Consider the following 52,175-nt stretch of genomic DNA (forward strand, 5'->3'; position numbering starts at 1 on the left):
AAGTGATTCTAAGAGTGCGTTTTGATGTTGAACTGAGTTGAGTTGAGATGATAAAATATTGTTAGAATATTATTTATTATTATTATTATTTTGAGATTTGAAAAGGTTGAATTGTTTATTACATTTTGTGTCGGGATTTGAAAAAGTTATAATGATAAGATGAGTTGAAATGGTTTTCCAATCCAAACAAGGCCTCAATAAAACAGTTATGCTAGGTAAAAGCGAGGCGTGCAAGCGGCAAGTAACTAGCTATTTATTAGGTCTTACGTGGAATAAAAAAAAACAGAAAGCAAAAAAGAAAAAGTAAAAAAAAAAAAAGAAAACCCCTCTTTTTCTCTCTCTTTTTTTTTCCCATGGGCGGCCGGACTTTGCAACATTCGAAGATTGTTCCATAGCACTCTCCATAAGTGATTCTAAGAATGCGTTTGGATGTTGAACTTAGTTGAGTTGAGTTGAGTTGAGATGATAAAATATTGTTAGAATGTTATTTATTATTATTATTATTATTATTTTGAGATTTGAAAATGTTGAATTGTTTATTACATTTTGTGTCGGGATTTGAAAAAGTTGTAATGATAAGATGAGTTGAAATGGTTTCCCGATCCAAACAGGGCCTCAATAAAACAGTTATGCTAGGTAAAAGCGAGGCGTGCAAGCGACAAGTAACCAGCTATTTATTAGGTCTTACGTGGGATAAAAAATAAATAAAACAGAAAGCAAAAAAGAAAATGTGAAAAAAAAAAACCCCTCTTTTTCTCTCTTTTTTCTTCTCATGGGCGGCCGGACTTTGCAACATTCGAAGATTGTTCCATAGCACTCTCCATAAGTGATTCTAAGAGTGCGTTTGGATATTGAACTGAGTTGAGTTGAGTTGAAATTATAAAATATTGTTAAAATATTTTTTTATTATTATTATTATTTTGGAATTTGAAAAAGTTGAATTGTTTATTACATTTTGTGTCGGTATTTAAAAAGTTGTAATGACGAGTTGAGATGAGTTTACTTTCCAAACGAAGCCTAAAGGAAGCAGACTGGAATCGATACCTGCTCACAAAAGGACCCTCCAAGACAGTGGTGGGGGAAGGCAATTTTGTATCGAAGAGAAACCTTGGAGGAAGTTCCAAGCACTTGGTGGTGAGGTTGGTGAGAGTGGTGCAAGGCCTGGGCTTGCCTAGTTCTTTTTCCCATTGAAATGGAACTGATGCTGAGGAGTGGGGTGGTGGGGTTTGCATCCCAGAAGGATCTGTTGACTGCATCATGGGTGGGACTGAAAGGGGTGGTAGCTTTAGAATGGAGCTTGCCTTTGGCTCTACCTCTCCCACGGTCCCCCCCCCCCCCTTCTCTCTGTGGGTGCTTTTCGGTGTTCACCCATCTCAGACACTTGCACTCATAGAGCTAGTCCAAAAGCCTAAACCCAGAATCAAGAAAAGTTGGAGAAACTTCATAGGCTTAAATCGAGAGCTCTTTCAACCTTGAGTCTGCCTTCACTCCTTTAAATCCAATGCTAAATACCAAAATATTAGAAAGAAAAATAAAATCCAGTCTTTTAGTTACTCTGTGTACAAATGCAAACAAAGAAACACCGAAAAAAAAGAAAGAAAAATAGTAATTAAAGTTTGTTTAGAATGGTGGTTGTCTGCTTATACGGAGAGGGAGAGAGAAATGAAATGGAGAGAGAGAGGGAGAGGTTGGTTGAAGGAGAAAAGAGAGGGATTGGTCGGTCGATCGGAGGCGAGGAGAGGAGAGGGAGGGATTACAACTGAAAATTACGAAAGAGAAATAGAACGAAATTAATCAAGAAGGAAAAATGAAAACACACTGACGTGGCTACGCCGATTGCAAGTCGTTTACACCATGCGCTTGCAAGTAACATTTTTCTTAATAAAATTTGTAACCATAGGCTGATGAACTCTAGCTTGTGGAGAAATGAACATGCAGTTCGAAAAGAATAGTAAACAATGATTTGTAAGCTTAATACCATTCTAATGATGTAGTGGTTTCCTTTGAGAGATTTTGGGGTTGTTTGGAAATAATTTTCATCTCCTCCCATTTCATCTTATTTCATTCTATCTCATTTCCTTCCCAAATATCATTCAAATATGACAAATACTTTCAAACTAATCATTACAACTTTCTCAAACTTCCAAACAAAATACAAAAAATAATTCAACTTTTTCAAATCTCAAAATAAACATTATATTAAAAATTATATTCTAACAATATTTTAATTTTATAATATTTTTTATTCAATTTTTTCTCTCTTTTCCCAAAATTCAATAAATACATAAGTCAAAATATCTCACTACTATTTACAAACTATTTTACTTATATTCATAAAATTCTCATATATATGATCATTCCCTAAGCATGCTCGTTGGATATATATTTAGAATATCTCATAATATTTATGAATAGTACTAAAATAATTTGAGTTAAGATGTATTGCGTTTTGTGAAATGAGAGAGAGAAAAGTTATAATAAAATATTATAAAGTTAAAATATCATTTGAACATAATTTTGTTTTGAAATTTGAAATACTTGTATTATATTTTATGTTTTGTTTGGGAGTTTGAGAATGTTGTAATGATCATATAATAATTAGACAATGATTAGATAAAAAAGTTGAATATTTGAAATTAAAAAAATATTTTATATTTTTGTAACACCTAGGCTTAGCACCAAGTCTAAGCCAAACATGAGTTCTATAAATTTTATTTTTTAGGTTAATATGTATAGGAAACCCACTTGAGATTTAGCGAGTAATTCTGAATAAGCTACAGGTCCAAAATTTATTTTGACAGAATATGGATTTGTATTGGGTTTGATAATTAGGTTAAGATCATAATGTTGCATTTGGTTCCTTGACCGAACTTAGCTCAACTGAGTTCAATTCAGATTTAGACATCTTTTAATATCTAAACATCTAACTCTCAAATCACTAAACTAATCTCAACTCAAAACCTCTTTACACGTGGGATCCATAACTTTTTTCAACTCAACACCTGTTTACATGTGGGACTCACAACTTTTTTCAACTTTTCATAAATACATCTAAGATCATCTTAACATCTAAACACATCTAAACTCATCTTACGTGGGCTCCACATAACTCACTCCACAATCTTAACTCACTATTATTCATAGAGAACTCAACTTAGCTAAATTCAGTTCAACATTCAAATGCAGCTTAATGGATCAAGTGTGATCTATTTATTTGGAAATTGGCCCAAGAAATTTACGGGATGAGTTGGACTGTTTTAGTAGTTGAGTCGAGACCCATTATTATTTATTAAATGCTCGACCCATAAAAATACGGACAAACCAAATAGATTATTTTGGATTGCTATAACCGGCCCAACCCATTTGTTAGGTTCATACCCTACTCAAGACTTGGGCCCAAATATTTGAAATAAACCCTGCCCAATCACTCCAAGGCGCACACTCATTTGCTCTAAATCGGGAGACCCAACGCTCAGTTTTTTTTTTTTTTATAAACTCCCCACCATGCACATCTCCTTCCGCTAGGGTTCATAGCAGCACTATATATATGTACACCTTGTACATGTTCATGCACACTTTTCCTTCCTCTCAAACACAAGATCACATAGCAAATTTTCTTTCTCTACCCTAGGGTATCGCATATATATTCATGGCATATATGTGCAGTTGTAGAAGGAGTTCCTCCATTAAGCTCCTAGACTAATGTCACAGTAGCACATTCATTTTCCTTAGCCCCACGTTCACCACCCCGATCTCAAGAAAAATCGAAGTGGAAGCACCACATGAGACGCCGAGCACAAGCAGCCATTGCTCCTACACGATGGAAAGTTGTCAGGCCCACTACCTCAAGCCGCTTCCTTACACCATTGTAGACCCATGCCACCATAGCCAACCCTAAACCACATGTAGGAGTAGCTTAGCAAGCCTCCATTATCCCCTGTTTCCCTACACCGAAATAGGGTATTTGGTTTCCCCATCGTGAGACACAAAACCAGCCACCACGACACAATGAAGTCCAGTGACGCCGACCAGCCCCCCTTCTATCACCCTTGTGCCACTCTGGTAAGCCCACGTCGATCTTTTCCCACTATGTATTCTCTCTCTCTCTCTCTCTCTCTCTCCCTCCCTCTTATCACGTTCTCTCTCTCTCTCTCTCATCACTCTGGACTTAATGTTTGTGAATGATTGATCACCGTTTACATGATTTGGGATTCAATTTGAGACTGAGAAGTGATAATTGTTTTGGCCTATGTTCTAGATACCATAAAGAATCCGTAGGATAGAGATGTCTATGGACTTGTGTAATCTTTATAAGGGTTTCTTTATTGTTAATGAATTTTGACAGGTTTAGAATTTTCAAAGAGATGTAGAAAATTTGCTTGTTGGTATATTTTGTTAATGTTTGAGAAAGATTAATGAATAAATTAGAGAGATTTGATTATCAAAAATAGGAAATAATTATAATTAATTCAATTAGGAAATTCGCATAGGATTAGTTAAGGTGAATCGGAAACCCTAGAATCTTGTTTTCTTGATCTCAATTTGCTTATTTTAAATTTTCTAGTTCAACAATTCATTCTTATTCAAATTATCAAGCAAATCATAATTTAATAAATTCTGGTACGTATTAGTAATTTTTTAATCCTCGTGGAACGATACTCTTACTCATTCACTTTATTACTTATTACGATTCGTGCACTTGCGATTTCAACCAACAATTACGTTCGCCGCTCATTTGTATTTTTATGCTAATCCTACTTGCCTGCCCATGCCTATCATATAGAGGCAAATAGATCAAACCTGAGAGTCACGAAATCCACCCTTACAAACTAAGTTGCAAGAAATTTCTTTAAGCTCAGTCTTGAATCTGACAAGTGTGTATTGAACATATGTGAAACACAATGCTTTTTTGATAGTTTTTTTTTTTAAACATTTAAACTATTGAAATATAATGTGTAATTTCTTACATGCTCTATGAGTACTTATCAATTTATTGGCTGAGTTGGAGGAAGTTTTTTTCAACCCAATTTGGAAGAAAACTATTTTATTTTTTAATTAAACATTCTTTTTCTTAAAAACATTTTTGTTTAAAAATAAAAAAGCTTGAATATTTTTATTCTGTAAAACAGTTCACAAATGGGATACTGTTTTTATAATGATATTGTACTTTAAAATCCATTTCACAACCATTATTGTAAACAAGGTCATTCCATAGAAAATTAGTAAGATCTTTCTATTTAAATTTCAAGTTTTACATAACTGAACACCCATTTAAAGGAGATTTTTTTTTTTTTTAAATGTCATACATGCATCATTGGAAAAGATTACCTCAAAGATGGCTGCAACATATACAAAGGGTATCACAAAAAAATGACGATACACAGTCCCCCGTCATTGTGAAGGTTTTTTTTTTTTTTTTTCCATTTTCCCATCACATTTCCCCGGGAGCATTTCTAACCCAAGAAATAATTTTTGTCCCGAAAATGAGTCCCGAATTTGTATCTCAAATGATTTTTTATTTTATTTAATGATTAAGAAAATATTTTTTAATGATGTTGTGAATTTTTTATTTTTTTAAAAAATATTTATGATGATTAAAAAAATACATAAAAAAAATAATAAAATAATCTATTCGAGTTGTTTATTCGAAATGCATTTTCGGTTAACGTAGCATTGCTATTCTAAACCAGCCTCATCGCCAGTTCTCGTCCCCAATGTCATAGCCGCCAATTATAGTCACCGACGTCGTTGCCCTCAGTTTCCATTCCTGATATCGCCCCAATTCCTATCCCTCACTGCCAGGTATCTCTCTCTGTGTCACTCTCTTTGTGTCTCTCTCTGTCTCTTTGTAACAGTATGAAAGAGACTCGGCGATGATGAAAAGAATTATAAAGATCATAAATAAATAACAAAATTATTATTAAAATAAAGATTAAAATCAAATTTAAGATTTTAAAGAGGGTTTTGTTATAATAAATAATAACGGATGAAAATAATTATTTTTTAAAAATTAAGATTTGACTCAGCTTTTAAAAGTTTAAAACCATAACAGTCCGGCGGAGGGTTTATGATTGTTTTTAAATAATATAGCAACTACGTGGGACAGTGCTGAAGGAAAGTGATGATAAAAAGCCGATGACCACCCCCGGTCCACTGCCGAAAGCGACTTGGTAGAAGAGAGCACGTGATCACGGTAATAATTCTGTTCCTCAAAGTGTGGCTTTGAAATCGCAGATTTATCTGTGCGTATCAAAACTAGTGCGTATCACATCCGACTTCTTCGACTTCTCTCGTCTCTCCCGAACCCGCCCGCCTCCCTCAGTGCCTCGAACACGTCTCTCTCGAGGGGGTGGGAGCTTCGGCTCCTTCCCCCTCTCCCCACCTCTCCCTCCTCCGTCCGCTCTGTGCACACAGCCTCTCCGTTTTTGTATTTTTTTGTTTTGTAGGCTAAATAAGGGGGAACACCGGATCTGGTCTTTCCGGCGACAATAGATCAGCACGCGCCTCCCCATGGTGTTGCCCAGCCGCCGATCTTCAAGTCTACCGAAGGCGATACCATCCGGAGTGGCGAGTTGCTCGCACGCGCGGCCAAAAAACTCGTAGGCGTTCGGCGAGTGGCCTTCTCGCGACGCCGAGAGGCCCTCTACCGTCGCGACGCGCGGCGCCGCTGGGGTCTGTGAGCCCGGAACTTCCAAGATCGGTCGACGGTTTTCTCCCAAGGTGGCGCGTGTTCTGCACGCAACTCCGCAGCCTTCAGGAGCTTTTTTTCTGCTGTTGGTTTTAGTTGTGTTCCAATGTATTTTCTTGTGTTCTGTTTTATAAAAAAAAAAATCAAAAATTTAGTCCCCGCAGACCGTGGTCCGAACTGGTGGTATGTCCCCATCTCCGCTTTGGCGGTGTATGGGATTGGTGTACCCTACCTCGCGTAGTCGGGGTATGGGGTTTGTTTATTCTGTCGGGGACAGAGATGTGTACGACGAATCTCTTAGACTTCGGTCTTTAGAGTTCTGTCGTCTGGGCTAGACTATGTCAGCCACAAAAGTGTGCTGAGGTGCTATTAACGTTTGTAACTGACTTTTTAAGTCAAAATTATATGTCCTTTTTTATAAATGAAATGTGATCCTTTATTAAAAAAAAAGAGTCCGGCGGAAGTTCAACCCAGCCCAAATTCTGTTTTAAGAAACGGCGCCGTTTAGTCAACAGCACGACAAGCCCAAATGTAAGAAAAACGGCCTCGTGTGTAGAGGAGAAGGTAGGGTTGGTTTCTAAAACACGGTAACAGTGTAACCGCCCCCCGCCCATCGCCCCGATCGCGACCTCACTCCCAACTCTCAGACCCATCTCTCCTCTGTCTCTCTCTTCTCCCGCCGTGCGGCCTTCCTCGGACCCCCCCCCTGACCTCACTCAACCTACTACTCAGACCCGTCTCCTCCCTTCTCAGTCCAGCGCGTCCGCAGCTCCTAGAACTGCCTCCTCGCGGCTCCTTCTCCCCTCCTGGTCCATTCTCGCCGTCGATTCCTTAGGCATCCCTGTCGGTTCCTACTTCAGTCAACCCACGGTAATCTCCCCAGTCCCCTGAGATTGATTTCTTGTGAATGAGTTTTTTATTATGGGCTTGCTAATGATGAGGAAAACTTGCAAATGAGTTCTTTGAAATATTGCTTTGAAACTTCCTGGCGAGATTTTCTGTTTCCTGCCATTGCATGTGAACTGTAATGTAGGCATAGATGATCTTTGTTCTTTTTGCTTTTCATAGGTTCTCTTGAGATTATGTTTATGAACTCTAATGGGGTGCCTGACATGTCCCCGAATGAGAACACTCCAGTTCTCTCTAAGCTGTAAATGATGCAGAAATGAGATTATGGTTAGAAGGAAGGGCAGTTCAAAAGTTGTTAACTGGCATGGGTTGGTGCAAAGTGTTTTTAGTGTTTTAATGTGATATGTGCTAAAGGTTTTTGTTTTTGTTTTATTTTTGGTGTTTTAGAAGGGATATAGATAGAGACTTTATATGGCTTATATGCAATATGGAAGAAATGCTCTTCGGAAGATTATTACAGACACTAGCCTACAAAGCTCTGATCGTATGCTGAATCCCTTGCTATATGCTTCTCAAGGGCTTCGATATAGGAAGTTAGAAGTCATTCTAACAACGGTGAGTAGAGGGATTTAAGGATTTTCTTGCATCTGCTTTTCAATTTTTTTGTCGGTTGGATTTTTATTGACTGTTGAGTGGCATTGACAAACTCAGAGCATAGGGAAGCTTGGGAAAGCAGGTGAGACAGTGAAAGTTGCTCCAGGATATTTCCGCAACCACCTTATGCCTAAGTTGCTGGCGGTCCCAAATATTGAGAAATATGCTTTTCTTGTCAGGGAACAGCGCAAGGTTCTTTTCTGTTGCACAGATCTTATCAGTAGTTTTATGAACACTCACAGAAACGTGCACCTATGCAAATATGATCTTACACATGCAAATTTTGAATCTGTCTTTAGGATGGGATGTTATTGCACTTGTGCAACCAACTCGTAGTTGCATACTGCTAGTATAACTTCATATCATGTTAGTGCCAGTACATATGCTCTTGTAACCTTAAGGTGACATTACTTCTAATGCACAAGAAATTAAGTGTTCTTTCAGTGTCTACTCTTTATCTTTCTTAATTTTAGTGAAGTATGAACCCCAAGGAGTTGGCCCAAGTGGTGATTGGTCTTGGGGTATCACTCCCTTCAAGGTCCAAGGTTCAACACCTCATGGGTGCAAACAATTCTTTGGGGCCACGCCCCTAATGAAAAGACATCAATTTAACCAGTTCCGTGTAGGAAAACTTCCGAGAGTGTGGTGCACGGGACCGAGGTTTACTTTGCAGGTCCAAAGGGCCTTGCCTTAGCAAGGTTCCCCGACATAAAAAAAATATATATATATATAATTAGTGAAGTATGAGCCAATTGTTTATTTTTTTTTTCTCATCTTATCTGTGTAGTTGTAGATATGAATTCTGACTTCAGATCAAAGTCTCTTCCAAAAATGAGACAACCATGCCTTTCTTATGTTATGCGATCTATTGATATTCATAAAATTAAAAAAAAAAAAAAAAATTGTGATGTATTGCTGATCATCTGCTTCTCATTTATTTGCTTCAGATCTACCAACCTGAGGAGGAAGAAAAGGAAGTTAAAGTGGTTAAAGAGTCTAAGGAAGATAAGATGAAAGAATATGAGAAGGCAGCAAGACGTCTAGATAAATCTAAACTGGTTTGTGCCTAAACTCATTGCTCTTAAAATCAGGATAGGGGATGAGATTCCATTTAATTGTATGTTATATACTCCTTTGTTCTATCCTAATTAAATCTTGATCCGTATATGTTGTTTCTTTGGTTTTCTAATTTGGGTATCATCTTTGAAGACCCTAAGGTCTTGTTTGGGAAGTGAGATGATCTCATCTCTTCTCAAAGCTTCTCATAATTTTCTTCCCAAACATCACTTAAACACAAAAACACTTATCAATTTCAAATATTCAACTTTTTCATCTAATCATTACCTAATCATTACAACTTTTTCAAAATTCCAAACAAAACACAAAACAATACAACTTTTTAAAATTTAAAAAAAAAAATTGTTAAAAAATTATATTCTAACAATATTTTAAAGTATATTTTAACTTTAAAATATTTTCATTTAACTTTTTCTCTCTCATTTCCCAAAACCCAATAAAATATCTTAACTCAAATTATTTCACTATTATTCACAGAATTCTCATCTCATCTCACTTCCCAAACAAGCCCTAAAAGTACCTAGTAAAAATATTATATGTACATCATGTTATATGTACCTAATAAAAATATAATATGCACATCATGTTGTGTTATGCTCATAAAGTTATGTAAGGTTTTGAATGGATATTCCCGGTGCCAATAAAAAAATGGTTTTGATGGATATACTATGATAGGAATACTATGCTGGCTTGAGTGAATATACGAGGGTGGTGAATGAGATCCTATATCCTTAGGACGAAAAGGTCTTGAAATTTATAATGGTTCAAATTGTCACATTGGAGTATAAGTCTAGATGTGGCTTGGACTTTCCTTTGGCCATCAAATATTTTAAGGTGGAATAATAATACATTGGTTTGAGTGATTATAGGAGAGTGGTGAATGAGATCCCAACTATACTAAGGGGGAGAAGTTCTTGCCATTTAGAATGGTTTCAAGGAGTTCCCATCATAACATTGATTAGTTCTATTGGGGTATAAACCCAAATGTGGCCTAGGCTTTCCCTGAGTCATTAGAATAGGGAAAAACTCAACCTTTCCATTTTACATGCTAATATAGTAAAAGATATAAATTCTTCTACTCCTCTAGTTTAAGTTAAATTTCATGATTGTGTACCTTGTGCACGAACAATTTATTTAGATAATTTGGATCTATAAATAATATCATGTTGGAGAGAATGGCTGCATGTCCATCAAAGTTGGTAGGCTGTTGTCCAATCTCAGGTTATTCAATCATTAAATTAATTTGTGAATGTCTTTGATACAATAATTCAATATTGATTGCATTTACATTTAGATTTCAGTATCTAACTTGTATGGGTTTTTGCAGGTATTGCGGAGTTTGATCAATGTGGATAAATTTCGTTCACGTGCCACAAAAGATGAGCCTATAGAATTGCGTTCCCCTGTAACAAAGGATGATATCATAGCTGAGGTTTGGCTTTTATCCTACATGTTTGATAATTGAATAGAAATTAGGGCAACGTATGGATATTTACCAACTAATCGGGTGGCCAAATGTATTTCTTTTCCCTATTCTATCCTATCTAAATTCACATTTTATGTTACCTCCTTAAGTAACATATCCTTTCGCATCTCTCCCACCCACATATTTTAACTCTCCTATCTCCTTTCACTTCCTTAACTTGACCTATAACACTCTTTCTCATCACTGTGTTAATCAATGTCTACATGGTTTTCTTTTCCCTATTCTATCCTATCTAAAGTCACATTTTATGTTACCTCCTTAAGTAACATATCCTTTCGTACCTCTCCGACCCACATATTTTAACTCTCCTATCTCCTTTCACTTCCTTAACTTGACCTATAACACTCTTTCTCATCACTGTGTTAATCAATGTCTACAGCACTCTAGATCGAGTTTAGAAGGGTGGTGATCGAGATTATACACTGCCTACGAGGTAGAACTTCTTGCATGTTATAATAGTATTAAGGAGCTCCAATTGTATCCTTAGCTCATAAATAACTTGGTATTTCTTAGATTGTTACAAATGGTATCAAAGCTAGTCTCTGATTTGAAGTGAGACTTGAGCTGTGCCATCTCTTGAATGACCTAACGGTCACATCAGTGATTTGAGTGGAGGAGGTTGTAATAGCCCGAATTGAGTTTGAGAATGGTAGTGAATAATATCTCATTCTTTTGCAGTTTATAATGAGTCAAATGAGCTCTAACTACAACCTGACTAGTCTTTTTTAGTATAAGGCCCCCATGTGGCATGAGCTTCCTTTGGTTCGTCATAGTTTCCCTTTTACATGCACAAACCAACTTTAGCGACTCTCCTCCATCTTTTTCAAAATTGGGAGTCACTCATACCTTTTGAAGGGATGACTTCACTCCCTATTTTATTATTCCTTCTTCTTTCACTCATCCATTTCAGGGTTCTTATTTTGATGAAGCTGAATTCATTAACATATTGCTTCTTAACAAACTTAACTTTCTATACCAAAGAGCATGGCTGGCCTTAAGCTTAATAAGTTATTTCTGGGGGAGCAAAGGTGGTAATAATCATTGGTTTCCTCTTAAATCTGAGTAGCATTTTCATTTGAGGGCCCTGTAATTGGTTTAATGCACCCTGACATTTTTTGAATCACTTATATAAAAAAACTTTTCAAAAAATAGTTTTTGAATCTTAGGACATATGGCTAACATTTTTTTTTTAATAGCTATAAGCTGGTAATCTCTAGAGTGGAAAAGGATCCTTTGAAACTTGAAAGCCTCAAGTGGGAGAGAGATAGACACATGAAGTTGGCCCCTACAACATTTATTGCTGTCCATGTGGATTTTTAAGACAACATTAAATGTTTAATAAATGTTGTAGGGCTCACTTCATGTCTACCTCTATCCTAGTCGAGGCCCTTAAGTTATCAGAGGAAGGTAATACTTCTTGTAACTTACCTATAAAAAGACCTACAAAAAAAGATAATGTAATTTGATCACACTCAGCTTTTGACCTACAAAGTACACTAATGTTGTTCCTTTTTCCCGTGGATAAGATATGATTATTGACCGATTAAAGGTGTTTGTGGAGGTTTCAAGTACTTGGATTTAAAATGTTTCTTCTAATGACCCTTTTCAGTGTGACTAGTTTTTAAGTTTTGTAATGGAATGGAGGAAGTTACCCTATAAATATCTGGGATGGAAATTGGGGACAGATGTTTTACTCTCTAGGTCTAATAATCTCTTATTTGTCCCCCTGATGCCAGATTCTTTGCCATTTCAGGTGGAAAGGCAGCTTTCTGTGCAAATTGGGCCTGAAAACCTGCATCTACCTTCTCCTTTGACTACTTTTGGTGAGTTTGAGGTGCCACTACGCTTGCCGAAGTCTATCCCATTGCCGGAGGGGAAGGTTCAGTGGACTCTAGATGTTAAAATCCGGGGGAAGGGTAAATAAACAGTGGTTCTCTGTTTAGCTTGATAAGCAAGCAACCTTATCCCATAATGTTATCGGATCAAATTTTGGCAAGTATGTGATTAATTATTGTGGTGGTCAAGCTTTGTATTTGAAGTTAAAAGACAGTGCAAAAGTTGATATGTGATCATAACAGGGGCCCTTTTATTTTTCTCAGTTGCGAGTTCTGCTGCCAAATAATATAACAATGTTCTCTGATTTTTTTTTTTTTTTGCCCCTTTTGAATCTTTAGAGAGTAATGAGCATTGATTTTGAACGGGAAAGGCTTATTTTGAAATGCAGCTCTCTTTTGCCTCAGATGGATGATTTGGAGTGAGAATAAGGGCTCGTTTGGATAAAGGCTCGTTTGGATAGTGAGATGAGATTAGATGATGAGTTAAATAAAATAATATTAGAATATTATTTTTTTAGTATTATTATTATTTTAAGATTTGAAAAAGTTGAATTGTTTATTATATTTTATGTAAAAATTTTGTACATTTATTGGTGTTTAGCAGACTGGAGCTCAAATTTTCTGCCTTGCATCACTGATCGATCTATTGCATTTAGGAATGTTATCCCTTTGTGATCTAAGAATTTTTTTACATATATACCACGCCTTTTCACTCGAAATCATATTACTTATCAATTTTCAAATTTATTTTTTAAAACAATACTAAATAATCTAAGAATGACGGAAAATGTCACATTTATAAAGTTTTGAAAATTATTAGTTAAATGAATAAGGTGGATCATAACATATTTGAATTACTCACATAAACACCGAATTTAATTGATATGGCATTCTATAATAAAGATAAACAACGAAATTCCTAGTATATGTATATAGTAAGACTTTCGAGAGATCTCATTACATTGAAATAATAGACATAATTTTCATACAACCATCTCGGGATCAGTCTACGTGCAAGTGTCATATAATAACAAATATTTTCAATAGATATCCATAAATTATTAGAATAATATTACATATAGTCGTAGAGTGTATAAACGTCGCATAATCTTTTTGAAAAAAAGTAGGATCTATTATTAAAAAAATAGTTTTTTTTTTTTTTCATGTAATTCTCATATTTACTCACGTTTTTCAAAGAGACTGCACAACATTTACGCACTTTACGATTACAAATATCATTTCTCATATTTAAAATCTATATTAAAAAAAAAATAACTCGAGTAACATCATTTTGGTAGATCAAAATGATGTCGTTTTATGCTTAATGCCTAAAACGGTGACGTCGTTTTTTGCCATATGCTTAATGATTAGTCTATCGACGTCGTTTTATGTTTTAGTTACAACATAGTAACATACCGCCCTTGATCTGTCTTTTTATCTCGTTGCTCTCTCCCTCGCGCCGAAACGGTGAAACATTAGCTTCGAGTTTCCGCCGCCGTCTCTCTGTCGCGGCCGGCCTTTCGGTAATTGTCTCTCTCTCCCGTTTCTCTCTGTTTGGAATTTGTTTAAGTAAATATTTTTATGTGTCTCTCACGCAGTCCGAATCGGCCGCTACGTTGTCCAGAGCAAGCTTGGCTGGGGTCACTTCTCAACCGTCTGGCTTGCTTGGGACACCCATTTCTCTGTACTTTCCTCTATCTTTCTCTGTACTTTGTGGTTGGTCCTGAATTTGGGTTTATTTTGCTCACTCACCTGTCTTCCCCCATTTAGCTTCCATTTTCAGCATCCCTGCCAAAGTCTCTGTTTCCCTATCTCTCCAATATTCTGATACTCTCTTCCCTTGTAATCTTGTAAACGAGGTTGGGGTAGATTCATGCTGTTAGTGACTCGCCGAGTCAACTGGCACACTCAGTTTTCCTTTTAAAGCATCACGCCACCTGTCTCTGCCCTGCAAACTCCTCCAATGGCAACTTCCCTTATTTCCCTCTCCCCATCTACCAACAACTACAGGTACTCTCTCTCTGTCCATATTTTCTATGTTTGTGTCCTGAAATTTACCGTGGAAGGTTCTCTGTGGGTTTTGTTGGTTAGCCTTTTAGTTTTCTTAGGTAGTTCTATTTTACTGGGACTCTTCAGTATTTGGTTTTGCTCCTGCTAGATACATGACATTATTTAATATTTATTTAATTGATTTTTGTTTCTTCTAGCTGCACCACTGTACTTCTGATATTCTGAACTGGTTGAGTATATGATTAAATGCTTTCTCCAACAGCAGAAGAATTCCCATTTTACTAGTTTCTGCCTGGTTTGGATAGCAAAGTCCTCCCAACTAATCCTATCTCATCTCATCTCATCTCAATGTTCAAACACCACAAACACAAACACAAACATTTTTCAATTTCAAATCTTCAACTTTTTTATCTAAGCATTACATAATCATTACAACTTTCCCAAACTTCTAAACAAAATACAAAAAATAATTCAACTTTTTTAAATCTCAAAATAAAAATAATATTAAAAGATTACATTATAATAATATTTTAACTTTATAATATTTTTATTAAACTTTTGAGCATTGCTACACAACCTCCACCACACTCCACACTCCACACTTTTTTAAATTTTTTAAATTCTTTTTTGAGTTTATTCTTTTTAAATTATTTCAAATTATTTATTCATTATTTATATAATAAATATTTAATAAAAGAAAAAAAAATTAAAAATAATGTGGAGTGTGGAGTGTTAGGAGGTTGTGAAGATTTTTTGTTTCACTATTATTCACAGATCATCTTATCTTATCTCACTACCAAACCAGACCTAAAACATTTAATTATTAATTGAGAAAACTGATGTTTTGGCTAAAACCAGTTTCCATTTGAATGTGTACATATGTGCCCGGTCTTGGACTTTGCCTCATGCTTTTGGAGTTCTGTTCTTTATATTTCTAACTTGAACATTTTAGGATGAGCCAAGTGTGTCTACACATGCAGTCAGAACATTTACGGAAAGCTATAACATGCTTCTCAGTTTGTCTCCAGAAGCAGAAATGCAATATCAAGCATTACATGATACCCATCAAAGCTGTTTCCCGTCACCGTGTCTATAGAACTTTTGCATCTGTTGGGTCATTAGAAGCAGATGTGGCAAGCCACGGAAATGATGCTTCTCCTGGTGTTTCAACTCCAAACAACTCTCGGAGGTGGGATAATTTAAATGCTATGGTTTTTACTTATCAAACCAAATTGCAATGGTTTTCCTTCAACGACAATGGTGATTTAATGCAATTTCTAGGAATCTAAAATTTTGATGTTTAAAATCTTCTTAAAATAGCGTTAAGAATTTAATCTCACAATTTATGGATATAAGATTCTGTAGAAAGCATTCAAAACATGTATAGTTTCAAAATAAGAATCATCATTATCACATACTTATGATTTGCAGGTCTAGAATGTCTTTTGACCAGACAAATTACCCCTTGGATGACATGACTAATTTTGAGAAACAGCTGCAAGAATTATTTGATGAAGTCAAAAGAATGATTATGATGGGGAACAGAAATGATGCCATGGACCTACTTAAAGCAAACTATGAAGCTGTGATAGAACGGATGAATAAAGGTATCAAGGGCATTGAAGAAGCTGCACTTCTTGACATCATTACCCTTGGTTATATGGCTGTTGGAGATTTGAAGTTTGTTGCTTCCCTACTGGCTATGGTAATTGCTTCTTCCATAGGTGTTGTGATAATACTCTGATATCATTCATTCTGAGACTTTCTGGTTTCCTAGTAATAAAATCTCTTTTTGTTATGGTAAAAGAAAAAGAATGGTAGGATTGCTTTTTATTCAAGTTTCAAGCTATCTATAAATTATAGTCAGTTTCAAGATTAAAGACCTTGGATTTCAGGATTCTTGTCAGTTATATGAGGATGTAGGATAGACGAGTTTTATTAAATTGGTTTCTCTTCCCTTCTTTTCTTTCTCCCCTTTTTATTGTTTCTCTATTTGCTGCTGACTTCCTCGTATATATATTTGGTGTAAATTGATCATATAATGATTAATGACCAACAAAGAAAAAGCGTGTCCTTGACAAGCATATGGACTCACACAAGCTCATCTTCACACAAACTTGTATTATTTGAACATTCTAATTGTGTTTTCAAATCCAGATAAACTGTTGCCTCTTTATTCTGTGAGTGGCCATAAACACTGTGTTATTGTCAGTGTGACACTAAACCATTTTTGGGGCATTTTTTTGAAACTGTATCTATGAGAGGTCATGTGTTATGCGCAGAGGATTTTTTTCAAGGTTTTTGCATCTTCTTAATTTTCATTCATTAAACCTTTATTTCCTTTTTCCTGTACATTTTTGTTGATGGCAGTTGGCTGAGGTTGTTGACAGTCTAAAGGACAACGAACCACTTCTGGATGTTGTGCTCATGCATATGGGAAGTTTGTTTTCGGCTTTGGGGAAGTTTGATAAATCATTGCTTGTGTACCGGAGGTCTATTGATATTCTAGAGAACAGATATGGTAATTGGCACCTAAACTTTTATGTAATTGTTATTGTTTGTTTTTGCTCATGTTGTGTAACAACTTGAATCACAAAGTATTTGCCTGGTTCTAGGTATTTATTTTAATTGTTAAACAGTTGTAGTTAGTGTTGCCAGACTTCTAGATCAATATGCAAGATGCTCAATTGAATGGCTCTACTTTCTAGCTTACTATATTGTAAAATTGTGTATCTTTATCTTTTATTTCTGGTCCTACAAACCACAAGGCTAAAGTCCACTGTTGAAGCTAGGCATCTGTAAACCTTTTATACTCTCCCCAAAAGGAGAAGACCACTGTGGACTGAAGCCATCAAATCTTAAGAAACAGTGCTTATTATTCCTTCCTATTCTTACCTTCCATGCCAAGAAAAGTCAAATACATTTTTTTTTTCCGAATTTTGTCATAGCTTTCTATGTTGAGCCAACTATTTGTTCCTTAAGATTCTGTTACTGCTGTTGCATGTTTGATATTTAATTACTTATAAAAAAATGTTTGATATTTAATTGTTGTCCCAAACTTCATGAAAAGAGCAAGAGTGCAAGACAGGAACTCAGTGCTTGCCTTGAAACTTTTTCTTCAGGGAAAAATAGCATTTTTCTTGTCACTCCATTGTTAGGGATGGCAAAAGCACTTGGATCCATTGGCAGATCAACAAAAGCAGTTGAAATCTATCATCATGCAATTACTATTCTGGAATTGAGCAAAGGGGCTGAAAGTGAGGATTTGGTTGTAGCTTTATTTGGTCTTGGAAATCTTTTGCTCAAAGAAGGAAGATCGACAGATGCAGAACCTCATTTCATCAGGTTACTTTCTTCTCTGTCTCTCTCTGTCTATCTGTATCTCTGTCTCTCTGTCTCTGTCTCTCTGTCTCTCTGTCTCTCTCTATATATATATATATGCGCGCGCGCACACACGCACACACACACAGATATATATGGTGTATGATGAGTACGCCCTCTGCATCTGGAATAAAGCTAATAAAACCTTAGTGTATTGGTTGAAGTTAAGTCCATTCATCAGCCAAATCGGAGCTTGAAAACATTATGTGGTCTATGTTCAGTAGAACCCTACCTTTACTGTGTTGCGGCAACAATTTCGGAATTATTGATCTTCTCATGCTTTTAGCTTATTTTCACTTGTCCGTAAGGATATTTAGTACTGTCGAATTAGGTTTTGTTAGTGGCCTATATAATAGCATGCATAAGACTTGTTATTCATTCTTGAATAATTAGTCATCAATTGACTTTGAAGTTGTTCAAAGAGGTTTCTCTATTTTATGGTGGATTCCATGTTGCTTTGAGTTTAATGTTGCTTGACCCATTATCCCTACCTTCCACTACATCAATTGGTATCAGAGTGAGGATTTGCCTGGCAAGATTTGCAACAACAAATTTGAAGTAAAATTCCCATCAATGTTGCTTGTGGCAAATCTTGTGAAACAAAGGCGGCAGATGGTGGAACAATGCCAAGAGATGGCAGAACAAGGGCTAAGATTAGCAATATGCTAGCCAAACTGGGGCTCAACGTCCACAAAAATGAAATTGACAATAGGACATGCTCTGAATATTTCTTTCAAAGCTGACTTACTGAGAGCCACACTCATGATCAATCCATCAATAGAAGACGCTCCAAAGATGTTGCTCTTGGCCAGCCAGTTGGCTCACACCAAAGTTCAACGAGTCACATGCTATGGAGATAACAATTCGGAGTTATTTCTGTCCACAATCTGCACATGAGGTAAATCTAATGGAAAGAAGGAGGAGAGCAATTTGATTTAAGGGGAACAACAACTTTATTGTCACCTAGCAAGTAGGTTTATCAAGCACCACAATATTTTTTTATAATTTTTTTAATCAATCGAAGGTACCTGATTAAATTGTGGTTTACGATACTTACAAGAATTTGATGTTGAAGAGACTTGTGAAGGGCAACGAACCAAAATTTCTAAAGTAGAGAGGCAATCACTCAAACCATTGCTAACCCCTATGTGGTAGTGAATGAAGAACCTTCCCTGAAGCAAATCTGGGAGGTGGTTAAAGAGGTTATATGACAAGAACCGTTTAAATGATGAGGAAGTTGGTGATTTTACTTTGGATGAATTGCCAAACAAGTCACCATTAGTTAGACATGTTCAGTGTTATGCAAATCTAGTGCTGGTACTGAGTTTGCAACAATATTGCTTTTACCTAAGGGAGAAACGATGGGGAAATTATATAGAATAAAGAGGTTGTAGTTTTCTCTCTCGAGTCTGGCTTGTGACCCTACAGATCCACACTGAAAATGCCACTAACTAGTCTCTAGAAACTCACCAAAGTTACTTGCATTGCAAGGGAAAGGCAATGAATGTTCCTCGTGACTTCCTTATGCTCAACAGGAGAGTGGTCTTTTATCAAATATACGGTTAGATAATGTTGAAGTGAAGGACATTGATTCCTTGGTGTGTTGTACTATTGTTGCTACTTCTAGAGTTCTGGCTTTTGGAGACTGGCATAACAAGATTTTCAGCCAGATTAAATCTAATCCTTAGCCATCTCAGTTTGATGGAGTTGCATTACGTTACGGCATGTAATGCATGTTCTAGCAGATGAGATGGTGGTGAAGGTGGCTGAAGATGCTCTTTATGTGAAGAAGCAAAAAGTTTGCACTGACATGGATTCTAAGGATGTTGATGTAATTTTACACATCTACACATGAAGGGAACCAAAGTGCGGTACAAGATCATGAAAAGCATTATCTTGAGATTATCCCAAGTAATCGGTTGTTAGGAAAAGAAGGAAGCATCTCTCCATGGAATTTCACTTATTTATATGAAGCTTTAAAATGTAATGGAGATTCAGTATTGATGAATCGTGATTTGATGAATGGTTGAAGTACCATCCTCTAGATCAGATGACTTGTTCCAATCATAACTGGAGGATGAGGTATATTCAAGTGGAGGGTACAGATGTGGGACAAGTACTTCCTTTATATTTGGAAAAATGGTTAGGAAGTAAAACCTGAGAGCACTGGTTGAAATTCCATATGTATTGATTTTCATGTGTTTCAGCTTATTTTTGCTTGTTTTAAGGGTATTTTGGTAATATTTGTTACTGGGGTTAGCTTTGTGATGTAGCCTATAGGGAAAAAAAAGTCTCAAGACTTCCAAGTTATTTAGAGAAATTTTATATATATTTTTTTTCTGGTGACTTATGGGTTTTACTTAAAAATAATTATTTTTTGGGTCTAACATTGTTTGTAACATTGTTTGACCCAGTATCCCTACAGCTTCCATTGTGCCTATATATATTTTGCTTTGCTGTCTTACACATATTGACTGGATTGAGCTAAGCTTAGATTGACTATTCACTCTCATATTCTATTTTTCTTTTGTAGAATCTTAACCTTGTATAAGAAGTTATATGGAGAAAATGATGGAAGAGTTGGAATGGCTATGTGTTCCCTAGCCCATGTGAAGTGTGCAAAGGGTACCTTTAATCTCTCTCCTGTTAATATTTTTTTTTTTTTTTGTATTTCCTTTATTTTTTAGATTAATGCCTTTTTCACTTTCATGCATTACATTTCACAGACGCTCACCTTAAAAATGTGCTGCATCCCATAACAGAAAAAACTGTTTGGCCATATTTTCTTATTATTATAATGGTTTTTTGATTGGCATTGGGTGTCCGAAACAAAGTCTTGACCAATCCCAGGAGTGCACAGGCTCTCGACAAGGAGTTTCCCACAAGTGCATCTCATGTAATTCAAAGGAAAATTACCCTAGTCCGATGGCCCCTAGAATTGTTTGCACCCAAGGTTTGAACCTTAGATCTAGAAGGGGCATATCACCAAGACCATGATTCTTACTGCTTTAGCCAATCCCTAGGGTTAATTATTAAAAAGTAAGATGGCTACTGATAAAAATCAAGTTTATTCATGGATGATGCAAGTCCTACGTTGCTCAGAATTTTTTGGTTTGCTGAGGAAATGCCCTCTGCTAATGTGTGAAATTCAAGGGCCCTTAGGCCGTTGGGTCAGCTGATCAACCTTGTTCATCAATTAATCTGTTTCCCAAACAGCTTGATTCTTGTGCAAATTTTACACAGGAAATGCTGATGAAGCCATTGGATTATATAAGAATGCTCTCCAGGTCATCAAGGATTCAAACTATATGGCTTTAGATGACAGCATAATGGAGAAGATGAGGATAGATTTGGCAGAGCTACTTCATGTTGTAGGAAGGTAACGTCAAATTCTCACTGGGATCGCATATGAATACGGATATAGAAGCATCTCAAGTAATTTAATGCAATACAAATTAAAAAAAAAAAAAGTAATTTTATGCAATATACTGCTTTCCATTTTGTCATAGTTCTACATTACTAGTGGAAGTGACTTGACAGTGACTAGATTTGCCTATATCGACATTCAATAACATTGATTGGTAGGTGTACAAAAAATGGTGGTTGCATGGTTATATCATTGAATCTCCTGTGATTTTCTCAGAATTTTGAGTTTGGGACCTTGGGTTGACTTCAAATCCAGAAACGGGGCATGCATTAGGCTTATAATACTCTTGAGCAGTAGGTGCTGAATAAAAAAAACACTCCTGAGCTTACCAAACAAAATGTTCTGCTTCTCTTTGTTGTGACAAGTTTGGATGAGATGTCTGATCTTGGCACTTGATAATTGAGATTCTGACAAAAAGCTACAAGCCGGATGGTTTTGAAACTCATTTTTGCACCAGCCACTAACATTGCGACATGTAGGTATTTTTAATACAATTTTCCTGCACCCGGCACACCAAATCACTTCCTATTTGCTCTCTCCCTCTCTGAGCTCATGATAGAGAAGAAGAAGCAAGTGGAAAATTCTTGAAGGGATCCCATATTTCGTGCGAGAATGGTTTGAAGACATTGCTTCTTCTGCCATAAAATGAACTTGGAATCAACGACATCTTCACTTGTTTTCTTTGACACTTACGTATGGAAGCAGAGCAATCGACTAAGATTGAGTTGAGAAAGATTACAAAAATCACTCAGGAATTCTTATGTTTGAAAAGCACGAAAATGGGCTCTCGGACTTATGGAGAGGGGGAGAGAGGTAGATTGAGTGAGGGAGAGGGTAGATTTCGTTGAGGGCAGATGCAGAGAGGGAGACGGGAGACTACTGGGAGAGAAAGCAAATAGGGAGTGGTTTGGTGCTGTCGGGTGTAGGAGAATTGTGTTAAAAATGCCTACATGTCGCGATGTTAGTGGCGGGTGCGAAAATGGGTTTCACACCCATCTGGCTGGTAGCTTTTCTCTTGCTTATAGTACCTTTACTAAATGGTAGCTAGAATGTAATCGAACTTGATATGGTTTGTTGCTGGCTGAAACTCTAGTAAGTAATAGAAGCTTTTGACCATTTAATTTCCTTTTGCACTAGTTGTAATCTTTCTTATTGATCAGTTTGCTTTTCCTTCATTGTCATCTCATTGCTCTCAGGGGAAAAGAAGGCCGAGAAATGTTAGAGGAATCCTTGTTGATCACTGAGAAGTATAAAGGAAAAGAGCATCCCAGCTTAGTGACGCACCTTGTGAATCTTGCAACCTCCTATTCACGCTCAAAGAATTTTGTGGAGGCGGAACGCTTGCTGAGGACGAGTTTGGAAATCATGGGGAAGACTGTGGGCCCTGATGATCAATCCCTCACCTATCCAATGTTGCATCTTGCAGTTACCCTCTACAATCTAAAACGGAATGAAGAAGCTGAGCAACTTGCCTTGGACGTTTTGCGCATCCGTGAAAAGGCATTTGGAAAAGATTCTCTTCCTGTTGGTAAGCTTGTTTGGTACCTTTTGCTTGGTGCTCAAATACTTCCCGTCTTGTCTATCACCCTCCCCATTCATGTTGGATAACCATTCCTTCATCTAATCAAATCTGGCCATGGACCTTCTTGAACGGTTGCAAAAAGCATTCGAAATTTTTTCCTGAACCAAATCTCTGAGCTGATGTTTTCTGATTTGTATGGCAGGGGAGGCACTGGACTGTTTGGCATCCATCCAGACTAGGTTGGGGAGGGATGACGGAGAGTTGTTGGAGCTGCTCAAGAGACTTCTGAGTATCCAAGAGAGAGAGTTTGGCCATGAGAGTGAAGAGGTCATGGAAACCCTGAAAAAAACTCTGTACTACTTGGACAAACTGGGTAGGAAGAATGAGAAGTTCCCACTGCAGAAAAGATTGTCCACGCTCAGAATGAAATACAAAGAAAGGATCCAATATTAATTGCATATAATCATTCATATATCTAACCCTCCACATCTTTCTCCCGGTTGGTAGGGAGAGCTAATATCTGACCATTTCATCTCCTTAATTCGTCTGTGTTTGAGTAATGCTATTAACCACACTCACGTCTTACTCTTATCCCACTATGTAAAATGTCACTTTTATTATCTTTGGATCATCCTTTATGTAAAAATTTGAAAGTTGATGAGAAATGCCACCTTATCATAGTGAGATGAGATTGAGATGTGGGTATGGTTTGTAGAATTTTCTTTTATGAGTAATGCTACTAATCACACTCTCATCTCACTCTTATCTCACTGTGTAAAATATGTCAGTTTTATTATCTTTGGATGATCTTTTATGTAAAAATTTGAAAGTTGATGCGTAATGCTACCTTATCATGGTGGGATGAGACTGAGAGGTGGGTGTGGTTTGTTGAATTTTCCTTTTATGTTTAAATGGCCTGTGACAGAGGGATGTGCACATTGCTGCATTCATTATTAAGATCTTCGGGACTGTTGTCTTGCTATCACAAGAGCAATGTGGACTTTGGAAAACCTTGAGTTGGGCCTGCACTGAAAAATCTCTGATGAACTCATTTCGGGCTGGGCTTGGGTATACAACCGAGCAAAGCCCATCAATGGACTTGAGCTATAAGCCATGAGACTTGCTTATGCACTAACAATTGTAAGTCTCTAACTCCATGACTTATTATCAAATAGACAAGTGAACAGAAAAAGAAAAATCACGGGTCCATATTTTGGATTTAAACAAACTTATGATTTTCTGTTCGAAATCTTCTATTTAAAAAAAAAAAAAAGAAATCAGAACAATCCCTAGAGCAAGCACAAGTCCGACTCCATCACCTTCCTCCAATTTGTATCTCCTTTGCTTTCTCTTGGATTTGATACAAGATTTTCAAACCTCAGTTTTGCGTCTCCCCCAATCTTTTATTTGATACAACGGGGGAGGGGGATTTCGAACTCATGTTTTCCATTTGGAGAGTGATCATATGCTATCAGGCCATCAAGCTCTTGACACGTCTCCCCCAATCTTGAAATATAATATCTCGTGCATTTTTTGTGATGTTGGAATTGGTAATTTCCTTCTCTAAAGCTTGATATTTTTAGATTTATGCTTCTACCTATTTCTATCGGTTTATCAAGATGTGTTGTGAGCCAGCAACACCATTTGTATGGAACATATGCATCTTTTGGTACACTTTATCACACTACTACGTATAATTAAGAGGATTCAAATCTTCTAAGCTCTAAAGTGGAAGAAAAATAAACAAATAATACGAACATTATAGTATTTACTCACTCATTAACATCCATTCGAAGTCAAATTTACCTTATTTTACATTCTTAAACGAACACTACAATGAATTAAGATTCCTTAATACTTAACATTGAACCCATAATATTAGAATTATAATGAGTTTTTATAGATACAGTCCGTAAATGTCGTATATTCTTTTTAAAAAAATAATAGTTTATTATTAAAAAAATAATTTTTTTAAGAAGATATTATATTTATTTCTCTCTAATAATAGCCTATAGGAGGAAACATCATGTTAGGCTATCCATTCCCCTTCTAGAATCCAATATTTATATATATAACGATGACGGTATAATAATGAATACAAAGCAAAATAGATGGCTCTGTCAACGGAAAAAAAAGGTGCAACTGCCAAAGTGGACCTTGACCACTTGGATGAGCCAACTGTCAACATGACCAATACCCAACCCCTCTTATCTGTTGATAAGGTTTGGATTTATTTTGGATTAAAATTAGACTCACGTGCATTTAATCTTTAGAATATAATAGATTCATGAATATAACGCACTCCAAACTATATGATTTATATTTTAAAAAGATTAATCAAGAATTCAATTGAAACTCTATTGAAATATTATAAAAAATAAGAATTTTTTATTTCCAAACAATGTTATTTCTCATACACCACGTACCTTATCTTCTTATCAGAAATCTATATTTCTGATGCAAACATTTAAAAAATATCAACTTTTATTTATTTATCCATTGACCCTTTTAACCTTTTTTTTTTTTTATTAAAATTGTTTACCCTGAGCCTTCAGTATATAATATACTTTTATATTGGCCATAGAACTTTATTCCCATAATGCAATATCAACTTGACTTTGGTAACTTTTTGTTGGATTCAAATTCAGCTTTAGGAGAAAAAAGAAGTATAGTTCACATTAAGAATCAAATAACATCAACTTGTTATACCCTTCAAATCACCCAATATTTCTGTCCATGGCATCTCAGCAAGACACCAATAAACTACTACTACTACAAAAAAAAAGTCAAAACTTTCAACAGAAAGTGTAGGAATTATTCAAAAGCATGAGGTTCTAGATGGACCCCCAAAAGTCCCCATTAATTACACCGCTAAAATAAAAAAACATAAGGATTTTAAATTATTTTTAAAAATTAAAAATTATTACTTATCTCGATTATATGAATTAAGATGATTTTAAATGAATTGAATAATATATTATTAGAATATTATTTTTAATATTATTATTATTTAAAAATTTAAAAAAATTAAATTATTCATAATATTTTATGTAAAAATTTTAAAAAATTATAATAATAAAATAAAATAAATTGAGATGAATTGAAATTTATATAAAGTACAAATCTTGATTTTTATAATAAACTATTAAGGTTGCCTTACAATATGCTTCTGGGTGTCCTCCTCTTGCATGGTGGGTATTGAGTCATTGACTTTGACACACTGGAGAAGCCGACCATCCCAGTTGGCACGAACCGACCCTTTTTTTAACCGCCACGTGTTCGCCAGCCAACCCTTTAAAAACACTCACCCACCCACCCTGTGCCTCCCTCTCCCTTCTATCCCTTTCTCGCGCCTCTCTCCTCTGCGAGACAGAATTACCATAAAAACTATATACAACGAAACCAAACCAAACCAAACCGGAACCTCTTTTTTATTTTATTCCCCTCCAAATCTCTCTGTCGTCACAATGCCTTTTTGCACGGTTTCGATGCAGCAAGGCGGCGAAGACACGAAGCTCCAAGCCGGCGACAATGGAGTCAGTATCTTTTACAGAACTTACGGTCAGGGGCCGACCAAGGTCCTCCTCATCATAGGTATCCCCCATCAGATTCTGTTTTCTATTTAAGGATTTCTTATGTTTGTATTTTGATTATTGAAGTGGGTTTTGGTCTAGTTTTTCTGGGTCGTCGGAATTTCTGGTGTGACACCCTGTTTCAACCCATTTGATTGATTGGCGAGATCGCATTTCAGCTCAGAATTTAATCCATCTTTTATATAAAATGATTATATGTATATATTCTTGGTCGTTGATAGTTACAATGATGAATGGTCAGGATTAGCGGGGACTCACGGTTCCTGGGGCCCACAGATCAAAGGTCTGGCGGGGACCGATACACCCAATGATGATGAAACGAGGACCGGCGATTGGAACTCTGATGACTATGAGAGTGGCGGTGGTATCCAGATATGCGCGTTTGACAACCGTGGAATGGGTCGGAGCTCCATACCTACCAAAAAGTCCGAATACACGTGAGTTTTCTTCGTTTCTATTTCATAATTTGAAGCAGTAGTTATTTTATTTCTTTACTTGGTTTGTTGAACTTCACGTTTGAAATTTTCTTTTCTTTTCTTTTTGAATTCTAAGTTTTGTTTGGCTCTCAATGGTACTGAATTTTGTTGATTCAAGTTCGTGTAATTTTCGGGTCCATAATCCTTTTCTTTCTAATGGTTGGTTTCTGAATCCACATTTGCATTGTGCGTGTGCACGTCCACGTGTACGATTGATTGTAGTAGTTTCTCTCGGTTCGTGTGAATGTTCTGGTAAAATTTGTTGAATTGAGTTTACGTTTTAACGCGTAATAGATATCTGATTGAGCCTACTAAATTACTAGTTTTCCATCATCTTGATCAATTCAATCGAGAGACAGTTGAATCATATAATTTTTCTTATCATTTTATTTTCTAAGTTACCAAACAGCTATTTTCGTGAATGTTAGCTCCTTAAACAAAATGGCCTGTAATTGTTGGATGCAGAACAAAGCTTATGGCAAAGGACGCAATTGCCTTGTTGGATCATTTGGGCTGGAAAAATGCACATATTTTTGGACATTCAATGGGTGAGCCTATGACCCTGAGTTTCTATGTATAGACTTTGATTAGGTTTATATACAGGAAGCTCCCTCAAATTAGAATAGTATATTTAGGATAAATCAGGTTACGACTCTTGCTGGTTTAGCTGTAATTCATGAGATAAAAATGTCCACTTTGGATGAAAATTTAGTAATTTATGATTTGTTGAACATTTGAAGTTCAACTTAAAAATTCTCTAAATGGTTTGTAGCAAGACCTACGAGAATTGAGCAAAGGGTTGATTTTCTTAATGCTCTGGTAACATAAGGTAGATTTTCTTTTTTTACTAGTATAACATAAGCTTAAGTCACGGGCGTAGAAAATGACTCTTTTATATAGATAGTTAATCAAATTCGTTTTGAGTTTTTTTTTTTTTTTGTACTTTGAAAACAGGAGCTATGATAGCTTGCAAGTTAGCAGCAATGGCGCCTGAAAGAGTTCTGTCGCTGGCTTTACTTAATGTAACAGGTGGAGGTTTTGAATGTTTTCCCAAGGTATTGGATATCTTTTGGCACCACTCAGTTAGACTATCTTCAATTCCTTTTGAATTGTAGAATATAAATATTATGCCTATCATTTAGTGCGCTTTTCTTTTTCTCCTGAAACTTTTATCGTCATCCTTCACTTTAATTTGCTCATTATTTTTAAAGTCATCTTAGAAGACTGCATTAAATGACTCTAGTTGGGGAGATATTCTTCCAAATATCCTCTACAAAATCAAAGCTTGTAATTTTAATGTTTACTTATGGCCACACTCCAATGTTGGTGTAGAATCATGGCTTTTCACAATGAAATTTCTGGAACTAGAATTGCAAGTACATGATTTGAGCATCAAGTATGACTGCATACGGTTGACTTTAGTTTCATTACTGTCGTAGTTTGTCTTAGAACCAGAAGAACTAAGATATGTTTTATTATGTACGCCAAAGCAATTTCAGGATCATAGAAAACTTAATGGGGTTTAAATTACCCATGGTATTTTGATACCGGGTCGACCAGATGTGTCATCACTTCTTGTCAGCTGAAGGAGATAAAATGAGCTTGGAGGTGCAGGATTGGAAGACTGCTCGGTTTTGCAAGGCTTGGCAGATGCTTCCTTTCACTGTTGTATTTAGCCTCCTGCAAGAGGGAGCAGAAATCAATCCTGAACTTTTCGAAATGATTTTAACTTTGGCCATTTTTCACAACGAACTTTATGGGCTGGGACTTCACGACTTTGGACTTTAAAAAAGAAAAAAAAGAAGAAGAAAGCAGCTCAAGTTGAGAACTCGTAACATGGTATTGGGTTCAGCTAGGGAAACCTTTAAAGGGCAGAAGGCATTATAGTAAATCAATAGGAATAGGGACAAAGGACAATGGTATGGATCCAGTGGTATTAGAGGTTTTGGAACCCATTTTTGAATAGGTTGAGGAGAAGAGTAAGGAAATGGCACTTTTAAGGGAACCGGACCTCCAAATTTTGATACAAGATGAAAATACTTTGAGAGAATAATTTTTTTTCATTATTTTATTCGACCTTAAATAGCGCTTTGATACAGAGAAACCATTTATAATAGACTTTGATTGATATGTTAAAGATCTCTCCAAATGGGAACTATTTTCCTTGTCAACCATGAAAATATAAAAGGAAATGGCTAATTGCATAATTGAAGCTAATTGGAAATATGCTATCAATTATATCTCATTAGAGATATTGTTTTATCTTGTGCCTTAACTGGGTTCATAACTGACAACCTTGGAATCGCTGAGGCCATGGACTGTCTGACTGAAGAAAGGTGGTGGATTATGTTCCTGACTGCTGGTAAACAGCATATTTGGGTGAAAAGCTGGTGATGAAAAGAGGAGCTAGAAAATAAAGAATTACAGTGCTGGAATATCAGGGTAGCAGCTTTTGTGGTGTTGTGAAGATGGCTTAGTGTAGAAAGGTCAGGGCTATGGAAATAAGGCTTTTGGTTAATAGACAAATAAAGAAATTAGTTCTGTTTTATAACTGGAGAACAAAGTATTGTAGAAAGTTGAGGACCACAGAGAGAATAAGGAAGCAGAGAAAGATTGCAAACATTATAAAGAGATACGAGCGAACAACACTCACAATTGCAAAACTTGCTATCTCTTTGGTAGAGACTTACAGGCCTATATAAATTAGAAAACCTTTCTAAAAAGATAATTATTTTGTTTTTTGATAAGCTTATGAAAAGCAAAATGTAATCCTTAGATCTATTAAATCCAAGTGTGTTTTAACACTCTAACTACATGTAGGTGGATCAACTCATCAAGTTCTCATTGAAATAGGATCCGCATAAGGAAAAGCATTAATCATTTGTAGGTTATTAGGGGCAACCTGAAAATGCCTGGTTTGTTCTAAATATGGTTTTCAACTCCAATTCCTTATTAGTCGATGCCACAACAGAGAGTGGCGATGTAATACATAAAAAGGAAGAGACTAGAAGAGGGTAGAGGCAAGTAGAGATTTTGCACATTTTCATTCACATGGGCACATGATATGTTCTAGTTATAGGTATCTGCTGGATATCCTAATCAAAAGCTACATTGGAGCCATAAATTATGCAAAATCATCATCTAAATATAAATTATGCAAAATCATCATCTAGATATAAAGTTTATTACCTTCAATAACTCAATTTGGCCTACGAACTTATTCTTAGAAGGATGGTCTAATTATTCCCTTTTTTAGCAGCTTGATCGACAAACATTATCTGTTGCAATCCGTTTCTTACGGGCCAAAACTCCTGAGCAACGGGCAGCTGTTGACTTGGACACCCACTATTCAAAGGTAAAAGATGCTCTATATTTGTTCCTAGTTTTGTTATTAATGTATTCTGGATATTTGACTGGTGAAGAAAAATGTTTTATATGAAATAGTCAGTAAAAGTAATATGAATTTGTCCGGCTGTAGTTCTCATCTTTGTAAAACTATCCATATTATGAGTTCCCTGGTTTCACATGGTGAACTTTTAATATTTGTTGAAGACTATATTGATATCATTGCAAAAAATTTTACACTTATTTATATTCACTTATTCTAAACTACAAATTTAATTTCATTCTTTCTGTGGCTAATTTAACTTCTACAATTTCACTTTGTACATTACATGCAGGAATACCTTGAGGAATATGTTGGACCTAACACGAGAAAAACAATCTTATATCAAGTAAGAGATGTTAAAAGCTCATCAATATTATATCAAGCAACAAATGTTAAAGATTATTAATGGTGACTAGTCTTTGTACAATAATTTTATTAACAGATGAAAGTGGATATACTCACTTTTTCTACTATCATAAGTTGGCAATGAGTTGATGGTAATTTTGCTCTTTTGTTGACACGCATTATTGCAGTACAACAGATACTTGACAATAGAATTAAAGAAGGGCAAAAATAATTGATCTACTAAACTAGTTGTAGGCATCATCACTCCTGTTTTGGCACATATTTTATTTGATGACTCAGAAGCATGTAGCATCATGTTTCCAACCAATGCTAACATAGCTTGGTATGTAACAACTTACTAGCAGCTTATTGATAACTTTCCTTTATCCATTGTTGCAAACATCACACAGAAGTGTCGACAATAAACATAGGGTTGCACCTGGTAGGTTTGGTGTCACGTCAGTTGCTGAAAGCAATGTTCTTCAGTAGTAAACAATTCTTCACTAATTGTTCAGACTTATAAATTAAGATGTCCCTAACTTGACCTACAACTGATCTCTGCAGGAATATGTAAGATCTATATCGTCAACTGGAATGCAGTCTAACAATGGTTTTGATGGCCAAGTCAATGCTTGCTGGACACACAAAATGACACGATCGGAAATTGAAGTGATCCGTTCTGCTGGATTTCTTGTTTCAGTTATTCATGGCAGGTGTGCAGCCATATCCTTTGTATAAATTAGTCACACAAAATCTTTACTCGGCCCCTTTTCTCATTGCACTTGAGCATAGTTGTTACTCTGTTCTGTATCAAGATAATATATTCTGTTTTTATATGAGATGTAATGACCTTGAAAAATCAAGTTTCTAAGCTTTAAATGAGACAGAATTTACAACATCTAACTTTGGACCTCATTTATTTATGTTCTCCACTTAAGAATACTCTTTGAATGTGTAGGCATGATATAATTGCTCAACTATATTATGCAAGGAGACTTGCAGAGAAGATGCAGCCTGTTGCTAGAATGATAGAACTTCATGGAGGTCATCTAGTGAGCCATGAGAGAACCGAAGAGGTATATTTCTCACTGTATTTGTTTGATTTTGATTCAGCAGGTCATCAGATTGGATAGTTTTTCAGTAATAAATAGTATTAATACCAATGGGTTGGACATTTACTTCACGACTTGATTTTTCTGTAATTGGAAGGAAAAAGGAATCTCAACTAATCTACTTTCCCCCTAAAATTATAGGTCAATGAAGCGCTTCTTGAATTGATCAAGGCATCAGAAGTGAAGATCAATCCTCATGATTGGACTAATTTGCCGAAGAAAACCTCTGGTAAGTATTATACAGTGTAGATAAAAGACTCTCTCTCTCTCTCTCCCTCCGTATGACCCGATTACAGCATGAATTTTTGCTGTAGAGAAGGAATCATTAGTCAGTAATCTGAGACCACCAGGTTCTCTAGTCCCATAATTATGTTCTAATCTAGCCCAATATTTCATGATTTACCATATTGGGCTCGTTTAATTGATTTCTGGATGGGAATTTTGTGACGAATCAAGGAACTAACCAAAACTGTAATTACCCAGATCACAGGGAAGTCCAATTGGCGACAATCGCTGTATCACGTATCCACTAGAGAATCTACCTTCTTTTTTGTGATCTTTTGTTGATATATGTTGTTCTTTTGGCAGGGTGGATAGGTACAAGGATGGCATTAATCAGAGTAAACACAGAGGGTGAAAGCAATACCTCTCTCATGTTTTATTTGCTATCGAAGCTCCATCTCTTTGTGTTATACCTCTTTGGTCTCCTTTTTGTGGTATTCAACTACGGACGAAAGGCTGTAAGAAGTTTAAAACCAGTTAGAGTCGGGCCTTCCCTTGCAATAGCTGATAGTCAATGACCCCTTATTTCTTACTGGTAATTCTCTACTCTTAAATTCCCATCTCTTTTTTCCTGTCTAAAATCATGTGCAAGAGAAGCTCAGCAGCAGCCTTTTCCCTTCTTTTCAGGGGTTTATTGATTTGTCTCCCTTCCATTACCTCAATTACCAAGGAAACCAGGATGATGAATGCACAGGATTCTTGAAACGACATTTTTAACAAGATGTGAGGACTATATATTCGGAAATCTTAATTTTTCAAAGCAGTTGGAGGCAGAAATGGCGGGAGAGTGGACAACCAGTATTATGTGGATCCCTCTCCCGGTGCCTTCAGTTCATGTTTACTTAGAAAATATTTTAATGACAAATCACTCTGTATCTACAATGAACTCTCCACTCACTACTTTTTTAGTGCAATTCAAAAGAGGGAAAAATGTTTATTTGATCTCTTTGTTTTGGATCCTTTTGCTTTCACAAGATAGAGAATAAATCACAGTTTTAGAATCTCTTCATCACCAAGTGTAACTACATGATAAAAATGCCTTTGACCAGGTCGATGGAAATTGACCGACCGACCAACCTACCTACCTACCTACCTACCTACCTACCTACCTACCTATTAAAATAATGTAATGTGCTTATCAAGAACAATACAGAAATTTCAACCAACTTTATCTATAAGAAGAACCAAGTGTTCATTACTATTGTGATATATATATATATATATATATATATATTAATAACAGACGAGGTCAAAGCCTCTTATTATAAAAAAATCCTCACTGAGATGGAGGAACAACCATGAATACAAAGAATCAGAGAAAAACTTTACATCAAGTTCCAATATAAGGAAATCCTAATTTATCCGATCGAACTAAACCCCAAAGTTTTTCTTGCACATGATCTTCTCCCTTAAAATCTATAAGAGCAGTGCTACCCTGCCGCTCCGACTGTACCGCTCCATCTTACCGCTAGTTCAAAATTTTCTTTTTCTTTTTTTCTAATTTTTTTTATTCATATTTTTTATTATTTTAAAACATTTTTAAAATATATATATAAAAAAAATATATCAATACACTAATAGTCACTTCCTTAACTATTAAGTAAAGAAAAAAAAATTGAAATACATGAGGTGTTAAATTGAGGGAGCAAATTGAGTGGACAAAGTAGCATTTTTCAATCTATAGTCCTTCCTTTCATTCCTTCTTTGGCCAGAAAATCCACAACCATATTGGCTTATCTAAAAATATGTCGAAATTGGACCTTAAGTAGACGAACAAGCATCATTATTTCCTCCCAGATGTCCCATAGAAATCAATATATACAAGTATCAAAGTTAGCCATCCAATGGCGACACTAGAATCAGACTCCACCAACAATGTTTTGTATGAGGAGCAGCAGCAAAATGATAAAGTCAGACATCAAGCACTTCCAGAGAATGTTTCATTCAGGTGATCCAATCATATCTTACAAGTTAAAGTGAATGAAACCAAAGACTCATAATGTAAGCCCAAAACAAATGTTATTATCATCCCACTTTTGGTTTAAAGAAAACAGCTTGTAAGGAAAGAACACCCTACCACATGAGATTCTTCCAACAGAGTTACAGAAACATGAGAGAGAGAGAGAGAGAGAGAGAGAGAGAGGAACGTGCCTGACAATTGTTGCTGAGAGATGAACATCCCATTGAGGCTCATAAGATTTCTTCTCGAGACAAAAAAAACGAAAGCAAGAAAGAAAACTTCAGAGAGATATTGAGAGAGAGAGAGAGAGAGAGAGTCCCATGGTGTTGGTGGTGCAAATTAAATATAGAGTGTGGTAAGCTATAAGAAGGAATATGTGCAGGATCTTCTGGGTTGGTTAAGAGAGATATACTGCGGGAATATACCAATATGCCCAATGGACAATATTGCACGCCAAACAAGTCACCCCCCGGCCAGTGCCACTTTGTCTTTCTTATTTTTCTAAGAGCTCTTACATTACAGGGGGCAGTTTTATTATATGGTTCATTCATAACTTGGGTCATTAGCTCTACTTTTCAACCATTTACCATTTCATTAATCATCACAAACCTCCGTACCATCAACAAAGCAATGGAATTGAACCTTATGATCTGTGTGATCTTAATTAGGTTGTAATGCTTCAATCTGCAAACTGTCCATTGCTGAAATGAGAGAGAGAGAAATGAAAACAACTCCCACATATCATCTTCTCTTAAAAGACATATTAATGACTTAACTCTAACTTTGCGAGCTGACGATATTGTATTTGAACCTCCTTAAATATATATCTTCTTTACTCTACAAAGTATTATTCGTCATCGTTTTGACCATTATTTTATCATAATCTCTTGACGTAGCATCAAATGATTAGATAACTATTTGTTATCTTTTACTTATCGGCCCCTTATTTGATGAAAAGTCATGAAAATGACGATAGCTAAAAAAGAAAAAGTTATGTTATGAGTAATGTTAGATCTAGTCCTAGGGTGTACAAGTCTCGTCCATTTCCTTTGAAAAAAAATGGAGTTCACAATTAAAAAATTAGTTTTATCATGTTGATTCTATATTTATCTACTTTTTTCAAAAGAAGTGTACAAGACTTACACACTCTAAGACTGTAAATATAATTTATCGTAAATATAATGGGATACAAGCCGGATGTGAGTGTGGTTTATAATATTTTTCTTAAAAGAAAAATAAATAATATTTTCTTTTTAAATAAGAATAGATAAGTTGTTGAAACCAAAAACCACGTAAAGACTTGGGATTTTGTACTGTCCTAAAATAAAACAACCAGCTTCCTCCCCTCCCCTCCTCTCCTCTCCCCTCACATAAAACTAGCATAAACCAGTACTGCAATAACATCCGTACCCAACTCAGGTTTTTGCTCCAAAACCCTAGCTAATTTCTTCAAACGGCACAATGCTTGTTGTTTACAAAAAATTCAAGCTTAGCTTGAGATTTTTATCTAATTTTTGTTCGAGTTCGGCTCGGGGAGCTACACTTTCAACTCAAACTTGCGCTCTATCCAAAAACAAGCTCGAGTCAAACCGAGCCGGAGTTGTTTATTTTTTTAGTTTTTGAATAAAATTTAACATAATTAAGAAATTAGATAAAAAAAAAATTAATTTAATGGATTTTTTACAACTAACAAGCAAACCCTTTATTGAATTAGAAAATTGTAAAAAAATAATGAATAATTAACATGTAACTAGTTGATATTTATCCATAATAACCATATATTATATGCCTACATAAATTACTAATACATATAGATAAAATGATAGAACATTTCATATATGGCTCCTATGTACAAATATATGAAGTTATTAAATCTTACTGATTAATTACTATATATTTAATTATAAAAGGTGCTATGCTTATATTCTTAACCAATATATATAAATATATATATTTATATATATATGTCTGTAGGTATATATACACATTTATCAATGTTTTAATCGAATTGAGCTAATAAGTTGACTTGAGTATAAACGAACGGATCTTAACGAGTCCTAATTGAGTCGAGCCGGATTTAGTTAGATATGTGTTATTTATTAATCGAATAAATATCTGCTCTCATAAACGAGTTTTTTGTTTTAAGAGTTAAATTAGATTTAAATTTAATCGAATAAGAATTGAACGAGTTATCGAAAATACTGATTCATCTATAGCTTTATTGGTTGCTATAGTTGGACAACAAGTACATCATCATTGATTTTGTTGGGTATGACATGGCCCAAAATATTTGTTAACGTATTGAATTGTTGGAGATACAACGATACAGACTTTAATAAAGTTTTGACGGAACAAGAAATGCGCAAAAACCAAGAAAGTGAGATAAAACAACAACTTGAAAATAAAGGGGAATTCAGCACTTTGTTTCTTTCTTTCTTTATTTCTCCCAAGTTTATCTTCTTCCCATTCTCATCGTAACAGGGAGCGAATGGAAGTTTGAGAGCTTTGTATTTTACATATTTACAGTGAAATATTACTTCTAAATCTCATCACATGTGGGTCACAATGTCAAACCATATCAAATTTTGGTGTCTCATTTATTTCCTGCAATATATTTATGTCGTCAAACTATAGACATAAGGATAATTCTACATCCCCGCTGCCCGTCCTGCCACTATTGTCCCGCTTGACATGGATGCCCACGTGGCATCCCTTTTAATATTAAAAAAAAAAACGTAAAATGACTTGAAAAGATAAATAGCCCGCATGTTTCGGAAACGAAGAAACACAAAACAAAACCCTCCCCTGCTCCATTTCAGAATGCTCCCATCGCCTCTTCCTCCGGCACCGGCATCGAGTCGGCGAGGAGAGGTAGCTCTCATCCCCGTCGACAGCCCCTCCCCTCATTTCGGTCGCAACGCAGCCCTTCAAAGAAACGGAGTCCAACGCAGCACCTTAACCGCCCCTCCTTCTCTTCCGTCGCCTCTTCCGGCACTGGCATCGGCATCGACTCTGTGCTGCGAGGTAGCTCCTCATCCCCCTAGATCTCCCCTCATTTCCGTCGCAGACCCCGATGAAGAAATTTGAGTCCCAACCGAAGCACCTTGTTGCCCCTCCTTTTCCAGAAAAGCCTCCTCCGTCGCCTCTTCCGGTACTTGCATCGAGTTTGCGTGGCAAAGGAAACCCTCATCCCCCTCGAAAGCCCTCATTTCCGTCGCAGCCCTTCCTTTCCGCATGTATTGTTTTTTTTTTGAATTTATTTTGTTATTAGATGGCTTATTCTGGGGATACTTTGTGGTATCTTGTTATAGAAAAGTTATGCTTGATCTCTTTCATCATATGAAGTTGACTATGCACTAAACATGTCTCTGGATGCTACAGAGGTATTTATGCATTTCGAACATTGTATCTTTTAATCAATTAAATATACTTTACACTGAAGAAATTTTGTCTAATTACCATTTTTAATAACCCAACGAAAGCCCAAGCCACATCTGCTGATTATTAATATTCTATCATTTGTAATGAACTTTATTGTTGGTATGGGTTGACAATGCTTGATGGATGCATAGAAATGACATAAAATCGCTATTCAATTGAGGAATTGGTAGTGCCCTTTTACTTATATAAAAAAGGCTTGGTAGTGCGCTTTAGTGCTATTATTAAAGATTCACATTTTTCTTTCTTCTTATACCCTGAATTATAATTTTGATTCTCCTCACAAAGTTTAATTGTAAACTTCATTTGGATAGTTGGAAGCATTTTGCGTCTCAGTTGTCAAAAAGATGATGGATGCTTATGGTTGGCTCGAGGATATATTGACAGAAACAAGCATTGGTGCCTGGACTAGGGAACTACCTGAGGATGGTCGGTGAAGCTGATTCCTTTGGTGAAGGCATTTCAGCTGCTGCTTTAGAGAAAATTGATGCTGAAATGAATCACTGGGCTATTAATGGGTTTCAACCTTTGAGCAGGGTAGCTATTAATCACTGGGCTGCTAATCCCCTAGCAAAGGAGATGCAATTGTCTAGGCCAATGTTGTTTTGAATTAAAGGATACGTATGCAAAACAAAGGTGCAAATGGCAATTGCACCTTACTGTAGTATTACCAACTCAAATGATTAAAATACATTTCACCACACTAGCATGTAATTGTGATATGGTAGATTTCCATGGCAACCAGTCTATCAAGCAATTGATCTCATCAAATTTTTTTATAGGTGATACCGAAATTTTATTCATAGGAAAAGGAGTTAGCCTCATCATTTTAAATTCCTAGTTGCTAAATTCTTTGTTCCTCAGCACCTGCCAACAGTGAAAGCCAAATAAAATATTACCATTGGTCCATCTCAAAATATACAAAATATACCATTGGTCCCTCCAAAAATATACCAATGGGAATAGAGAAACCAAACAACTGTAGCTTCATTACAAAATATAAAAAAGCAACTAGTCTATTTTCCAGAAGCATGGTGTCTCCCAATCACCATATTTGCATAATGTATCATTAATTTCTCAGATCATTATCCTGGTATGAGAAATTCAATCCTCTCTATTGTGCCTAAATGAACAAAAAATAATTACTATCAAGGGAGAAAAAAATCCTTACAACTAAATATGATATTTCACGAAAGAGACTACCTACATTATAGGAGCACTCGGTCCGATATTCAAAGCCTCCGTAGTGTATACTTGATCAGTTGTGTCTTAACGGGGGCCATAAAAAAATGTTAAAAGTGGTAACACACTTTTAAAAAAATAATACCAAAATAATATAATCCGTAGTGTGAATAACCTGTACGGGAGGAACAATCTGTCCAATACTAAAAAAATCAGTTATGTATACTTGATTAGTTGTGTCCTAAGGGGGGCATAAAAAAATGCTAAAAGTGATAACACACTTTTAAAAAAAATCTGAATCCAAAATTATATAATCTATAGTGTGAATTACCTGTGAGGGAGGAGCAATTTGTCCAATACCAAAAAAATTCGTTGTGTACACTTGATGAGGCGTGCACTGTGAGTGGCATAAAATTGTTAAATATACTGTGTTAATAATTTCTGCATGCTAATGTTTTTTGAATTACCTGTGAGGGAGGAGTAGTCTCTCCAATGCCAGAATAATTTGCACCAGTCGAAGGAGTAGCAAAGAAATCTGGTGCATGTGTCCAAACTTGACTATGTTGATCCTGGGTTTGAGAAGCCTCATGTTGTGTGCCGCTTGACAGTGCAGTCATCTGGAGTGTGACTACTCCGCTGTTCATTGAAATGAATTTAATAATTTATGGTTATAAGAAATATAATATTTTATATACAACATTAAAAAAAGGAACCTCAGCTGAGTCGACGGGTAATTGTCTCCTCGTACTAGATTTTTTAAATCTCTTCTCAACGTGATGCACTTTTCTCTTAGACGGTGGTATTCCCTTACTCCGAACTATCAATGCACTCAGAACTCTACCTGTCGTGCCTCCCATAGAAGTAACTGGATCAACTATCGTGTCTCCTATGGAAGTAGCTGGATCAGCAATACCATGGTATTGTATCTTCAATTGTTCTATCTGGCTAATCAATTTCACACAGCTGCTCTCGGCCTTTGATGCATTGGAACACAGTTCATAGAAGCAATTCTAGATCCTATCATACCTTCGGGCATCATCGATACTATTGTTGTCATAACTACTTTTCACAAAAGTGTATTTTCGCTTCATATCCTTTCTCCACCGATTTAAAATGTATTTTGATGGTATTGTATGTTTGCCTAGCTGAGTCAAGATACGAAGAGCGTGCCTGCATAATATGCCTCTAAACTCAAACAACTTACAACTGCATTTGACATCAAGGAGATCTTGATCAACTATGACAGTGAAGTTTGCACATTTTAACAGGTCATCATCAACTTGAACCTCATCGACAATTACGAACGTAGTTCTACCACCCTCACATCCCAATAATGAGGTAGTCAAATATAGGAAGCCTCGCAATTCCTCTTGTACTTCCTTGAATTTTGCAATCGTATATGCTCTTTGAAATTGCTTCTCAAGAGGATAGCGACTGATGTAAGTAATTTATGTGTTAAATGAATTAAAGTTCGCAATTGCTTTATTCTCTACCTTTCTCCTAAGAGTTGAATTGTACTGGTCAACAAATTGTTTAAGAGTTGTTCTAGAATTAACGTAGTCATCGAAAAATACATTCATGCCTTCACTCCGCTGTGTAATTGACATTCCTGCCCAAATGTGTCTCTAACGTAGGCCGACACCCAAAAATTTCGATCACTATATAGTGATACCAACCATGCATTCTCATGTAGATCATACGTATCGAGCATATCGCGCCAACATTCCTCGAATTCATGCTCACTAAAAGAGTCATAAACGCATTTATGTAAAGTATTCTTGATTTTCCCATAATAATTATGTGATCCAAACTTCAGGAAGTTTTTTCATTATATGCCACATTTTCATGGCCTTATCTTGGTCTATGATGATTGTATTTGACGATTTATTATTCATACACTTCAACCATGACTTCAACACTCACAACACAACTCAATTCAACTTAACCATCTCAAAATATCATATGAGCTAATTATATAAAAAAATTAGCATATAACAATCAAGATTCAGCTAATTGCAACTCATCTCATCAAATTAGAATATGTTCCAAAAAAATTACATATATACACAAAATAAATTGCATATATACACAAAATATAGAATATGTGCCAATAAAAGCATAACTTATCAACCCAAGCCATACAAATCCATCCCACAAGAATAATTGCTCAACGTGTGACCATTTCAATTCCACTGCAGCAACAGAAGATTCAGGAATTGCAGTAGACAAAACTATCTTAATTTCCATAAAAAAAAAAAAAAAGCAGTCATTTTTACGCAAATTAGCTTTGCAAAATCAGAAAAAGTAGTCATTTTTACGCTAATAGCTCATCAGAAAAATCTAACATGATGACATCTAAACAACAACAAAACAAATCCAAAATAAGCCATCTAAACAACAACAAAAATTCAGAAAAAAAATACACATGGAAAGGAGGGCTGCGACGGAAATGAGGGCTTTCGAGGGGGATGAGGGTTTCCTTTGTCGCGCGGACTCGATGCAGGTACCGGAGGAGGCTTTTCTAGGAAAGGAGGGGCAGCAGGGTGCTTCGATTGGGACTCGGATTTCTTCACCGGGGGCTGCAACGAAAATGAGGGGAGGTCGAGGGGGATGAGGAGCTATCTCACAGCGCGGAGTCGATGCAGGTGCCGGTGCCGAAGGAGGCGACGGAAGAGAAGGAGGGGTGGTTGAGGTGCTACGTTGGACTCCGTTTCTTTGAGGGGCTATGCTGCGACCGAAATGAGGGGAGGGGCTGTCGACTGGGATGAGAGCTACCTCGCCGCGCCGACTCGATGCTGGTGCCAGAGGAGGAGGCGACGAGAATGTTATGAAATGGAACAGGGGAGGGTTTTGTTTTGTGTTTCTTCATTTCCGAAACATGCGGGCTATTTCTCTTTTCAATTTGTTTTACATTTTTTTTTATTATTAAAAGGGATGCCACGTGGGCATCCATGTCAAGCAGGACAATAGCAGCAGGATGGGCAGCGGGAAATGTAGAATTATCCATAGACATAAATCAACACGATCAACACAAGTACTGTTTATGACTATTGAAGATAATATCAAATCAAAGATTGAGAATAAGAAAGATGTAACCTTTAAAATCTCTAATATTCTCCTCTTTTCCTCTTCCTTGTTTACATTTTTATTGTTGTTGAATGCAAAATATAGATTTCTATTTATAAGAAAATTACATTGCGATAAAATAAAGTAAATATCATAATAATTATGAAAATCAAATAGAATTCTTGATATAATATTTTTCCCATTTCTGGTCTCCCTTGAACAAGGTAGCACCAAAACCACTGGCCCAAGGAAGTAGGCTAGGCTAGCCATGCATCTAATCAACGACTTGAACCACTTGCAATAAGAGAGGAACCAGGGTGCACCCCTTTTAGATTTTTCTCCATTTCAAACAAAGTAATTAAAGAAAAAAAAAATTATGCAAACAAGTCATTAAAATCCATAACCCAACTTCATTTTTATTTTTTTATTGTTTGCTGAAGCTAAGCATCCGTACTGGAGATAACCAGTGCTTTGACTTGGATAATAATTAAAGAGAAAATCATTGAAAGGACCATGTAGTCATGTAATATATACTATTACTAAAAAAAAAAAAAAATTATAAATTATTTACGACGAAAATGATTATAAGCAAAATAATTACCTGAGCAGAAAATTCGTTTAACCCCTTCAAAGTATCACTTGATTTTGCAACAACCTCAAACTATTAATTTTGACGGTCACTCACTATACTATCCGTAATGTACACCTTAGAGGTACATTTGAGACTTTTTATAGTTTGGAGTGTGATTGAAGAAATTGATAGTTTGTAGGAAATTTTGCAACGATGCGATAGACCGGATCGATTTTAAAAATTTAAGAATTGTTATGAATCAATTCATCATCAAAATCAGTATTAGACTGGATCGATTACGAACTGGACCAATTCAGTTGGTTCAACCGATTTTCTGATTATTTTTTACATCCCTAAATTTAAAATAGGATTGGCAATTCATATTGTTATGTTGGACTTCGATCATATATGAGTCAACGCATTTAATTAAAAAGATGGATCAGATTTGTCAAACCTATTCCATTAATTTTTTGTTGGTTTGCAAGTTGTGATAAAAATTGCCATATCTGATTATGGTGTGTCGAATTTTGTATACATCAAGAGTACGAATCATATATGAGTCAACTTAACTTCACCAATGCTTTGACTTGGATAATAATTAAAGAGAAAATCATTGAAAGGATCATGTATTCATGTAATATATACTACTACTGCTAAATAAAAAATAAAAAAAATATTTTTAATAAGTTATTTACTATGAAAATGATTATAAGTGATTTATTTTTTTATATATACTGGAAAGGACTTAGTGAAGAGGGGCCCTATACAAGATGTACCTTTTTGGGTGCTTTCTCTAAGCATTTTGGCCACGGCACCAACAATGAAGCCGAGTTAAGGGCATTGACGGAGGGGATGAAACTGTGTAAAGAATTGGGTTTCTTGCATGTTGAAATTGAATGTGATTCCAAAATTATGGTGGATTGGATTAAAGCTCGACGATGCACAATTTGGTACTTGTGGAATTTTTGGGAAGAGTTTCTTACAGTTTCAATTAGTATTTATTTTTCTATTTCTCATCAATTTAGGGAAGACAACATGGTAGCCGACTTTTTGGCTCGACGTGGTGAGGAAGGTTGTAGTGGTTTGTTTGAAGATTATGACTTGCTTCCTAAAGAGTTGAAGGGAATTTTGCGGTTGGAGAGGTTGGGTTTGCCTTATATTCATTGGTAGTTTTTTGAGGGCTATGCTTTAGCTCTTATTGTTTTTTTAGTCCTCTTATATTTGGTTTATTCTTTGTATTGGTGTTTTGGCTAGGAGTATTAGTTGTTTTGATTGTTTCCACGGTATTTCTCCGCTATAAGTAAGGAATTTTTTCAATAAATTTCAGAGGTACCGTCTTCTTTTAAAAAAAATATATATTTATCTAAGCAAGATGATTACCTTAGAGGAAAATACGCTTAACCCCTTCAAAGTATCACTTGATTTTGCAACCACCTCAAACTATTAATTTTGACGGTCACTCACTAAACTATCAAAAAATCGTATTGTACTCCTTTGTAAAAAAAGAGATTGACACAAATGCCCTTCATAAAAAATTGAACAAAAAAAAAAAAAAAACCAGTCTTTTCCTTTTTAATTTAATAAGGTTAATATAGTCTTATTTAAAATTTTTAAGGATAGTGGGAAATGGATGTGATATCACATAAGGAGATTGCATTTGGTATTCGATTAATAGCTCAAAAGATTTATTGCTTGCGAGCCACATCAATTGCACCTATCAAAGTAGCTAAAAGGTCAAAATGGATTTGAAAGCGGAAACATTATGTTGAAATTAGTTTTTGGGACTTTTTAAAGAGAAAAAGACTTTTTATAGTTTGGAGTGTCATTGAAGAAATTGATAGTTTGCAACCATGCGATAGCTTCAGCAGTGTAACCAGTCTGATTTTGGATAAATTTTGAAACCGAATTGAAATATACCAGTTTTAAAAATTTAAGAATTGTTATGAATCAATTCATCATCGAAACTAATACCGGACCGAATCGGTTCCAAACCAGACGAGTTCGGTTGGTTTAACTGATATTCTAGTTTTTTTTTTTTACACCCCTAAATTTGAAATAGGATCGGCAATTCATATTATTACGTTGGACTTGGATCATATATGAATCAACTCATTTGATTAAAAGGATCAGATTTGTCAGACCTAACCCATTAATTTTTTGTTGGTTTGCAAGTTGTGATAAAAATTGCCATATATGATTATGGTGTGTCGAATTTTGTTTACATGATGAGTACGAATTATCATATATGAGTCAACTTAACTTCACCCTTTTAATTAAAAAGGTGAAATATCTCAATCTTAATCATCTAATTTCATGTTGGGTGTGTGTTAGAACTTAGATTGATGGGTTTTGACACTTTCTCGAAATCGGCTCACATATGGCAAAAATAAATAAAGAAAAAGATGGTGCTAGGATGTGTGAAATGACGATGACAAACGAAAGGCGGTAGATTTAAGAGCCAAAAAACAAAGAGATGAGATAAAAGGCTTGGAGAAAGAGAGAGGGGAAAAGAGGTGAGAATCCAAAGGAAAGGGCGTAGAGATGAGGGTGAGGCCTTGAAAATTTCTTTACAACAGCTCGAGAAAGTTACACGACAAAAGAATTAGACCTTACATGTCTTGATAATGAGAAAAGGTGTTAAGATAACTTTAGAAAAGCTTAAAAGAACAAGGTCTTGCATTTGCAAAAACAATAATGAGAAAACATTTCTTTTTTTAAAAAAAATGTTTAAAGAGATTTAAAAAATACTTGAAAAAAAAAACATAAAATAAAAAAAGTACATTTTGCATTCATGGGTAGGAATCATTGGGACCCACTGTCGGTGGCTCTAGCATGACCCTTTGCAAACTTGATGAGTGAGAGAGAGAGAGATTAAACATTACATGTCCAAACTGCTGCTATTTTTACAGTATGCATATAAACTGATAAAGTTATTGGCATCATGACCCATCAAAATTTAACAATTTGCACCATTGGTTACGCCAAATCCTATTTTTTATTGGTTAACTGAAGAGGATACAAACTGCCAAAACTTAGTTGTTTAAAGTGCAACTTTATAATCTCATCAAGCATTGTTCAGGCGCTTATACATTAGAGGATTTGATTTACAGGCCAATACAAGATGCTTAGTTGCAACCATTTTCCAGCATCAAAGATTGTCGTCATGCTAAGGGGATGGATATCTCAGCTGTTGCATCGTAAAGGACAGCTTCCAGGAAATTAAGTTGGTTCCCTTCTTGGGTTACAAATCTTAGATGAATATGAAGTGGGGGTAGTTGCCTTTTCTGAAAATGAAATGGATTTTGGCATTGTTGCAACTGGGGTGATGTGATTATGGAAGGAACCTATAACTGCAAATTTAACCTGTCTCATATGTCTCTAATCTTGATGGATGTCTTTAATGCAGCAAGGTTCATCTGCCATATACAAACTTCAAACACAATATGGTTTGTGTCCAACATTATATGTATTCAGTAGAAAGAAAATGTCCTACATAACATTACTACAAGGTAGCTCAGAATGGTACATCATATGACCAATGGATTTGCTTGAGAGTTACATAAGGAAAATACAATATATTGAAAGAGGGAAAGAAACAAGAGAAAATACTTTACCGTATAAATCTACCACTCAGAAGGAGAAAAAGTACCAAACCAGTATCAAACAAAAGGGCAAAACTGAAACCAAAGTCTCTGGTCTCAAGCCCTGCTCCCATGGCTTTCTTTCTTAGAGCATTTTATTCTATTTTTCAGTATTCGTCCAAGTATGTGTATAGCGTATCATCTTTCTTTGACTTGCGTCGACTGAGCAATGCTTTCAGGAGACGTTTACTTTTACTAGGGTATTGTTCAACGTCTTTGCAATTCTCTCTTTCTGCAGGTAACCGCATCGAAGCTGATTTTCGAGGCTCTGAAGGGTACTGACACAAGTATAACAAATTTCAGCTTTTTGACTTAGAATAAAATTGGCAATATATATATATATATATATATAAATATTTATCTTGTATATTTTAAAGTCGTCTTAGCTGAAAAGGAAGGTACATCTGTGAGTAAAATGGCATATTACAATCGATTTAACTATTAATGTAGGTAATTTATGTACTCACCCTTCGTCTTGCATTAGAATTCGGAGTGGTTGGCGTACTAGAGTTTGGAGTAGTGGGCCGCACTGAATTTGGGGTCATTGGCCTTCTTGAAAAAGATCCAGAACGTAAAAGCGGAAACCGATATGGTGAAACTGTTCTCTTCTCTGATATTTATGAAAACATCATCAGCAGAATAGCAATAGAACATGTATGCATATAAATAAAGATCTTATTTAGGGAAGAAAGATGAATAAAGAACATCACAAGATTCATATTTATCGCATTTCAATATTCTTCATTCATACAAACCTAATTCTTTTTTGGGCATGGTAGCAGTGAAGGAAAAAATTGCAGATCGTTGGGATGGTCGTGGAGAAGGGGAAGGGGAACGCCCTCTACTGCATGAAACATAGCTTAGTTTATCATGATCAAACCATGGTTATCAACTTAACGCATAAGAAGATATAACAATAGTACATACCTGGTCGTAGATGTTGGGGTTTCTGTAATTGTAGCTCGAACAGCTTCACAAAATCAATCAGATGGGAAGAATTAGTTCATGTTACAAGTCCTGCACATGATATATGTTTAAACCAAACAGGAGATAAAGCACACTACCATTCCTAAATTGATGCCAGTCATCTTCATCATCCAGGCTGCAACCCTGATACTTTGATTTCGTACGGTTGGCACCACGCATTGTCTCCCCAACTAAAATGAATTCAAGGAATGGTAAGGATAAAAACCATTCATCCAGGATTCTAGAATTACAAAGGAAAATTTGACAGGTATAAAATAAAAAGTGGAGAGATATATATTTGCCTGGCAAGATGTACCGCTTGTGGTAGTTAGGTGTATTTATCACCAATGACTGTTGAGAAAGGCCCTCGTGATCAATATACTCTTTGCATGTCCTTAGTCTCTAGCATATCACAGCAAAGTTTCAATGAAAATGAGTATAATGTGTGAAACTTTTGCTCTCAATAGACTCCGAAGTCTACCTAGTATCACAAACAGTGTTTGGTATTTTGCAATTGTCAGTTTCATTATGTCCAGTAATAATAATGCTAATATAGGGCAATCATGAAGTCAGTTATGTCCAGTAATGGCATACAAACATTGCTACTAACTAGGTTATACTTGGCACATTTTTGGGCAACAAGCATCCATAATCTGCCTCTCAAATCCCACATCTGTGAGTTGCTATCAATGTTTTGGCAAGAGAACCAACAGCAGGGCCACATTGTCAAAATAAGACGGTAATGGGTCATATGCTTAACTCAATGTAGTCCGGGTCAGCTTCAAATTTTAATGGCTCAGAGCAAAAGCAAAAAAGGTTTGGCGGACATATTTAATCAAGGCCATCGGTTAGATTATTTGCAAACAGGTTTGATGGCCGCATTCAGTAGAGTTGGGCTGGCATTGTATGCAGGAAAAGGCCTTAAATTAAAAAATGAAAGGCATTTATGTGGTATATCTTTACAGAGCACAACGAGCAGAACCCTTTCTAATTTATAATGCATGTTCAATCTCACCAGGGTATGAGCATGACCCTTTCTAATTTTTATTTGCCAGTCTGTGCTGGCCTTGGATCAAATGTCATTATAAATTGGTCTTCATATCTCCAGATTGCTGGACTTTCAGTTTCAGATTGCCAAATATATGATATGATAACAATATAATATCATATAGAAGTAATCGATCCATGAAGACAGGCTGTATTTTTTATGTAATATATCGCTTCGCTTTACTTTGGTGCAAGGGCCACTTGACCAATAATTCCTTTCCATTGTTTTAGAAATGTAAAGAACCTAAATCTCCCAAGGGAAATGACTCTTTGCCAAATACAAAGTATGAACCTTCCTAAAATAGGAACTACCTCTTTTCCAGAATCTTCTTTTTACCAAGTACTAGCTGAAGTAGGCAATATAAGACAGAGCCAACTTACAGGAACGCCCTTTAATAAAATGTTACTTATCTTTTACCAAAGCCCAGCAAAATCAATTTTCACTCAACTCTAGAATAAACTCGAGGCAAATTAATATTAATGGTCGTTGATGAGAATCCCTACCACAAACGTTAATACGGGGTCTTTTTACAGATATCTTACTTATAAAAGGAAAAAAAAAAAAACAATCCGTGCTCACCTGCTCAAGGCAAGACACACGGAGCTCTGTTCCAGAAACTTCATCAACCTTCTCATCCAAAAGATCATTAACCTTATATGTAACAGAACCCAAATGGTCCACGGTATTCACAATAGCTTTAATAGCATACTCTTTTAATGTGTCTATCACTCTGCACATATAGGAAGGTTAGTTTCTTTCATGATGGTAAAAAGAAAAGAAATAGAACTGAAAGGCCATTTAGTAATTCCGGCAGAGAATCATATGAACTCACAATTGTTTTTGATCATCATTGGTGTATGATAGTTCAAAATACTCAGCTGCCGAGTACAACTGTGTCCTCAGATTTTTCAGATCCTAAATAACCACGTAATATGATAAAACACAAGTTCAACAAGCCTGATTTCATTAAGTTTAAATTTATGGCAAGCTTTACAAACTGCTGCAAATTCAATTTCCCCAACAAACAAAAGGGTTGCACCTAAAATCCTATATTTGACCAGATGGACTTAACTCGCAAGCCTGATTACCAATCAATAAAGTGCAAAAGGAGCTGGAGTACCTTGAGACTATCAGAGAAAAGCAAGCTCTGATGCATTGAAACCTCATCAAAGTTAGAAGCTTCATGAGGCATGGGCAGTGTAGAAGATTTAGTCATCGTCCCCATTATAGAGAAATTTGCAACTCGGAGTTCCTGAAACAACCAAGATGACTGATTTCATGACAAATAAAGAAAAACTAATAGTTACAAGTAAAGGGAAAAGCAAGCACCAGAGCATTCCCAATTCTGAGAACCAAACTTTAACTCTTCTAAGAGCTCAACATCAGAGATGTATCAAAATCCGGACAATTTGAATTATAAAACCACAAGAAAATCAATGATAACACCAGAAATCGTGGCTCAGAGTATGATGGGAGAGAGAGAGAGAGAGAGAGAGAGTCCAGCTCGCAACAGTAAAATACCAGATGACTCTATTTTAATAAAATATTCCGCTGTATTTGGGGTTATAGAAGATCATCAAAAAGCACAAAACCCGTGGTCCATTGCCACACCACTGCACAGACTGGATTATCACCTGAGTAATAAACTAGACACTGAAATTCCTTATCATCGACAAAAGCCCATTCTGCCTGAATCTCCACCAGTAGTCGCATTGTATTAAGATTTATAGAGAAAAAGGGCAACCAATCCTTAAAAGCATCAAAAGCTGTATAATTTGACACCCATTTTTTAATTGCTGAGAAAACTGAGGCAAAGTAAAAGAAAATTCTGATGCAAAACTGAAAAGTTAATGTATTAGACTGAGCTGAGCGACTGCTCTCTTGGCTTTATCCCCTTTCCTTTTCCCATAGTTTCCCGGAAACCAAACAGAAATAAACGAAATGACAACGAAAACGAAGAGACTAACCTTACGTTGGTTATACCAAACTCAGTTCCAGACAACAACACAAAACCCACTTCCAGTCCAAAACTACAAACACAAACCAGCTTTAAAAATTCGAACTTTGAGGACCAAATGTGAAACCCAAGTAGTGAAGGCGTCCAACAAACATAGCTGTACATAAATAGGCCACTCTTTTGGAAGTGAACAACGTGGTTTGGTATAAGATTTTGACTAAACCAAGGAAAACGACAACTTTAAATTTCACCTGTAGGCTACAGGATATGTGGAACAAAAAAGGCAAAGACTTGCAGAGAGAGGAGAGGCGAAAGTGAACAGGAACAGCCGACAGGCATCAAGGTGAGCACGTCGGTACAGGCAGGGAATCCGGAGAATTTCGATTTTTAAGAGAGCAAGAAGTCGCCCCTTTTGGAAGCAAAAACTGGTCTCAGTTGTAAGCTCGGTTTACTAATCATTGCCATTAGCGTGGGTCCTGGTTTTTGTTATATTTTTCACTTGGCAACACTGTTTCTACTGGCTTAAGCTGAGCCTCCCTGCGCTATATGAAACAGTTTTGTCTGTTTGTTTATTTACCATTCGAAAAGAACAAAAGAAAATAGTGTTTGGTTTTGGTTCTGCAACTGCAACACCCTCGTCTATTTATTGGGTCTCCCACATACAGCGGAGGGAATTGATGATGGATTAATTAATCCCTCGAGTTCATCAATATCATTGAAAATCCCAGCTGTATTTTTTTTTAGTTAATAGAAAAATCTTAGCCTTAGTGGTGTTTAAGCTTCAGGGTTTCACATTTGGAGACAGATTTTCACAAGTTTTTGTCTAAATTTAAATATTCTAATCAAGAGAAACTTATACACACAGAATAATTTTATAATAGTTATTATTGTCTATCTAAATTTTCGTAATATTGCTAAAATTTCTTTAAGTTTTGAGTAAAAACTTGAAAAAATTTTAATTCTCACACCTTCAAATTAGGGAGGAAACGAAATTAAAAGTCTACTTTAGTCAAACAAATGATGTCTTTAAGGCCTTCTCCACCTGGGTTTGGATTTTTGCTGTATCTCCAACATGTTGTTAGATGTAACTAAGATTTTCTTCAGTTACAATCAAATAATTTTTTTAACAAAAACAAAGGACTTTGACCTCTTTAAAAAACAAATGATGTTTACTAGTTGCAACCTTACTATATGAAAAAATAATCATTATTTTAAGAAGAATGTTATGCATCAATCACAATTCATTTTCACATCTTACATTTTGATTGATTTTTTTTTCATATGACGTGTGGTGTTTTTTTACAAGATATGGGATATGGGATAGTAAATAGTGATTAATAAATTTTTTTTCTTATTTTGAAGATGAAAGTTAAGCTATTTCTATATAAATATATATATTAATAATGTGTTTTGTTATATATCAATTACTATTCATTTCATATCTTATACTTGATAATTATTTTTATAAAATATGGAGTAATGAATAGTAGCGAATAAGAATAATTATTTATTAATAATTTATTACTAATTATATGCAAAATGGTGTTTGAATTTTTTTAAGAGAACAAAGAGCAATTATTTAAGGAAGTTTTTTTTTTTTTTTTAAATCAAAATAGAGGTATTTTAATGTTCAATTAAGGCTGCCCGATTAGACGTGGTTGCAACTACATGATCATTGCCATTTTTTCTTTGAAGTTCTTTTATGTTCTTCAACCCCTCTGCTTTATTATTGGGTCCCATGGTAATCCTTTTCTCCACTTGTTCCGGGGAAGCCGATTGGTAGCTTATAGCCGTTGGATTTTAGTAGAGAACATAATCCATCGGTTCTGGTTAACTATGGGAATAGTTATGATTGCGCAGGGACTGTGCATGACTACTGACAGTCCCACTCTGCAGTGCACTCTCCACTCTATTATCCACATGCCCTTCCAACTTCCATGGCACTTGAGTAGAGTAGCATCATGATAACTCGAAAATTTACCTTTTTGAAATAGCAAAATTTAAATTAAATCTTATTTAAATTATATATCCTCTAAACTCACTCGTAAATAAAATAAAAAATAAATTCAAAATTTATAAGAAAATAATTCAAAATTAGACAAAAAGAAAACTTTACAATTTTATTCAATTCTTACTATATTTTATAATTTTCAATGAATTAAATATTAATATATTCATATGATATTTTATAATAATAATATTCATTTTAAAACATGATTGT

The 52,175-nt window shown here is 35.7% G+C and overlaps 4 protein-coding genes across 15 annotated transcripts; 3 read left to right on the forward strand and 1 right to left on the reverse strand.

Annotated features, from left to right (window-relative positions):
* Positions 1-7,458: 7,458 nt before the first annotated feature.
* LOC109007567 (50S ribosomal protein L9) lies at positions 7,459-12,895 on the forward strand. Its single transcript, XM_018987292.2, has 6 exons — positions 7,459-7,558; positions 7,985-8,152; positions 8,249-8,383; positions 9,139-9,249; positions 10,596-10,700; positions 12,508-12,895. The coding sequence occupies exons 2-6, from the start codon at positions 8,009-8,011 to the stop codon at positions 12,676-12,678; spliced, it is 666 nt and encodes a 221-aa protein (XP_018842837.1). The 5' UTR covers positions 7,459-7,558; positions 7,985-8,008; the 3' UTR covers positions 12,679-12,895.
* Positions 12,896-14,004: 1,109 nt separating this feature from the next.
* LOC109007566 (nephrocystin-3) lies at positions 14,005-23,794 on the forward strand. 7 transcript variants are annotated; one of them, XM_018987286.2, is made up of 11 exons: positions 14,009-14,112; positions 14,188-14,273; positions 14,459-14,599; positions 15,552-15,788; positions 16,031-16,304; positions 16,970-17,120; positions 17,722-17,944; positions 20,514-20,605; positions 21,224-21,359; positions 22,604-22,935; positions 23,132-23,446. In XM_018987286.2, exons 3-11 carry the CDS (start codon positions 14,553-14,555, stop codon positions 23,380-23,382), a joined length of 1,743 nt encoding a protein of 580 aa, XP_018842831.1. In that variant the 5' UTR covers positions 14,009-14,112; positions 14,188-14,273; positions 14,459-14,552; the 3' UTR covers positions 23,383-23,446. The 7 variants fall into 7 exon arrangements, with proteins under 7 accessions (XP_018842830.1, XP_018842831.1, XP_018842832.1 ...); XM_018987287.2 differs by having other exon boundaries at positions 14,449-14,599; positions 23,132-23,382; XM_018987285.2 differs by having other exon boundaries at positions 14,005-14,112; positions 14,188-14,599; positions 23,132-23,794.
* Positions 23,795-26,260: 2,466 nt separating this feature from the next.
* LOC109007568 (putative aminoacrylate hydrolase RutD) lies at positions 26,261-33,079 on the forward strand. Of its 2 annotated transcripts, none has more exons than XM_018987293.2 (11): positions 26,261-26,523; positions 26,764-26,959; positions 27,464-27,546; positions 27,953-28,053; positions 30,255-30,353; positions 30,679-30,732; positions 31,296-31,444; positions 31,690-31,807; positions 31,985-32,072; positions 32,432-32,660; positions 32,753-33,079. In XM_018987293.2, the coding sequence occupies exons 1-10, from the start codon at positions 26,397-26,399 to the stop codon at positions 32,641-32,643; spliced, it is 1,227 nt and encodes a 408-aa protein (XP_018842838.1). In that variant the 5' UTR covers positions 26,261-26,396; the 3' UTR covers positions 32,644-32,660; positions 32,753-33,079. The 2 variants fall into 2 exon arrangements, with proteins under 2 accessions (XP_018842838.1, XP_018842839.1); XM_018987294.2 differs by having other exon boundaries at positions 30,258-30,353; positions 32,753-33,077.
* A 12,634-nt stretch (positions 33,080-45,713) lies between these two features.
* On the reverse strand, positions 45,714-50,500 carry LOC109007570 (protein ABIL2-like). 5 transcript variants are annotated; one of them, XM_018987296.2, is made up of 10 exons: positions 49,970-50,500; positions 49,118-49,249; positions 48,830-48,912; positions 48,577-48,727; positions 47,252-47,351; positions 47,048-47,140; positions 46,911-46,953; positions 46,739-46,824; positions 46,451-46,593; positions 45,714-46,261 (listed from the first exon to the last, which is right to left on the reverse strand). In XM_018987296.2, the coding sequence occupies exons 1-10, from the start codon at positions 50,117-50,119 to the stop codon at positions 46,091-46,093; spliced, it is 1,152 nt and encodes a 383-aa protein (XP_018842841.1). In that variant the 5' UTR covers positions 50,120-50,500; the 3' UTR covers positions 45,714-46,090. The 5 variants fall into 5 exon arrangements, with proteins under 5 accessions (XP_018842841.1, XP_018842842.1, XP_018842844.1 ...); XM_018987297.2 differs by having other exon boundaries at positions 46,739-46,827; positions 49,965-50,500; XM_018987299.2 differs by having other exon boundaries at positions 46,739-46,827; positions 50,206-50,497.
* Between the last annotated feature and the right edge of the window lie 1,675 nt (positions 50,501-52,175).

This window comes from Juglans regia, chromosome 16 (genome assembly GCF_001411555.2).
Source record: "Juglans regia cultivar Chandler chromosome 16, Walnut 2.0, whole genome shotgun sequence".
Lineage (NCBI taxonomy): Eukaryota > Viridiplantae > Streptophyta > Magnoliopsida > Fagales > Juglandaceae > Juglans > Juglans regia.

What these genes read in the sequence shown, in the direction of transcription:
- LOC109007567 (XM_018987292.2), top strand. Translation starts at nt 8,009, where the DNA reads ATGGCTTATATGCAATATGGAAGAAATGCTCTTCGGAAGATTATTACA. An exon ending in TAGAAGTCATTCTAACAACG is followed by an intron (nt 8,153 to 8,248) that starts GTGAGTAGAGGG and finishes TGACAAACTCAG; the next exon opens with AGCATAGGGAAGCTTGGGAA. An exon ending in AGGATGATATCATAGCTGAG is followed by an intron (nt 10,701 to 12,507) that starts GTTTGGCTTTTA and finishes TTGCCATTTCAG; the next exon opens with GTGGAAAGGCAGCTTTCTGT.
- LOC109007566 (XM_018987285.2), top strand. Translation starts at nt 14,553, where the DNA reads ATGGCAACTTCCCTTATTTCCCTCTCCCCATCTACCAACAACTACAG. An exon ending in TATTCTAGAGAACAGATATG is followed by an intron (nt 17,121 to 17,721) that starts GTAATTGGCACC and finishes CTTTTTCTTCAG; the next exon opens with GGAAAAATAGCATTTTTCTT. An exon ending in CCATGTGAAGTGTGCAAAGG is followed by an intron (nt 20,606 to 21,223) that starts GTACCTTTAATC and finishes AATTTTACACAG; the next exon opens with GAAATGCTGATGAAGCCATT.
- LOC109007568 (XM_018987293.2), top strand. Translation starts at nt 26,397, where the DNA reads ATGCCTTTTTGCACGGTTTCGATGCAGCAAGGCGGCGAAGACACGAAG. An exon ending in TGGACACCCACTATTCAAAG is followed by an intron (nt 30,354 to 30,678) that starts GTAAAAGATGCT and finishes CATTACATGCAG; the next exon opens with GAATACCTTGAGGAATATGT. An exon ending in TTTGCCGAAGAAAACCTCTG is followed by an intron (nt 32,073 to 32,431) that starts GTAAGTATTATA and finishes TTCTTTTGGCAG; the next exon opens with GGTGGATAGGTACAAGGATG.
- LOC109007570 (XM_018987295.2), bottom strand. Translation starts at nt 50,119, where the DNA reads ATGTACAGCTATGTTTGTTGGACGCCTTCACTACTTGGGTTTCACATT. An exon ending in CTGAGTTTGGTATAACCAAC is followed by an intron (nt 49,250 to 49,969) that starts GTAAGGTTAGTC and finishes TGGTTGTTTCAG; the next exon opens with GAACTCCGAGTTGCAAATTT. An exon ending in ATTCTAATGCAAGACGAAGG is followed by an intron (nt 46,262 to 46,450) that starts GTGAGTACATAA and finishes TACTTGTGTCAG; the next exon opens with TACCCTTCAGAGCCTCGAAA.